This window comes from Trachurus japonicus, chromosome 20, assembly GCF_045865225.1.
Source record: "Trachurus japonicus isolate A0001 chromosome 20, Traja_1.0".
NCBI classification, from domain to species: Eukaryota; Metazoa; Chordata; class Actinopteri; order Carangiformes; family Carangidae; genus Trachurus; species Trachurus japonicus.
In genome coordinates this window covers 19,264,213-19,336,301 of record NC_140926.1, presented here as the reverse complement: position 1 = coordinate 19,336,301, position 72,089 = coordinate 19,264,213, and the positions used below count along the sequence as shown (strand labels likewise).

The 72,089-nt window shown below is 40.7% G+C and overlaps 1 protein-coding gene across 1 annotated transcript; it reads right to left on the bottom strand.

Annotated features, from left to right (window-relative positions):
* Nucleotides 1-20,049: 20,049 nt before the first annotated feature.
* Nucleotides 20,050-63,961, bottom strand: LOC146966812 (cadherin-12-like). Its single transcript, XM_085763075.1, has 10 exons — nt 63,640-63,961; nt 60,069-60,188; nt 58,167-58,334; nt 55,379-55,566; nt 42,153-42,406; nt 37,209-37,345; nt 33,714-33,835; nt 25,707-25,827; nt 24,059-24,310; nt 20,050-21,372 (listed from the first exon to the last, which is right to left on the bottom strand). The coding sequence occupies exons 1-10, from the start codon at nt 63,764-63,766 to the stop codon at nt 20,861-20,863; spliced, it is 2,001 nt and encodes a 666-aa protein (XP_085619201.1). The 5' UTR covers nt 63,767-63,961; the 3' UTR covers nt 20,050-20,860.
* Nucleotides 63,962-72,089: the final 8,128 nt, after the last annotated feature.

Genomic DNA, 72,089 nt, shown 5'->3' with positions numbered 1-72,089 from the left:
TTAAGATTGGAATTGGAAAGGGGGTGTGTAAAATAGGAGACTGGCAGTCATGGATGACCACACTGATCTCCATATCTTCCAAACACAGCCTTGTTCTCTGGGGTCACCTTGTCTGACTGCTTTGCTGCAAGGGGGCTTCATGCATAATCTGCCATTTACTCCCATGCACTAAAAACACAGGGCTTTGCAGATACACACAAAGCTCGAGTTGCGCCAACAAAGCTTGTGTTCCTGCGCTGATCCACACCTAGAACACCCAGGTGGCAACCGGGGCACACAGGGGCAGGGGGGTGCACACAGATAAAGCCGGAATTGCTTGTTGTCTTACAATGGAATGATTTGCATGAAGCTTAGAAGGGAAAATGAAACAATATGAAACAAGACAGTTTTTTCTTCTTCTTCTTTTTACTCCTTTAGAAATCGGTTCAGCATAAATGGACAGCTTTGAGCTTTGCTTGTGTAACTGTCACCATTTTACCAGGTTAACACCAGGTTAACAGAGGCTTAAAACATTGGTTAAGACCACAGAGCATTGTTGGTGACAAGATTATTGCCTATTAAAAATTGATTTTACTGAGAATCATTTTAATGAGCACGATGTGCTTTATTAAGCAGCTGCAGAAACACACAGCAAAGTGAATTTTACTTTGTTGTAGAAGTGTTGATGTTGAATAAACACCTAAAATATTTGAATCGATGATGAAAGCAGGATATTTTTGACTCCAGATGGCTTCAGTATTACCAAGGGAGAATCAGGGGATTAGTAACTATTTTGTGAGTAATTTGTGGCTATAGGCGATACGAATTCTGCTGTATGTAAATGCCTACAATATTTTTGAGCCACCTCTAATGTTTGATGTGGTTTAACTTTCTTCCTGTCTTGATTGTGGTCTGGAAAACATTTCTACTTTTCTGTTGTGCACTTAAATCTATCATGGGCTTTTATTTTTAGCCTCCAAGATCTGTAGCTCCACCACCCTGAGTCTAACATTCACGAAAATCGTATTTTTGACTTTCGATTGAGTGGCCAATAATACCCAGTGCCCTAAACTTCCACACCTGTTTGCTAGTTGAAAAAGCTCCCATGTCTCCCTTAGTGTTATCACAAAGGTTAAGAGCTGGTCCATGTCCACTGTTCCACACCCATTTTTCTACCTGAATCCTAATCTTCCAACGTAGCCACATGTCCTATCCAGTTTGGGAAACTCAGAATTGTGTGTTTTCTTTTGCAGATGATGTGATTCTGTTGTGCTCAACAGAACGTGGCCTCCAGGAATCTGCTATCCACTATTTTTCTTGCACTGTCGCCCTTTCACATGGTTAGCAAATACCAGTAACTTTTACCTGTTTGCTGTCAGAATGTTAACAAAGTCACTCTAAAAGCAATTTCAGAGCTCAACCAATATACCTGCAAATGTTGCTGTGGTTATTATGATAAAGGTCATAGTATGTTTGTGTTTATGATTGATATTTTGAGTCCTCCTTCAACATTAGATGATTTTGGTTGTCATGGTTACCATAATAACCACATTGAATGGCTTTGCATGATTAAAACACAATAAGCTACTACATTCACAGAGTGGAGAAAATTCAGATGAAGTGAAATCACTGTGTTTTGTGGCCTCCTTCATTATCTTACTGTTAATTGTGCTCTGGGATGAAAAAAAATTCCCAGAGAGACATTTAACTCGGTCTTGCCCTTCACAATAATCCGCAGATACTCCTACCCTGTGGCCGAGTTCTGACAGTGTATCTCCACATGTGTGACAAAGAATTATAGAGGCTCTAACTTCTTTTGGGAATATAGAGCAAACACTGTGGAAACCTAGGGATCGTGGGAAGTCTATACCGTCCCCCATGCTTGTCTGCTTTTCTCCTGCATGGTTTGCACAGGAAAACAATCAGTCTGTCAGTGTCAGCTCGGTTTAAGAAAGGGAGAATTCACCAAAGTAACGCTGCCCGAAGGAGAAACGGTGAACTCCTGAGATAAAGAATTTAAAGCCCACACAAACAATACACACACCTGCGTGGAGCCAGGCAGTCAGTCTATTGCGAGATCAAATAGCATCAGACATTTTTTTATCCTTTTCTGTCAGTGTTGGTTGACTCAAAACCCTGGCCCACAGGTAAACCAGCTGAGGAGGAATCAAGAAAACGCCCATGATGTCACATATATTTCCTGCATGCTGCATACAGTGATATAACTTAGTGACTGTGGCCCGCATCCTTCAGTGTATTCATAAGGAGCTATTCCACAGATAGAATCTCAAAGACGTCTTTGTGATTATAGAAAGTGGTATGTGGAGGACAAACTAGCGCAGTGAACGTCATGACTAAACACTCTGCATTTAGTCATCACCTAGTCTGTCACTGAGGCTGATGCATCAACACCTAGCAGTGCTAAATCAAGTTCATACTCAATGGAAATAAAGAGCACAGCTCTGAGTATTTTTAAAGGCCTCACACCTATGTTAAATCAATGATTCTCAAAGTGTGGGGTGAGCCCCACTGGTGGGGAGTAGATACGTGACAGGTGGGGTGCGCCATTTCTTAAAGGGATAGTTCAACATTTTGGCAAATTGGCCCATATCCCTTTAAGCCTACAACTTCAAACACACTTGACTGAGCATGTATTCCTCCGACCACCATAGCGGTCATATAGACAGCTGGTATAGACCACTGTGGCCATGCTGTGGCCAGCTGTGGCTACAGGTCACAGGAATGACTTTTGTGGTTGTTGCCCATATGTTTTTTTTCACTAGTTATTGTTTTTATATAACATTGTGTGAGAGAGAGAGCAAGATGGTGAGAGCCCGTTGACACCAACGGAGAGAGAAAAGAACAAACTAGATCTTGATTTTGTAAACAGTGACATGTTGGATATAAACACCAAGTACATAAGCATACAGTACTCACCCTCATTTATAATGATTATTGAATTATAACGTAACCTAAAAAATTTCTTTACTGCTGTCCACCTCCACCACCCCCACAAAAAAAGAAAAAAAGATGGGCCTGAACAATTCCCCCTTGTTCAAAGTGGGGCATGACAGAAAAAGTTTGATGACCACTGTGTTTAACTGTCAAAAAAGCACACAGCCTGTATTTAAAAACTGAGCTCCAAAATGGACCACCAGGAGTCATCCCCTTACCCCAGGCCAGCCCACCCAGACACCCCAACCTTGAAGGATTTGCAAGAGAGAGAGAGTAAAATATAGGTCCTTTAAATTCATTCCTGTGAGATCCTCTAGAACTAGAGAGACATCCTCACCTCAGCATTGGTCGATTTTCCAAGACCTAAAAACAACCTATTTACTCTCTCTGACAAGTGACATTTTGTGGTCATGAGAGTACTGTCCTCTCCAAGCAGCAATGTGACAGGAGTGTGATGTAGAAAAGGTTTGGTGGAGACACTCATAGATCTAGGTGCCTAAACTAATGAGGCCATAAAAAACCCACTCGTGTGAATAACATTGGAAACCACCATATGGGTCATTTTAAAAGAGACTGTCCTATTTTGTTGTTGGGAAACAATTCCCAGATGTTTCCCATGAGCCATGGCTGTCAGACTGCCCCAGAGCATTGTGTCTGGGTTACATGCCTTCAGCAGTCTGATGCTCCGACCAGCTTGTGATTACTTGAACACTTGTGACCAGTTAACATCCGACTGTATCCAGTTATGTCTGGATGTAAGTTGCTGTGTTTATGCACTGTCCTCCACCAGCACATAATGTAGATGGAAGTTGTATTCATTCAGCTCAGCAGATTCAAGGACACAGAACATATCAGTATACTCTTTTTCTAACAATAGTGTGGCACAACCAGCCTCTTTAACCAGGTTATACAGCCATGCCGAATACAATAGGTCATATTACATGCTGTTGCAAGTTAATTCCTAATACAAGTTTGATAAAGGTTTTATCACATCAATTTCTGCACAGCAGCATGGGAACTTAGCCACTGTTAGATCACTTAATTTATCATAGGTTCTCATGTTTTCACCTCGCTCATTACCACTTCCCCCCACAGACTTGCCATCACCGATCCAGAGATTTGCTTTATTTATGTTGCCTAGAAACAGAGGTTGGCTGATCTTACCCACCGACCAAACTTACCCTCCACTCTCCAATCTACCTTGGCCACATCAAAGAGAAGACCTCATTTTGAAATTGTCGTTCAGGGGTAGCCAGTGAACCACAGCCTGCCACAGATTTATGCAGGGTTTATGTCTTTTTTAGCTTTCAAAGGCTCCCTGTTGTTCATTCCCGCATTAGTAAGGTGTTCAGTGTTTATTTACTCCCGAGTCCCTTCATTAACTGGATGAGGATGAGGGAAGCAGTGGATCAGTTCTGCCTGTTTGCTGAACTGTAGAAATAGGACTGTGTTCTCTTTTTACTAATTTCAAACACCATTGTGTTTCTGTCTTCACAGTCAACTTCAGTGTCACTCTGTGCACTCATTCACGTGACTGTTCTCAACAAAAACATATTATGACTGCAGAGAAATTTCCAAGTGATGTTGAGCATTAACTTTGTCTCAAATTATCTCAGTGTTCGTTCCAATATTAAGATGAAAACAAAAACTGAATTGTTAAAGGAATCTAATTTTTATTTCTTTTAATTGATTGATTTTTAATGGATATCAGAAACAGATGATTTACATTTGGTTGCAACTTTATTGGTAAACAACAGGTATACAATACATGACATGAGCAAACATACATGCAACAAAAACAAGAAGAGACATAAATGTAGCCTATATGTCATCAGTGGCTGTGTGCATTGAGGGAAATCATCTGTGATTTGAGGCATAGGGAATAGGCAAAGGCAGTACATTATAATATAAATACACGATCAACTCTGAATGCAATGTTAATTCAATTATGAATTCAATTTAAAGCCATCATCTGCACTCCAGACTAAAATGTAAAAATTACATTATCACAAATAAATTCTTTGCTTTCTTGGCTATTTTCACCTTAATATTATTCATCACACTTCTATAAAGTGCACAATTGCACAATATCCACATGTCACAACCGGTTTCCATAACACTACCTTTTATTTACATGGTGTTGGCACTCGAGCACAGTGACAGAAATGTAAATATGTCAGTAACAAAGGAATAACTGAAGATTTACTTCTGAACTGAGATGTAAAACAAAAAGATGAACAAAACAATGACGTGTCTGAAACTGGAGCTGGTTATCGAACTGGCACTGGAACACCAACAATGACACCAGTAGCTTAGAGAACTTTGGCAACATGAAGCTGGGGAATACTGATAATAGTCTACATAATATGCTTATAAAAGCATGATCCAGACATTTTAAAGCCATCATAAAGCATGCGTTTGCAGATTTTAGTGGAATGAATGACTTAAGCCACTTTAAACTACAGCCACAACCCCAACATAAACATTTGCTCTCTCACTCTTGTGTCTTGAACAAGGTACTTTGCAGAGACACATTGTTTGCTGGGTTTGATTACCATCTCAGTTAGGCATCAGGAATCAGTTTCATCCTTTTTTTTTTGCCGGGGTGATAATGAGAATTTCATCATGCAGAACACAATTACACTGTTAACGTCTGCACTTACACCTGAATGAAGTGGCCAATTTTGGGGTTACTCTATTCTTTCTTTCATTCCCTCCTCTCCCCACTGGCAGTCGCTGAGTTAGAGTCGTGTGCTTCTCATCAGTGAACAAAACTGACATGGGTAATGAGTTTCCTCATTTTCACTCAGCAAGTTTCTATTTCAGTGATGTAGATGCTTTTGGCAAAGTCATGAGAGTTGAACTGTCTGCTGGTATTTTCTGCTACTCACCCACAGTGATTTTCTATCACCCCGGCTTAATACTAAATATGTACAATACTGATTAATGTGACCTCAAGTATTTATGTCCCCTATAGTTTTAGGTTCATCCCTTGTAGCAACAATAAATATTACAACTTTTTCATATGCAGTATGCAGCCTCCTCTTCCAGAGACATGTTGCACCTTTTATTTCAAACTTGTTTACCTCTAATTAGCCCGATTTTCAGCAAAACCAAACAGCCTTAAAACACTCAAAGTTTCTGCAGGGTACTAATTATACGAGTGTGAGCGGGAGCAGTGCTGCCAGTGTCGCAGAGAGCCACGTTATCTCTTCTGGCAGAGGTGGCGAACTGCCTTTTCATTAACAGCTGGCAGCGAGGATTTCCACTAAGTCTCAAATCTCAGGTGTTGCAAAAAGGTGTCAGAAGTAAGATGACACCCTAGTATTCATGGCAGAAACAGAAAATAAATATGAGAGAGGAGGCAGGAAAAAAAAAAGATTTACGTGATAAACAAATAATAAAAGAACAGAATTGTTATAAGTAGACAAAAGACAAGGATTAAACCAAATGACAATACATGATATGAAGAATAACAACAGATGCATGAAATTGCATGAGAGATTACATGAATGAATTCACTTGGCTTAGATAGCCTGCCTTTGAGATATTCCCCTAAGAAGACTGTGCACTGGAGTCTTGTTACAGACAGAGGCAACAAGAACCTTAAGGCACAACACTACAGGCTTCGTGGTGTCCGTCTTTCACTACGAAAGGTCAAACAGATCTTACAAGCAGACAGTATTAAGACGGAATCATGCAGATCAAAATCTGGAGCACCCTCACCTCGAGACTGGCTCATCCCTGGAGTCACAGACAGATCTGAATCTGAATTAATGTTTAAGACACCTTTCAGATCTATGCACAGATATTCTAGCATAGCGTCACATGAATACTGCATAACTCCCCCAACCCAAAACGTGGCAGGGACGGGGGACTCAAGGTGATGAAATCTATGTAAAAGAAACCCCACAAAAACAGTTGCTACCTCCTCAAAGAGAGGCAGGAGATGGAAAAATACTTTTACTACTAAGTTTTACCACAAATTATATGGAGGACCATGGGGGACACATCAACTAAAAAGAGGAATTTCTAAAAGGATTTGAAAAGGCAACTTTAAAACAGTCAATTAAATTTTTTTTTTTAGAAAATACACTATTGAAATCCCAAATAAATAACTGAATTTCAAAATCAATTTCAAAATGCATTTTGAAAAACAGAAATAAATAAATGAATTTGCAAACTGAATTAGAAAATAAAACTTTTAATCAGTCTTTTTAAAGGGCAATTCCATTTTCTATTTGAAAGCCAGTAGCCTGGTAAAAAAAAAAAAAAAAAAGTTGATTAATTAGACTATATACAACAATTCACATGGTAATTTAGAGAAAAGAAGAAAAAGCAGCAATTTTATCTTATTTTTAAAAAATACGATTAAATTTCATTTTTTAGAAAGAATGATCAATGACGCTCATTTGGATCTTTTAACCTTTGTAGATCACTCATTAACATGCTGCTTTTCTTCAAATTCATGCTCTTTTCTCCAAATTACCGTGTGAATTGTTAAAGCAGTACTAAAGAACTTTCAGTTTTGGTTGAGTTTGGCGGTGCCTGTGGACCAAAGCGGTAGTGTTTTGCCTGAAGGAAGACTCCATTTCCCATGAACACTAGCGTGAAACCCTGTAAATATCCTGCATTAAAATTAACAGAAGACATCAGAACTAAGTTTCTGTTTCCAGTGGATCATTTCAAAGTGAAAACACAAACATAATCCATTGCTAAAGTGCCGTTTTGCCTGTTCCCTCCTTGTTGTGACTCGCAAAAGTGAAAGTGAAACTCAAGTGAGAGCAGGGTTCCTACCATGTGTGGCAAGGTGAAGAGGGCCCGAGCAGGGATTGAACCCACACCTCCCGGGTAAGAGTCATGCGCGCTTGCCAGTCACCCAAAGGGACATCCCTTTGGCCAAGTAGCCAGGGCACATGATCAATTGGAGGCATGGTGACAGGAACCTCAACTGTCACACATGCTCCTCAAAGTTGCTTAGTGCCAGAGAAAGAGATACAGACCCCCTCAGGCCATGACAGAGGTGTCATTCAACTTGTTGTAAGTCGATGTATCATCACAAAAGTTATGAAAATATTTCATGAAGGTTGAAAAGTTCCTTAGTGTTGGTTTAAATATAGTCTAAATAGTCTGAATAGCCTTCAACTTTTTTTTTACTACACTGATTCCCTACACGTATACATTCAAATTGTTTACATTGTGTCAGATGGGTGGTGAAGTGTGGGTGAGAAGAGAGACTTGGCTGGAGCATTTACCAGCCGCTCCGCTTTATCCGCAGGGTTTTTGCAGCTTGGGGCCAATCAGGAAGGGCGGAGCGGAGGACCAACAGACTGGGCATCTCGGTCTCGCTGCTCTCCGCCGTCCTGCTGCAGCACAAGTCAGCGGGTCTTAAAACGAAACACCAGCTGGTCACGGTATGGGGAATCTATTGATTTCTCACCTGAAAAAATGTAAAACCATAATAATGTGACTCATAAACTCCTGCAGCCATTGTGCCTGAATGTCAGGTGTAACAGCCAATCAAAGAGCTTCTTACATCGCTGCTCAGAGCTCATTTGCTTTGCAGTTTCTAAGCGTGGAGGACATGGAATTGTCCTTTTTAAAAGACTGATTAAAAGTTGTATTTTGGTTATTCAGTTTTCAAATTCTTTATTTCTGTTTTTCAAAATGCATTTTGAAATTTCTAGTGCACATTCAAATATTAATCTCAAAGTCTCACGTTTTGCTCTCATTTAATTAGTGAATCTAGTGATAATATTTACTGAAAGATAGAACATTCACTACACACAGTGCCAGATTTAATGATGAAGATACAGTGTATTCAGATCCCCTCTTAATTTGATTATTACTCTAATTTTGTCATGATCATTTATACTGTTTATTCTTTCTTGACACTACCTCATCATTGTTGTTTTGTTTTTTAATTCTGCCGCTCTCTGAGAGTTTCCTAGTAAAAAAAAACTTAAAGTAAGTAAGTGATTGCAGCCTCCAGTCTTCTTGGGTGTGACACAGGAAGCTTTGCACACCTGGATTTGGGGATTTTCTGCCATTCTTCTCCGCAGATCCTCTCAAGCTCTGTTAGACATTTCCAGGTCTCCCCAGAGATGCTCGATTGGGTTCATGGCAGGGTCATAGTCAGGGCCACTCAGGAACATTACAGTTGTTCCGAAGTCACACCTGTGTGCTCGTCTTATTGGGAGATGAACCTTCTGCCCAGACTGGGGTTGTGAGTGATCTTGATCAGGTTTCCATTTAGTGTATTTCTGTACTTTGTGCTTTCCCTCCCTCCACCATGGCCAGTCCTTCTGTAACTCCTGCTGAAATACAACTCCACAGCGTGAGGCTGCCTCCACTGTGCTTCACTGTTGGGACTGTTGGTATTGGGCAGATGGTGAGCGGTGCCTGGTTTCCTCCAGACATTAAGGGATAGAACTGAAGCCAAGCAGTTCAATAATGGTTTTTATCAGACCAGGGAGTCTTGTTCTGGACAGTCTGAGAGAACTTTAAGAGGTTTTCATGTGTCTTTCACTTACAAAAGGCCTCTGTAGTGATGGTCATCCAACTTGAAGTTATCCCCTCTCCACACCATCAGGTTCTTTGTCACCTCTCTCAGCTCAGTTTATCACTCCTGGTTGCACTTTCTTCTGGATGACTTGGTTTTTGATCTAATGTACTGTGCCATAGAAAGGCATCTCCATCTCATATAGGACCAAAGAGCTAAATATCAAGTGTGATGTCAGTTTTTCTATGACGTACAGCTGAGTTCAGGTTGATGAGGGTGGAAATAATTTCACACTATCTTAAAATGAGAAGGCAACATAACAAAATTTATTGATTTTAAAAAGTGGTCTGAACACGTTGTATTTGCCCTGTAATTACTATTATCAAACTGTCTGAATAACGTGGACTTCACATCACCAGTGACAAGTAAAGCAGCCAGTGCATAAAAGCGAACCTGTCATGCCTTTGTATGGATCCTGGGGAAGGCAGCCATTAGCAACATAATGTAAGAGGGTGAAGTGGCATCACTTAGTTTCTTTTCATTACCATTTTCATTATATTTTTAAATATTTGTGAAGGGAAATATAGAAATAAATATCCATATGAGGACGCAAACTAGTATTATATCCAGTAGATATAGAGATTAGATATTAGAGCATCAGAAATATACAATTGTTGACATTTACAGGTGACTGAGAAGGTGAGTTGTGTGTAATTATGGTCAAAGAACCATTTGAAGAAACAGAACAGTTAAGGGTCAAGAAATAAAAGAGAATCTGAAGTTGAGTCTTGAAAACTTCTACTGAGAGGAAAAATGTGCAGCAGGAGGAAGATACAGTAATTCCACAGATTTGAGGCCGATATCGAAGAAGCCCCTGTCCCCAGAACATTTAGTCCTGGATCAAGGGACAGACAAGAGCCTGCCAGTGTAATATGGAGAGAGGAGCTTTGCAGTGTAAGAAGGGGCAGACGACGTTTTATTCTTTGTAGACAACGTGCAAACAAAAAAAGAGACAAGAGAGTGGGAGGTGAGAGGGAGAGAAATACGGTCCTTTTTCTTTTGACCTTGATAAGACATAATGAAGCAGATATAGACAGAACAGAGGCTCCTGAGTGATACAGAAACATCAAAGTTCTGCAGCGACAAACCTCAAAAGCTCACTATATTTGACATAATAATTCAACAAATTTATGATCACCCATTTGGAGATATGATCACATATACATCTTCTGAGGCCTGTATGAAGACACATTATACTGTAAATACTGATGATAAAAGGTGTATAACATCTTATCTCAGAAACATCTTATAATATTGACATATTGTCTATAAACATATTTCACTTCAACAATAATATGCATCAAAAAACATGAATATTTTCAGATTCTGGCACTCTGATCTCAAATCTTTGGACTTTACTGTTAATAGCATTACCATAATTGACAGACGTTAATATTTCCATTTATTAATTTACCATTATGCCTACATGTATAAACTTGTGTTTATACATGGGCTATGCATAATGTATAATGTCAATACATTTAACTGTTACAATTTCTGATTTGGTGCACAAATCATTTTTACATGACTATGTGTGCACATTGCATATATATGCTGTGTATGGAAATTCAATGTATGCATAAAGGCAATGGGCAGTATAGCCAATGTGTTATGTTGTGTGCAAACTGGATGATATAGATGTGTTTAGATGATGAATTCCACTGAAAAACTCAATCTTCAATCAATATTTACTTCATACATGTAATGGAGTAATAGTAGTGTGTGGTTGCATCAAATAAAAAATACTGCTTCTACTCATTATAGTACAGTACAGAGGTAGAATGAATGTACTGGTTACCACCCAAAAACAAAAGCACAACCAGGCCATTAATTATCCAATTTACAATTTAAATCGTGAAAATAAGGTTTACTGTAGTGCTTGTTACAATAAAATCAATAAAAGTGCAATATTAATTACCTCCTGTTGCTGTGTTCTTTATTTTATTTTCTTTCTTTATTTTTGCTGTCCCCCCAGAGACCCCCTGAGGGCAGCTATCCCAGCTTGTTTATACTCCCAGACTGGGTGGTAAAAAACAACCTGGCTTCAAGCTTCAGACTGAATGCTGCTGTCTGAGCCTCAGTGTAGGGACTGAGGTGGCCGAGGTGTCGTTTCACAGAGCACAGGGGTAATCACAGTCATTACAATTAATTTTATGGTTGTAGTTTTATTTTTGCATGTTTTCTGTAAAAACTTGTCTGAGAATAAAATCAGCAAATCCATTGCATGTAACATTGAGTCTAATACTTTTTTTTATTATTATTATCAAGATAGTAATAATACTAAATGAAAATACTTATGATCATTCTACCACAGCAAATGTATCCACCCTTTAAATTTTATAATGTTTGGGACGCCCCTGTAATTAAAATCACTCTGTCTCTATCACAGTAATTCCAGCACAGACACCTGTGTGTCAGCTGCATCTTAAATAAGGTTTGGCATCACCTCAAACCTTCTTTTAATTTCAGTCTCTCACAGACTCAGTTGGAATACTAACTTCAGGTGGTGATATAAAATACTTGCCAGACAACATGAGAGCTGAGCAACATGCAAAAACATAGTGTTTGTCTAACACAGCAGGTTATACTGTACATCAGCAACACCTTAACACTTGTGATCATATTTTAAACCTGATAAATTTTCCAAAGGGAACAAACATGGGCCAATTATACAAACCAGGAGGAACCTGAGCCGGATGTTATACAATTAGAACTAATATCTGGAGATTTACAGATGTACAGTTATGCAGTACATTTACTTGAGTACTGTGGTTAAGTATATCTGTACATTACTTGGTATTATCTTAATGTTTACTTCACAACACTGCAGAGGCAAATACTTAATTTTTGTCTCCACTACATCTGAATGAGGTAGGAGACTCTTGTTTTGAGACTGAACTTTAAGGCAAGACAAAGCAGAATTATTTCTATAACAGAGGGAATGACATTTCTTTTACTTTGGATAATGTTATGGACCATATACTGTTTTGGAAAAAACGATTAAAGCCGACTCCTACTCTGTCAGTCGTGTGTCATTGTGTTTGCTGCATGTTTGAAAAGCTCAGTTTTGACTTGGCAGTGTCCTACTAAAGACTACGTCGTATGACGATGAGGCAGAAGATTTGTCTTATCGTAAATCCGTGTTTGAAAGTTTCAAAACAAAGATTATTTTCATTGTTCACCACGACCAAACTTCATCTCATCACTGCCTGAAAAAAAAAATCCTGAGGTATCATGGGTGTCTGAATGTGTATGAATGGTAGAAATGTGCTGAATGAATGTGTGTGAGTGGGAGAATGTGGCTCTTCATGCAGGTCAGACCTTCAGAGGGTTGTGTCAGAGTTACAAGGATCTGTAAAAATGCTCTGTGGAATCTAAGACATAAAGATGAACTTTTGAATACTTGAATGTTTTCAAAAGCAAATACATTAAACTATCCTTGAGCCATGTTTGAATTCAAATATTTCTGTGCTTTATCCACCTCTGGAGATTTGTTTCCTACATTCTTAGATTGATTATATTGTATCATCACATCTTCTCATATGTTGACATCTTATGACAGGCTGCTCTTAGGTAATTGCAATTTCTAGCAGACAGGCTGCAAACCTATCACCATAAAACACACTGGTTGTCATTACTTTTCAGAACTACACTGTGTGAGTTTTTCTCCTGACACCCCTATCAGGAGTTCACGGTAGCAAAATGGAAACAAAATTGTGTCAAAGTCTGATGTTTGTTGAACAAGCCATGAATCCCGATATTCCCAGGGAGTTTTATTAAAATAGCAGATTTCGAGGATTCTGCAGCCTTGGCGGAGGTAGGCCTGTGCACTCTCTCTGGTGTTAATCAGTAATCTGCTCAATTTCACAGATCTGTGGTCAAATCTTTTCAAGGAATCAGGGGTTCCTCCACGTTCAATCGTTTACTGTACCAACAGTGCATCGAAGAAAGCTTAAGCCAGGGATGCTCGGCTAAATTCAATACTCTCACAGCTCTCGCTCTCAGCAGACCCAGATCCAAATTGGGTGCCGCTGTAACAAGAGTTCACACGCAAACCTCCAACACAGATAACAAAACAAACCGGTGTTCACAGCAGTCGAAGCTGTGGTTTGCCCTCAGTTCATTCTCTACGCATGAGTAAGTGCTGCCTACTGGATCCCAACATCCGCCTTTTTATAGCTGTGAAAAACCTTGCATTTTGGTTTTGCTTGCTCTAGTTTGTCCACATGATTTGCACTTGAATGCTACAAGCACCACTGCAGCTGGAGGAGCCCTGAGTGCTGTGCTCTGGTGCCCCGCGTGCAGAGCAGCAGTCTAAAAAGTTGAAATGCGCTGCTTTGAGCATGCTAAATGTGTACATTTATCCTAATCCTTCACTTTTCACAAAACACTTTTCAGGGTTTTACAGAGGCAAGCAGCTATAGTCCTCCCTCTGGCAATATAAAAAAAAGCAAAGTACAAATGCATTTTCATAAATGTTTTGAACGCAGCAGAAGAAGTAGACGGCTACAGAGAGAAAATCTCTAATATTCCTCCAGATAACACCTTTGTGGCAGTTGCCTTACTAATAGCATTCACGTTTGTATCTCACCAGGGAGCTCAAAACTGTTTTTTTTTTCTTCCTTTCTTTTGTATTGACTTTTAAAAATAGCACAGTCCCTTGGGAGATACTGTGTAGGAAATGGTCTGTGTCTGTTGGTGTTTGTACAGCACACAGGCGGCCGATTGGATGAGTAAGAGGAGGAGAGTCGGAGCCGTGTGTCGTCTACATGTTAAGCCTGAGCAGATCACAGAACATATGCTCCCGAAGTCACGAGCGGTAAACAGAGAAGATGAGTCGTCGTAGTTAATGAACTGGCAAAGACAATGGTGACTAAGAGACGATTCTACACTGCTTATTACAGTTTCACTTCCTGAGTCAGAGCTGGAAAAGAGCATCAACAGAACAGTGTGCGTGCACGAACCTTTTTCCCACATGGAGCCATAATCTTGTCAGTCATGTATTTTCTAGCACAGAGCATCATTTATTACGTTGTAGAGAGCCGAGGTGTTTTACATTTTAGCAACACCACAGGAACATCTTCATTTCCAGAGAATAAATAACCTACAAGATGGCAGAAATGTCCCATTGCAAATTATGATACACTGTTAACAGTTATTGGCCATGTCAGTAATTATTATGAAATCCAAAGAGGGCTTCAGGAAATGCCACAACTCTTTAATTCTGTCTTTGAGTTAATAATGCCCATGTCGCAGCCTATGTTTAATACATGTGTTTGATTGAGGCAGGCAGGAATGTAACAGTGAGGTAATTGTTTATAAGGTGAGACAACAGGCTCACAACGCCGGCGATATTCAAGATATTAGTTTGTGCTGAACAACACATTGACCTGCTGTAGTGCAGACGTCGTGGTTTTTTTTATTTTTGGATTATATTGTAGGTCACTGCCTCTTTTAAAGCGCGAGAGAGTGGGGGTGTATGGTACACTCTGCATGCTGAGTTATTGTGGCATTTAATGTTTAATGCATCCGTTTCCACTCTTGCCGTTTATCGCCCGGAGCTGCTATATCTCGTACTTTCTGAACTACTGAGGAGCCAGAGACGACTGAGGTGAAGCTCAGAGTGTGACGTAGTAGAACACACCAGCGAATATGTTGCTTGTTGAATTGCAAAACATCACAGAAGCACTCTTCACTTTTTATTCATCACATTTTGTTTGGCAATAGAAGCGGTGCCGGCACTATTTATTTCACTTATTTAATTCTGTTCTCTTTTATTCTTCCTCTCTCCTGTGTTTTGAATTGTGTTTTTTTGTTTTTTTCTCCCAGTGAAAAAGCTCCATGTCTTGCCTTGGTATAAGGGAAGTGCAACAAATAAACAAATAAACTTGCCTTGCCTGCTTTATTGTCCTGAATGGCTCCTTTTTTGTCTCAGTAAACATTTATTTTGTCTTCCTGCAGCGTTAAACCAACACTTCTACTATGGGCTTTCCGGGCTTAAGTGAACAAGAGCTGTGCAGACAGGTGCTACATTTTAGGAAGTGATAACGGCACAATCTAGCCGGTGCTTTATTTGACATTACAAAAGCACAACAAGTCCTCCAACTAAAACAACCAATTTTTAAGGTTGCTGAATAGTCAGGGTTGGTTTTGGCACAAAGAGTTCTTGGTTACATTTTATGGTTAGAGGACATTTGTCACCATGGTTACAATAATTAGTGGTTAAAGATGTAGGCTATGGAGGCTGGCAACTCTGGTAACATGTTTTTTAACAAATACTTCCAATGTTATAAGGTTTTTGGTTTGTTTTACAGTTGTCCCATTAGCTGTTTGATACCTGCATTTTAAAGTGTACCCCACAGGCTGGCTAGCAGTGTCGTTTAGTGCTCTTCTATTTTCATTACCACCACACAGCTAATCGTCTACCTCTTCCTCGCCCAGGAAAAAAAAGAGGCTGCATTTGAAGGGGTCTTTGAAATGGGACTGCCCAGTCGAGCCGCTGTGACGCAATCAATCTTTATATGCAGCCTCCAAAGGGTTTGGCCCCGCAATTGATTAAAGGTTTCACATGGGAAATGAATAGAGGTCTCATGTGTTTTGTCGACCCATCCATCCACCTCATTCTCCTTCTAATGTGGACTTTATTGATCTTTTCACTACGTCAGCGGACTTCCTCCTTTTGCTCCTGTCATAATTAGAGGTCAACTGAACATGAAACACAACTATGTGGAGTAATAAGCCACTGACGCAGAATATCTATGAGATTATTTTGTTTTGTTTTGTTTTTTTCTTCACAAATCTTCATTACCATAGCTACATGTTCAGTTGCTCAATTTTGGTCTGATATTTGAATGTCACCCTGTAATTCAATTCAGTATCAGGAATACAAGTTATTTGTTATGGAGAACAACGAAGGAAAACAGCAAAGACGCTACAGCAGAGAAGAATTCCAAATTCTCCACACATGGAGTATAAGAAGTTGAGGATGGATTTAAAGAATTCACTCTGAAGCTTAATTTTGATGTAATACCTTCAAAGGGAAAATACAATGCTTTTTTTCATTCAGCAGCAGACTTTTCCACCCTGTTCTTTTCAACCCAGTCTCCGGTGTAGGGCTGAGATAGGGTTGTGTTTGGTAGCTGTGGCTTCTCAAGTGATTTCCAAGAAAATGAGCTGCACCTAGATGTCATGGTGGCACTGGCACTTTGAAATCATGGAGAAAATAAGGGTGTGATTTTCCTCTGCTCTTGACATAAATACATTGCAAAACAAAATCTAACACCAGCTGTGGTCTTCAAATCGACCCCAATCGCCCCAACTTGCTGAACTTTTCTATTGAGTCATTGGATTTACACTACCGAGGTGTACCTAATAAACCTGCAAGTGTGTGTAAATGGCCCATGCAAACGATTATTGCTTAACACTCAGTAAACATGCTCTCAGACAGTGACGACTATTGTGTTTGCTTACATGCCATACTCAAGGGTAGTCGCCGATGCCTCTGCATAATTAACAGGGTTAACAAAGGTTGTGGCCACAAATGCATGCAGCTTTGCACATTAAGATCAGCACATTCCTGTAAACCAAACCTGTCAGCTTAGAGAGAGCGCTCAGCAGCAGTGCTGACAGCTTTATTTCCATATGCATAAACACCCTCGGAATAATACAAAGTGACTGGTATTAATTAAAGCACCCATATGTATCAGCACTATAATCCCTGGCTACAGCGCAATTCAGGAGTTCATTAGAAGCTGAGGCACATTTCAATGGCAAACTGAACAGCAAAAAGTGAAGAGTGGTCTTGGTGATGGTATGCATTCATTTAATTCGGTCTAAACAAATTGTTCGGAGACTTTAACAATAGGCTTAATTCAAAAGACTGTGACAAGTCGTCTTTGTTGAGTGGTGACAGCCATGCTTGCACAGGCTTGTATGACTTTGAAATTGAATGCTGTAAACACATCGGTTCATAACCAAACCATGCGCCTGTAATTTGTCAGCTAGGTAAACTGTGATATTTCCCTACAATACAAAGTCAAACACAGGGACATGTTTTTTTTTCTGCACCTTTCCTGTTGCGAATAAACCTTCTTGTTGTGATGAAAACTATTGATGAATGAGTTGCAAGGAAGGAGGCATTTCGATTTTATTGAGTCTCTCTACTCATAGTGGAGCACTGGCAGTAAAACAACTAGAGAGGAGACTGAACAATGAGATTGGACAGTGCTGTTCACTGGGGCACAGAGGGTTGAACCTGCTCCAACATAAACAGTATCAATGCCATCACTTCTTTTTTGCCTTGGCCGGTGGTAATGGTTGCTCTCCCCTGAGCTATTGGGGATATTGTGCCAGTTCTCTCATGTTTATGCATAGAATTGCGGCCACCTCCCTCCCACACCCACCATTCCTCCGTTAGTGCTGATGTCTCTGTTTGGTCTGTCTCTGCAGCAAGTGCCACCAGACATGGTGAGTCATAAGTAGTGTGGAAATGATGTGTTTTGGGAAAGGCCATGGAACAGCAGGGTGGGGGGAGTGTAGTGTTTAGTTATCATAACCTCCTGTTGTACCGATTCAGAGACTGTTTTCATCAAACTGGTGCTCACACAGGTCTGTGATTAATACAAACTAGACTATCAAGACACAAAGTGCAGCTGTAGGTGTTGGGGATATCATTAGTTTTGCAGGTATTTAATCATTTGACAATGCTGAGTCAGGGAATCACCAAGGTGATTCACAGTTTATCCCCAAGGGGGCAGGAATGTGTGCACCACATTTCATGCCAATTCATCCGATAGTTGTTGAGTTGTTTCCCTTGAGGACCATTAATTTAGATATTGTAAACAAAAAAGTAAGACAGTGTCAAAAGTATTTAAATTCATCATCAAAACCATTAATGTCTTTATATGAATTTTGTTGCCAGTTCACCCTGTGGATTTTTGGATAGTACACAATTTAGCTCAGTATATGATGGGACAGATAGGGAAGAACTGTAAGTCTTCACACTGGAAAAGTAGGGGCCAGAGATTTCCTGCTGATCTATTAAAGTTGCAATCTGGAAGATTCCAATCTTAGTTGGTTTGGCATGACCTGAAGTTATAGGAGATGTGGTTCAATACTATAGGTGGCAACAAAACAAACTTACTATTTTAATAAAGGAGTCAGAGAATAATGGACTTTCCCCTCATCATTCTGTGAGCACCCATGATCTGATTTTGTGCTGAATGAGGCATGAGTGTGTAAACAGCAGGGCACGGTGAAAGGGGTTGGCTACCTGGCTGAGAAGTTGGAGGCGTGCAGCCTGTCGCCTGCAGCTCTCCATCTAACAGCTCACTGTGGCTGCTCCTACTTGTTCCATCACTGCCTGCAATGTTTCAAACTGATCCACTGTCAAAAGAAAAATGGCTAAAATGACCATGGACTTGTTCTGTGGAAGCAATTTTGATGGATGTTAGCATGAGGTGCTTAGCTCACTGACAAACACATTCCATGTGGTTAAATGTTCCCAATGTAAAGCTGCAGCAGTATGACCTGATCAGTTTGTGTCAGCGAATGATGCCTCTTACAACTTTTACATAAAATGTGTTGTTGCATTATAACATATGACCTCCACGAACATTCCATAGCTCTAGTAATTAACTTCATCAGTTACACACAAAAGCTGTAGACATTTAGCCAGCAAGTCACAGTTGTAGCTGCTGCACACAAAAGCCATAGATTACTGGATGTACATTCTAACACATTTACCCAAGCTCAGCCTTGGTTTCTACCTGTTGGATGTGATAGCAAGAGACAGAAAGGAATCACTTCAGATCCATTGGTAAAGGCTCTGTATTGTATGTCACCGACTGCTTTGGCTTTCATCCAGACCTTCTATTACGTTGTCAGCAGACCGTAGCAAGAAAGGTCTGAGGCACTCGATTCAATGACTGGGGAAATAGGACCATTTCAGTGCCTTACCGAAGCCTCAGTGTGACTTTGTAATTCTTGCACCTTGATTGCCTTTTTTCATTATGCCGATATTTAGCAGAATCAGGAAACACTCCCTTTAAAAGCATTTATTTGTTGGTTTGTCTGGAGAAAACCAATCAAATGTGAAGTGACTTCTCCCTCCGAGGAAGGTTGTGCTGTGTTGTCAGAGGGGGTTGTGGGAAAGAGGTGGAAGTTAAACACTCATTTTGTGGAAGATATAAAGGATATGAAAGGTGAGCAATGAAAAGGATGTTTTGGAGGTTACTGGAGGATCTTTGCATATTTTTTCAAAGCATGTTTAAACTAGTTTTTACTGAGATTTTCTATCACCATGAAGTCAAAAGTCTTTGTGTTCCCTGGTTTAACATGATTAATTATATGAAGATGGAGATGAAGAGTGCCATTTACATGTCTAATTATTAAACCTCTTGTGCCTGTTCACAATTTTTAGGTCTAAAATCTTATGGCCCATTGACACTGACTAACCAACATACTGTAGGTGCATACAGTACACTTTGGGTTATTATAGTAAATGAGTCATTTATAAATAAGACATGATACAAATACGTAAATACTGAAAGGGATTTTGTCCAAGTGTGGTTTATTTAAGAAAAACAGTGTTTATTACATGACTGAACTGCAGTATTTAGCCCTAATTTATCTTTTTACAACTCTAGTACAAGTCTATTCACAGGACCCACCTAACAGAAACATACATTTTCATGTGGGCCTTCATTAATTACAAAATTACTCGAGTGTCTCCAAAAATAAAAAATACAGATTGATGACTGAGAGATAAATAGATAAATACACAAAAAAATCTAATCAAACTCAATCAGCCAATAAATAAATAGAACAATAAATAACATTCAAAACATCTTTGGCCGAACTCAGGCCACTTCATTGTCCCACAGAGTCGATGTTGGTCTTGGTAGATGCCTGGGCCATTCATAGCACAGTATTCTATGCTGACTGAACCAGCTTACAGTAACCTATGAGGGTCTAAGGAGCAACACTGGATATGTGGCATGAAATAGCAAGTGAAAGAGAACAATTATATTGAGGCACTTTTAAGGATGTTGTAGGAAATGACAACATTTCCGTGTGAATCGGTATTCCCCAAGAGGAAACAAATTTTAAGATGAAACAACATTCAATTTAGTGACAATTGAATGGCTGCCTTGCTCATCTAATCATGTTACCATATGTTCCCTTGATTTTTACAATTTTGGGACTGAGCATGGTAAAGTACCACATAAAAAAAGAGAAAGAAAACAGTGAGCTGGACAAAGATGACAACAGATAACATGGGAGGAAAACAATGCTGGAAACGTTGTGTGTCACCAACCAAAAATAACATTGTTACATACTTGCTTTTTGAGTCTGTGAATAACATCAATGTGTGTTCTCTGTGGTTGTTGAGTCCGACTGAGATTCTGACTGTTCCCCAAATATCCCTGCCAATGTCTTAAAGCGAGGCCCCCAGTCATTGAGGTAATCATAGTCCTCCTCGAGGTCTATGGCGAGGGACTCGATGGAGCTTAGTGACTCGGCCACGGAGCCGTCGCCCTCGTAAGCGTACGTGGCCAGGGAGTCGTACGGTGGGGCTGAGTTGTCCACGTCGTGCTCTTTCAGACGCTGGTTGATGAAATCTCGGATGTCGGCGCTGTCCTGAGAGGCAGGCGGCCTGCGATCTCTCTTCAGCTCTGGTTTGACGTCCCTGCGGAACAGGTTCTCTTTGACAACCTTGGGATTGCGGAGCGTCCCCATGTCGAATGCATGGGTGTCCTCCTCGCCTCCTCCTTCGTCATCATAGTGGATGACATTATCCCGGATGTCCTCTTTGGAGGACATTAGAGTTTCCTTCTTCTTCTGCCGTCTCAAGCCCACGTAGAGGACCACAATGACTAGGGAAACAAATTGAGAGAATTATATGTTAGACCACTGATAACTGTGTAATACCTCTGAAGAAGGTGAAGACCCTGGTAATCACAGTGCTGGTAAAAGGTGTTGAGGTGTTTGGGTGACATTGTGTAGATGTTCAACAGCATGGCTGTAGAGATGGCAATGCCAGTTCTGTGCAGTTATTCATGAAGTTGATGAATGAAGCCCACTGATTTGAGTAAGATTTGTTGTAACACCACCATTGTGTTGCCATTTGTTGCTTTTTGTCGAATGTCTTTACAATTAATTATTAAATACCTAATTACTGACTTATTTGCCATGGCATTTATATGTCCATGTCCTTCCTGACTTTAAACTAAGACAAGTCAATCCCCTTTAAAAAATATATAATAATAATGATAATGATAATGATAATAATAATAATAATAATAATAATAATAATAATAATAATAATAATAATAAACCCTAATCCTGCTCCACAGGCTAATGGTTAAAAAGCTTAAAACTAATAATGTTCCCATTAGCTTCAGGTGTTTAGCACTAATTAGCAAATGTAAGTGTGTTAACAAACTAACCAAGAAGCTGAATGCGTCTGTGTCATCTTAAGTACATTAGAATGCGGGCATTAGCATCAGCTCAAAGCACTACTGGTTCTGTACATACAGCTTTACAGAGCTGTAGGCTTACTGAAGGTCAACTATTGCCCTCAATTTAATATTATTTCAGTTGTAAAGGTAGAGTAAATGGAACCCCTTTGAAGCAACAGTTACAAAGCGTGCAATCTGGACATCTGGGGGAAAAATATCACTTGGTTTTCATGTTTTGACATATTCTGACCTGCAAATCAATACCTCGTGGGATTTGAATTGCTTTTGTAGCACGAAGCAAATAATTGCACAGGCAGAAATACATACTCAGTGAGTAGCCTACAAGTAGTGGAAACACCATTGCAGGTAAAAGTGCACCACTGAGAGTAGACCCAAAGCGACAGTTTACTGTTTGAGCACACATTCCTTTTAAAGCTTCCGTCAGGTTCTGCATTTTTCGGGCACTGTAGTACCACTGTGTGGTTTCCAACACGTAACGTTACAATACATTTCCTGCTCTCCCTTTCTCCTGTCAGTGCAATCTGTCTCCCCCTGTCTATCTCCCTGAGAGTCCCTCTCTCTGTCTAGCGAAAAACTCAGTAAAATATGTGTTTTTCCTCTGGGTTTTTAATATACAGTTGCATCTTGGAGGAAGAGCAATGGCCAGGATAAAACTGAAATCATTCAAATGAAAGAATCCAATAAATATATTCAGACTGGGAAAAAAAGCCTTGAGTAGGTCTCTTACTTTCATCCTCTCTGTATCTCACTTCCTCTCCGCCTTCCTTCACTCCCTGGTGATTGTATCTACCTGTGTGTAGTGTGATAGTGTGCCAGCTCCCCCCAGTGGCGCCTAAACTAAATTTCAACAACAGGCAGATATACAGTATAGGATGGACATTGGCTGGACTCACAGGGTGCACCAGTCCATACTGTATCAGTATGGAGGAAACAGCAATGCAGATGAAAGTCTCTGTGGCGGTCTGTTTAATTTACCTCATCATTCCCCTGCACAGAGAGAACCACTACAACTGGGTCATCCTGACAAATCCTACACAGGAACGAAGTGGCTCTATGGAAATGTTCTCAGTGTGAGTTCTGATTTGCTCTGCCACTTCACTGCTCAGGGACAGCATGACTGTTTGGCGCCAGGCTCAGCCCTGGGTGCGAGTCAACTCTGAGCTTTGAAGAACGTTTTTTTTTTTTTCTCAGATGAAGTCAACACACCGATACGGCTCCACTCTGAACTGTGTGCTTTTATGTCCCTTCACATATAAAACAATGAATATGAATATGAATGAAAAGGGATTAATGTTGAAGCGTGGCAGCAATTTCATGGATGATTCCCTGTTAAACCATATAATAGAGGAGGATAGAGAAAAGTAAATACAGCTCAATTCAAAAGGTCATAGCTCCCCTTGACTTCCACTGTAAAATGGGAACTTCTTTAACAACCTTCCATCCCACATTCATAATTCAGAAAATGATGCCATAAACCTACATTTACGTCCTCCCTGCTATGCAGATGAGTTTGGACATTAATAGCGGGGAATTAAGGAGGAGTTTTACAACTATGACCTTGTGGGAAATGTAAAAGCTGCAGCCTGGGAAGCGGCCACGGGGCAGCCAAATTGGATTTAGTTTATAGAGCCAAGCGTCCCTCCCTCCAATCTCAAATGTCTCACTGAATGACCAAAATCATATGGGTTATGTGATTATCTACCGACTCTCCAGCAGAGATGCGCAGCCAAACCGATGGTCAGCTCGTCTGTTTGGAAAGAGTCGTTGTCAGACATAACTGAGTGGAAATAAATCTGCCCGTTTATCTGTGCATTTAGGTGGATGTATATTTCTACTTTATGAACTCAGTTGAATGTCACGGCTATAATTTCAACGATGACATTTCAAGGTTAGCAAAATTTTAAAACTGCACCAGGAAAGGATTACTATAGATGTGGTGACATCACCTACCAGCTTTTTTCTGTGGTTTAAGGCAACACATCTAACTATCAGGGTTAGGGCATCCTGTCTTCTTAATGATTATCAGTGGCACTGTGCTAATGTGAAACCTGTTACATTGCAGGAGACAAGCAGGTCTCACCTAGCAAGATGATGATACATAGAAGGATGGCGATCAGAGCTCCGGTGCTGAGGCCCACGGGGAGAAAGATGGCCTCTGCACTGCAGGTTAAGAGGGATCCATCAGATTCACAGCCACAAACGCGGATGGTCAGGGTGCCGGTGCCGCTCTTAGGTGGGTAGCCATTATCTTCAATCACCACGGGGAGGAAGTAGATCTCCTGTAAACGGCGTCTGAAGCCACTCCGCTTTGTCACAATCCCAGCTGTGTTATCTAGAAGAAGGGAAACAGAGATTTTTTTTTTCTTAGATTAAAAGAATCTTTAAATTTGTGTGAAAAGGCTTACAGTAGTGTAGCAAGTGCTTATTCCTTGATCTATACAGGTGTTCCGACCAAAGCCACAGAAAATACTCCTCCCGGTACAACCTCACATCAATCAGACAATCCTTTGAGATACGCCTGTAGGTCCAAGAATGAGAAAGATAAACCGTTTCAATGTCTGATAACTCTTCATGTTTGATATGAGATCCTCTGGCAAATGTGGCTCTCTGAATGTGATGAAAAACGGCAACATATCAAAGACATGGCTTATCACAGCTCTCGCCATTTTTACACCGCTTACTTTAAAAGGCGATGGAGTCATATTAGAACGTCTCTGGTTTAACCACACCCAGAACATTTACTGCCCTGAAACACTGCACCGCTGCATTTTCCTCCCCAATCTCCCTGCACTGCGAGAACTATTTGGATCTGTTGTTATTTTTTGTTATCTCCTAGCGCAGGCAGTATCACTCCTGTGAAACAGCAGATTAGCAATGAAAGATAATAGATAAAAAATAAATAAATAACAACACACAAAGGGAACAACTTGGGAAGACATCCGGAGGTGTGAGGATCGCAAGAGGAATAGGGGTCGACAATGTATATGAGAGCGAGGGAACATGTCAGGTTGGACCTGCCTGGTTCTGTCTGCTACAGCTAGACTGTCTGACCCCTGTCAAGCTCGGTTTGTTCTTCTGACGAAGCCTGGTACATTTTCTTGACAGGAGGTCAGGCATTTTAGCACACCTTGCATGTTGTGCACAACAGCGATTCTGTTTGTGCTCTCTCCCTCTCTTGCTGAACCTGTTCGCGGCGCCCATGGTGTTTTTATTTCCTGTCCCTGCCTATCAGATCTCACCCTGTATCTGGAGAGTGTGCTCGCAGGGCCCCTGGCAGTCGGGAAACTGCAAGACACTGTGTCCAAAAGGTAAAAACTGGATCAGAGGTTCGGACCGGGGCTTGTCAAGAATGGTGAATGCATTCGTTTTCCCTGGCCTCATCCTGCCATGTCCCACTTTTCATTACCGTCTTTCTGGTTGGACTTCAAAGGGCTCGGCCGCTGCATGCCGCAGAGTGTCATATACTATGCCCTTATCATAAGACAACGTCTGACTGCATGTGCTTGGGTTATTTTTAGGCCTGAAACATGCCACTCTTACAGCTCGGAGCAAAAAACGGTTCATCCAGCTAATAATTAGTCCTGAGCTTGTTGTAGTTTCAGTATTTTTCAAGGATGAAGCTGCATAAACTGTGGTAAGGTGATATCCCCAGGCTCTACTCGGTCTCACACGCCACTGACTCACCATGGCACCAAACACAGCTGTTGTCAGAGCAGAAGAGCACTTACTTCCAAAGTCCCGGATGGTGAAATTCTTGTTGGTTTTTACATCTTCCTTTGGCGATTTGAAGGCGAACTGTTGCCCAGACATTGGGAGATCCTGGTCTTTAGCGCTGAAGGTTTGAATCACCTGTAAAAAATAAATACAAAAGGAAGAGATTCTTATTTTGCTGTACTTAATTTTTTTTGTAGTTAAGTGTTGCTTTTCCATTGTTGCTGTCCTCTCCCCTAAGTCCTGATTTGCACAGTTGGAAGGTTTTGTATTTAGTAGTAGTTTCAGTGACAAATTCTGCTCTTTGATGGAAAATAAAATTCCAGGATTTGATCTGTCAGGAAATATGAAATTATTCAATTCATCCTGAACTGACATGTGTCAGACCTGTCAGTGCTGGAACAAGCCAGTGAATTTTTTCCATGTCAAGTCTTGGATACAGTCGCTCAGCTCTCGATCAATAACTTGTTGAAATTTCTAGATAACCTCAACACAGAGTGTGGAAGTTCATTCAAACCCGCTTGAGCTTGTTAAGTGTCGTCAACAGTGCTTTTACAATCCAACACCACATAGCAAACAAACTCCATCATTAATTTTGTGTAGAAGCATGCAGCAGCAGAGTTTAGTCAAACAACAGCTCCACAAACGGCCATTAACTTCCACCCTGCTAGACACAGACTGCTGATTCAGCCACCTCTCTTTCAGACATGCTGACGGCTCTTTACTCTCCTCTATTTCCCAAATGTCTCTGAGGTTGTTTTTTCTTTTTTTTCCTAAACTGGTTGCCCTGCCAGCCCAGCTGTGCCACCAGTCTGCTCTCCCCTACTCACTGGACTTGACCTGCTGGACACCTGATGCCTGTGGCCCAGGATCCCCCACACACGCAGCAGCAGCTAATCAGCCCTCCTGTCCTGTCCTACATCCACCTGCCTGTGTCGCCCTGCCTCTCTCTCACCTCACTATTTGAATAAAATTCCCTGACAGCAGGTGTTTCCAGTGCTTTGTTCTGCTCCCCACAGCAGATGTACACTTTGCACTATTGATTTTCTGCAACCAAATTAGCCGTGATAAATAAAGCTGCAACTAACAATTACTCCTGCATTTAATCTCCCCAACCTATTTTTTAAGTGAATTAGTTCTGTTAGAAATAATGCCCCGGAATTGCCCAACAGACATTACCACAATCAAAAGAGATGTCAAAAATTGTATGTTTTGCAGGTGCAAGAGCAATTAAATCTAATCCCACTGAACTGCTGTGTCCCAGGTTCAATTCACATCAGGGTCCTTCAGAATAATCAATGAGTAATTATCTGCCTGATGATTAGATTATAAATAATTTCAGCTCTAATAATCACTCACTCACACTCATAATAGCCTCCATATACTGGGTTGGGTGTGTTGTTTTCTCCCTCTCAACTCCTCCCTCTCTTTTCCTCTTACTCTCTCTCTGAGAGGTTCCAGGTGCTCTCTCCCTCCTGAGCAGGTGGAGCACCTGACACTGGCGAGGAAAGTGATAGGGGAGGTCCTTAAAAGGATTGGGAGAAGGAGCCCAGGGAGCTGTCTCACTGGTCTTTGTTTTGGTTGAGACTTGTTTTGTTTTTTATTTTATTTTAGCTTGGATTGGGGATCTCTGGTGGTGTAGTTTTTGGTTTTGGTTTTTGATTTGGACTGGGGGATTTCTTTCCTTTCTTTTAGGTTAGTTCGGTGGCAACTCTTGGGTACGACACCCTGCTGCATGGCTGGCCCAGGAGCTCCCCCTTGTTGTTACTTTTAGCTGGGACCTCCATTCCCTGATTTGTTTAGGATTTCTTTTTGGGCTCTTGCTATGTGATCCATAAAACTTTCCGCCACAAAGAAGTTGCAGAATGCACCTCCATCTGAGCCTTTGTTGACCATGGGAGGTAGTAACATATTGGATTTAATTATTTATTTTTTAAAGATATCTTTTTGGGGGTATTATTGCCTTTTTAATTTGACAGGCTATTGGAGAGAGACTGGGGGAATGACATACACAGATTGACACATTTGGAAATCAATCTGGCGACCATTGCATTGGGCATTGCCAACATGCTCCTGCACCACAGCACCCCAATACTGCGTTATCTAAAATAAAAACTGCCTTTTAAGTTTTGTTAATTTCTAGAACAGCGTTTCTCAAACTGTTTTCAGTCAGGGCACCTTTCTCACACACACACACTAATCCGCAATGTGAGAGGAAGAGAGAGAGGTCTACATGCCCGCAGCGCGCAGGCACGAGTTCACATGAATAATCCGCAATGTGAGAGGAAGAGAGAACGCATCTACATGCGCGCAGCGCGCAGGCACGAGTTCACATGAATATCTCACCGGCGTCTCTCTCTCCGTTCTGACTCTCTCTCTCAATCAGAGAATTTCCACCGGTGGAAAGGCTCTCTCTCTCTATCAATGTGAGACGTGAGCCTGGTACGACGCATTTTTTTCATAGCATCCGGTGGACACGGACCCTACTGCTCTCTCTCTCTCTCTCTCTCTGAACGCCGCTTGATATAGGCCTACCTACTGTATATATCAGGGGTGGAGTGGGGCAGGGTTAGAATAAGACAAATAAGAAATATGGGTAGCTATATTTTGCTATTTCCTTCAGAAGTGGGCACCAGTTAGATCATGGATGTGTATTAAAAGTAGGCTACAGAAATGCTGAATGGGGTGAAAGAGCTGCAATTAGTGCCACTCAAGCATTAACGCTGCTGACCATAACATTACATCCAGTCAGGTATATTTCCCCCTCCCTACTCTGCTCTGCGAATGGATTTGACTGACAGCGCGCTGCACACGCCACGGTTTGGGGTCTTGTCCTATCACCAACATGCTTCGGTGCCCATAGGTTCCGACTCTCAAGTGGTTAAAATCCAGAAGTAACGGTACAGCGTACCGAGGTACCGACGTACCGGCCCACTTAGCACGGACTGTGTTGTCTTGTTAAATGAATATAACTTATAAATAACGTGACACACGGGCAGGACTGATAAGCTTTGCTGTTTAGCTTCCGTGAGTCGTTCTATTTTTAGCCGTAGCCGCTAGTTTAATGATAACTTTCTCAGTGACTTTTCTCTAGCGCGTTTCCCATTTCCCATGAGGCTTTGCGCCATTCTACAATTTAAGAACGAACAAACATTGCTGGTTATTTTATATGTTTGGTCATGAAAGTTCAGTTATATCTGAACAAAAAGAATTAGATAAAGACAGGAGGCTAAACAAAAATCATTTAGTAGTCTGGATTGATGAGAGTCTGCGTCACTATCGCAACCATGAGTGAGATGTAAAAAGACAAGAAGTGGTATAAATAATGGTTGGACTGCTGATAACAATTAATTCAAGGAAACCTTGAAGATTATCATGAGAACATGATTGACTTACATTAGCCTCACTGAGGCTGGTCATAAAGACCGCATAACCGCGCAGGGCAACCTGCTCGATGATATGCTGGAGCATATTGGCTGGGCGGCCGACTGGGAGATCTTCTGGTCGGTCTGACAGCCGCTCCTCAACTGATATATATACGCTCTGATCGCTGCGATAAAAAAAGTGAACTCTCGACAGCTTTTTTCCGAGCTCCATACAGTAGGATCTAAATGGAAAGTAGACGGTGGACACGGCCCCTTTGCATATATAAAGAGAATGTATTCTATGAAATGTCAGAAGAGGTATTTTTTTCACGGCACCCTTGACGCAGTCAGACGGCACCCCAGTGTGCCGCATCACCCACTTTGAGAAAGGCTGTTCTAGAATATGGTGTCAAAATGAAAGTGATAATTAAGGACCAGTTCAGCCACACTGGTGCACCCCTATAGGTACTTAGTTAATCAGGTACCTCAAGGAACTCTTTTCTCTTCGTGGCCTTGAGCCTCTTTTGGTACTTCAGAGCACAGTTTCCTGACCATCTGACATTCCTCAATGGGCTTCATGTTGTTTGAGGCCCATTATTGCTACTGCTGGAGCTACTGCTACAAAAGTTCAACACCGAATAGTTCATTAAATGCCACTTCAGATGCAAGAATGAAAACTGAACCGGTGCAAAGATGAAGCAGGCGACACTGACTCATCAACTTCAGTGTTAAAAAATCAGCAGCTTTTTAAAAACCATTTGTTGCATTTGCTATTTTCAGTATTAATTACAGTCCATCATGTACAAATGTTCCTTTTCTTGTGCTCAAAGTGCCTCCCACCCCCTCTCAATCATGAGGAGAGCTGCGCCTGCTGCAACTGCTTATTATTGGGAGCTATTGTGTATGTTAAATGGCTTTAAGTGTACTTTGCTTTTGCACTCGGCTGCATTTAAGTTAAAGCCAGATAAGAGTGTCAGCTAAATAGTGTAAATGTAAATGTAATTATTCCAGCATAACAAAGTGATTGCGGTGGTTAGCATTCCACTGTGTTATGTTTTTTTTTTTTAAAGCAAAGGAAACAAATTAAAGAGTGGTGAACACATTATTGCACTGGATGTCCTTGGTATATCTAATTCATAGAACTCCACAGTGGTAAATGCTTGTTGTATGTTTCCTTTGTGGCTGCGTTTTCCCATTTCACACTTGACCAGTTGACCGGTCAGGCCTCTGAGTACAGTAAATAATAAAATCAGGAAATATTCCACTGTATTTCTTTGCCACGGCACTGACCTTTTTTCATTTGCAAATCTCACTCCCGCCTTATGTCCTCGGCTACTCTGCCTCTCGCTCTTTCCACACAATCAAATGAAAATAGTCAGTTCCCTCTCTGGCTTGGTCATGTCCTGAATAGAGATTATTTGCCAGGGGAGGTTGCGCCACAGCGTGAGACACTCCAAAACAAGTGGGCTGTATGTTTTCAAGCAGTGTAGAGTGCAGATAATCATCGAGGGAGAAATGTGATGGATTTTTACAAGTGAGGATCTGCAATTCTTTATCATCCACCAGCTGTGCACAACACCTGGTGGAATCATGCTGTGGGGACACTGGAAGACGGAGTGTATTCTGCACTGGAGGGCAAGGAGAGGGGGGAGGAGAGGAGCGGGAGAGGAAGCAGAGGGGAAAGAGGAGATAAAAAGCAAGATTGGAGCAAGTGAGTAAGAAATAGGATAGAGGATTATAAGACCAGAGGAAGAGACAGTGATGACTTTCAATACACGGCACGTGTGATGACTGCAGCTGATCTGAATATATGACTGCAGGTATCGGATGCGACACGGTTTCTACCATTGTTGACTTGCTGTGCATTTCTTAAGCTGTGTGTTTCTCTTCACCTCCACCAGCCTTGCTCCTTTATGGCGTTATTTTTCTGAGGAATTGAGTAGTTAATTGGTGAAGTGTTGAGAGCAGAAGTCAGACTCATGGTGACTGAGATCTGTTGATTCTCAAGGCCACTCAAAACCTGGTTTCAAATTCAAGTGTTCTCTCTAACCTCATGAGTAAAGGTCTCAATGCAAGGTTATAAAATATATAAAAATCCTTTGCTTTGACTTGAAAATCCTGTCTCATATGGTTTATGGAATACATTATAGTTTAACATCTTTTCTCCGTTGGAACATCCAGAATGTGAATGTAAACATAATTGATTCCAAAAGTTTTATCACTGGACCCCAAACATGTCACTGGAAAGTCTCAGTAAATGTGTGCTGACGGCTTCAAGAGTCCACATCACACTTGTGTGTATGCTGCATATTGCACTACAGTTCTTTTTCAAACTCAGTGTAATGTGACAGAACTACATTACATTTTTAAAGTCAGACTTAAGGTGTGCACAGAGAAAATGTCTTCTTCTTTTTCTTAAAAAAAAACAAAAAACTGTCTTCTGGTGTAAAACTCTGCAAACTTCCAAACTTCACTCAGTCCTGTGAAGGGCAAACATCCAAGTAAAGTGACAATAAGCAAGACATATTTTGAGTGGAGTGTAGCTTAAAATAGGCAGAAATGAAAGTTGAAGTTTGGAGGAAAACTGTCACAAAAAAAACCTTCACTGTCAGCAGATTTTAGTTCAAATGTTGTTAAATCCTGATTGGAAAATGTGAGGATGTGTTGTCAGGTTATTCCAGCTCATCTCATCCCTACATCTTTGTAACCAGTGAGGACAACACAAAACTCTGGCAGAAATGTGTGTGCTCATGTAGGACCCCATTGTCCCCAGCAGCTGGATGGGAGAAAACATCATTAGACCCCTTTTTAAAAAAAGTGTCTTGACTCAACCTTGAAGTCTATGGAAGACAGTGGTGTCTTCGAACAGAGGATGGAGCCGTTGTTTTGATTGTAATGGGTCTGAGGAGCGGGGAAACATCGTCGGCGTGATGAGGAGTCTACGGCAATTTGATGTACTGCCAAAGAAGCTGTTCCCTCACAACGCTAACTGCATATAGATGCTAGATAATGGGCTAATTTACAGGCACAGGTGGTTTACAGTGCACACAGGCAAATTCTAAGCTGCATCCCAAATATATCATCTGAAACTGTGCCGTCAGGACAAGCAAGGCAAGCAGTGTTTGATCAGTTAGGGCTAAAAATAGGCATTAATTAGAACAATACTGAGCTTGCACTAATTTGCCATTATAATAAGGCCATAACTATTGGCTATAAGCTTAATTAGCACACTGTTGATGTACACAGACACGGGGAGGCGGGGGACAAATAAAATGGATGTTTTCAAGAAAAATAAGAGATATAGATACCAGGCTATAACAGGTGGGCTGTGTGAGTGTGTGCACGCATGCAAATATGCTGAGTGCACCCCCACCTCACTGTGAGAGCAGAGGACATGCAAGACAAGCAGTGTGATCATGAATGATAGATGTAAAAATAAATGTATGGTGGTTAATAGTGACTGGCTGCATGGTGAGTTATCACAGCAGCTCATTTCAAGCAATAGTTTTATTTTACTGCTAAAAAGGAAAAAAGAAAATTAATGGAATTCATACTTTTTCTGTGGCCTGGTACTGAAGATGCTGCAGCCCGGTACCATTCACATTAGAAAATTGCTTCAGTGGTCTTCTGCTTAGTGTTAAAAGGTAGTAGTAGCAGCAAGTAAATGGACAAATTCCTGAGAGATTCATCATCTTAAATTGGTATGAAGTGTACTACATTTTAGTTATCACACTAAAATTTTTCTTTTCTTCTTTGTTAACCGAAGTGTAGGGTTCTTTACTAAATTACTGTACTAAGTTTGAGAAGTTTGCACTGTCACTGGTGTGTGTCATTGTCACTTTCTTGGAAATATTTTTGATATAAGATTTCCTCTATGCTGAACACTGAATGTGTTTACTGTCAGTTTTAGAAGAATAATCCTGAAACTTCTTCAACCAGGAGAGAGTACAGGGTGGTAAAGATGTCCAGAGCAGAAAGGTACAGCAGAGACATGCCGCACAAAATCACAAGAGACAGGACAGGTCCTAAATTTAAGAGAGATTCTATTGCTACCGTCATGAAAAAGTACGATCTAGTCTGGTTCATTTGCTGCTGTAGTAAAGAGCTGAATCACACATCAAGACGGTGGTTTGAGGGCAGAACTGTGACTTAATCATTTCAAGATTTAAATCCATACTCTGCGCTGAGACGTTCTCTATTAAATCCCTTTTAAATGAAAGCTTTTATTCAAGTGACCTTGAGGTAAACGGTGCAAACCCTCCTTCTGTTAGGTATCAATGCAAGAGCTACTGTAGCTGTGTGCATTTACCACAGGGATCTGGCGCTCCAAAAAAAAACAAAACACAGAACTACTCCCTCCATTTTTATCTCCACACACCATAAAAATAGCGTTCATTTCTGCCTAAGTGTAAACAACAACCCTTTGCCAGCGTGTGTATAAATCAACACCTTTCGGATTCAATTTAGCCCCTTTAGAGAGATTTCAACAACCACCTTGAAGCCATATCAGCTCTATGGGAGGACAAACAACACTCCAATCAGCAGTTGGCAACTCGCTGAAAAATCAACATGCGTTAACACTTGAGGATTTGCTGTGTATTCCATGCCATGAGCGCTTGACGTGTGCAAAAGAAGGCCAAAGAGCATGTGGCAACATACCTGTCCCGTTTTAGCATTTTCACACACAAAGGTTTCGTAAGGACTGGCGAGCTCAGGTGGAAACTCGTTGATGTCCAACACGTGAACGGTGACGGCCACCCGACTGGTCAGAACTGGACTATCTGGTGGGGGAAAAAAAGAAAGGAAAGATAAACAGTGTTTAAAGAAAGAACAACATGTGGAGAGTGTTGCATGGATGCAGATTGATTTTTTTTCACAGCACTGACATCATGTGGATATCTAAAGTAACACCACCTTGATGAGAAGCCAAAGCATTTAGGTTTATCAGAGTTGAAGCAGGGTGGACGAGTGGTTAAAGAGTCACGCTGGAGCAGGAGCTGCACTGCCCAGCTGATGCATAACTTTCAGCGGGACTCTCCTCTGCCGCTTTATGATGCTTTTGATTGATGATGAGAAGGAGAATTAAATAAAAACAGACAATAAATGCATTACATGCACTGCCTACAAATAAAGCATGCCTCACATTATAGAATATGGCTCTCCAGAGAGGATATTTTCGTTACTATGTTTTTTTTTCTTCTTCCTCAGGTTCTGTTATGGGTTTTAGCTATAAGATGTGCAGCACATATTAATTATAGTGTGAAAGCCCCCTTGAGAGAGACTAACTTGAATCCGGGGTTGTTTGTTACAATGCTTCCTCGCTGCAGGGGCACAGCGCGGAAATGTTCTTTTTGTGTGGAAGCCCGAGTAAGGTAAACTTTATGGATTTGATGTGGGAATAGGCTTTGCTTTTCAGTGGGGGGCTTAGCGTGCACTTGTTTGTGTGAGTGCAAGCGCACGGGTGCGTAGGTGCGCAGGTTTTTGTGTGTAGGTGGGTGGTTGAGAAGAATGCAGGGGGGGGATCTGTGGAGTCGTCTCACAGGGATTGGAGCCGCAGCCACGGCTCAGTTAGTAACCTGTCTCTGACCTTGATGGAAAAAGCAATCTTCCCACCAAGGTAAAAATGACACCGGGCACGGGATTTGCTGCTTTGCACTGTCTGAACTACCAACATTAATGCTCGACCAGCAAAAATACTGATCTTTTCTGTCATCAAGGTCCTGAATACTCTGGTCTTTAAAAAGTTGCAGCAACTTCAAATCTTGCAGAATAGTGAATTCTGTGAAAATTGTTTTTTTAAAGCCTTCTGGATACAGGAGTTTATCGTCTCCTCCTCGTCTCATCCCAGAAACTCATCGTCTTAACTGCTGACTGACTCCCAGTACATCATCAGTAATATATCTAACAGCCCACTAGATGGAGCAATGGTATAGTGGTTATATTCAAATCTGAACCAACATCAGCGTTTCAGCCCAATAACACATGCTCTGCTTATTTTATTAAATCAGATTCCTGTGTTGCTAGCTTGAGTGGTCACCCATAAAGTCGCCTGCCTTATACTGCCTTTCTGCTGGATATTACTTTTTTAATGAAGCTCATTTTAATAAAAAGCCCCAATCTTTGCAAGCCATCAACCACAAATCTATAAAGTGTGCCGGGAAATGGAGATAGAAAGATTCCTGGTGGATAACAATCTGTTAAAAGTGGCAACAGTGACCAGAATAATTGAGCAAATTCACAACACAAATATTGCGCGGAGCTGAAGTCAGCTGCTGTAAACAGATAGAAAGTGTGCTTCCTTGTCGCCTCCTGCCAAGGTTATTATTGCATTTAATAGATCTTCCTCTCTCTTTGACTCCCAAAAAATTGCCACTGGGCTTAAATGCCAAAAAGCAAACTGTTAATCTAGCCCCGGTTCTTATTTAGCCTGTGCCTTCTGCTGTGCTCTGTGTCTCAGGAGAGCAGCACACACAGCTCTCATTTTGCTGCATGGCTGCAGTGTCTCGCAATGACCGCACAAGTCTCTGAGGCTTTGCGAAGTGTAAAGTCTCCAACTCAGGTGCTGTGCAAATTATTGCAGAGTGAAAGGTAGCATTATCGAAGACAGAAAATGTAATCAAGCAGCTCATATTGTTAGGTTTTTTATGAATAAAAGGCGTGGGTGGGCACATTTTTAAAAACACCACAGCGGCAAGGACACACAGCAGATGCACAGACGGGTCAAATACAGAGGTCAGAAAAAATGTTGCGTTTATTAAAAAATGATTTGCAAAGCCAACTAAGACTGCTTTGAAATTGTAGAAAATGGAACATTTTCTTTGTGCGCTTGACCTCTCTTTATATAAACAATGCATTATTTGTGTGAGCATTAAGGGCCTGTGCTTATGGTTTAAAATCCGAATCACAGACAGATAAAAATAAGCCAACAATGATAATAGAGTGCATCGCAGAGGAGCAGTAACAGCTCTGCAATACTCTGAACACAAAGTTCTGCCAAATCTCACTCAAGGTCAAAAGCAGATTTGAACTTACAAGTTGGGACGCAAGCCCTGGGGGTGCTGTGTTTATCTCTATGCTTCCTGCCATTATTTTTTAAACACTGGCTCTGGATGTTTTTTTTTTGTTTTTTTTCTGCCATTGGGGAAATTGTCTCTAGACAAACATCGGTCCTTCGATAGTTGAAGCAGAGAGGGCACGGAGGGCTGTTTCAGAGGCTCACATCGGGGAAAGGTGATAAGAGGAGTAAAATGTAGGTGGGCGAAGGCGGGAGATGTGAAGAAATACCGCTCGATTCCTGCGTCAAGTACGATCAGCCTTGTAAAACCATCTCCGTCTCCCTCCTCCATCCACGCTGCATCCTTTCAGCTTACCTCATCCCTCCCAATTCCTTGACACTTATACACAAAAGCCACACAAAGAAGCGCACACACACCCATAGAAAACAGAATTAGCATGTCACTGCCATGACCTTGAGGGGAAGTGAGTAATATCAGTTACCAAGGCGACAATGACTCAAGTTTTAACAGCCCATATTTCACAGTCTATCCTAATGAATATACAGCGTGGGTAATTTTGATTGAGCACCAGCCTGCCTCTGGGATAATGACTTTGACGGTTCTTAGCAGATTTGATGACTTGATGACGATGGATTTGCTTATTTATCCGGAAATTTGCTCCACTTCCTTCATAAAAACATAATTAGCTTGATGACATGTCTTAAAGGCACGGCTCCACATCAGTTCACCCTTCTCCTCCTCGGCTTTGGCTCACAACGTGCTGTGACGCGGAGCTGCATCTGCTTGCTGTAAAGCTCTGGGAGGTTCACATTTTACTGCAGTGTAAGTAAAAGTTGACTCTGGCAAGAAAAGCTCCCTTCCAATGCCAATGTCATCAAACGTGTTAAAAAAAAAAAAAAAAAAATGGCAGTTAAAAAGGAAAACAGAGTTGAGGCGGGTGTGCTAGAGGAGACAATGTCCTGAAGATACATTCTTCCAGGAGAGCCATCATGGTTTATAGTCACCCATAAACCTTTCCAGCAAAATGGGATTGAGTATTGACTTGAGTAAAAGTGTGTTAAATCCTTCACACAGATTATGGGGAGGGAAGGACAACGACACCTGCATGAATCACAATCTGTTTTGTTGTCATACTTACTAAGTTTGGTGGCGACGATGGAGATGTTGTGCTGGGCGATGCTCTCTCTGTCAAGGAGTTCGTTTGTGGATATGGTTCCCTCCACAGGATCAATGTCAAAGTAGCTGTCCAAGTCGCTCTTCCAGTCAATGGAATACCTTAAAAGAAAATGTTTGTTTAATGACATTCATTTCCCACATAAAACAGAGAATTAAACCATAGTGATTTTCCCTCTGGGCTCATGTATTTGAATTAGGTGTAATATAATGTTGGCGTAGCCTTCATTACTCATTCTGAATGGTCATTTCCAGAAAAATGTGCTGAGTATTGCATATATATTCCAATCTAGTAATGGGGCACATGTACTTTGGCCATGCTGAGCAAACGCTTTTCTTGAGAACACAGATGAATTTGAAGCACTGTTGAAATCCCATCAATCTCTTGCGGCTGATGGAGAATCAAAGGTTAGATTAAAAAATGTGTGGGGTTTTTTTTTGTGTGTTTGTTTGTCTGTGAAGCGCGGGAGAAGACGACCCCTCTGTGAAATCCATCTTTGGTCTTGCCCAGTCGCTCTGAGTGCAATACAAAAGAGATCTGAAACCAGACCACATTCCACTGTCAGCGCCATTCATCACTACATGGTATTTGATCTTAAAAGGCGATTTTTCATTAATAATTTGGTCATCGTCGATTGAGTTCCCAAAGGAGAAAATATGTTGTTGTTGTCTTTTATTCCTCTCCACAAGGAGGTCAGAGGTTGGGGGGTTTAGTGCCTTGCTCTCGGGCATTTCCACATGACTGATGCTTAATTTCTCATGGGCTTGAGCCTGGGCCTTTCAAATGAAGAACAGCCTCTCCAAGCCACCATTCTGCCATTTTTTTCCCTTCTCTTTCACATGGCGAGCTATTTGATCTTAAAAGGCTATTTCTCATTAATATTTATCATGCTTGTTTTTTTTACGCTATAGAGCCTCAAACTGGACTTGACTCAGTCATTAAGAGAAAGAGGTCTAGCACAGACTCAAACCCCCGAGTCTTTTTCTGTAATGAGAATAATAATAAAACCACTTCAGTAGAAATATTTTTACAAGCTTTCGTTCCATCAAATTTTCTGTTTCAACTCTGATTTGTCCATGTCTTTAACTTGACGTTGCATGCACCCTTGAAGTGAACATGATCGTGTCAAAATAGTTTAGTGTGAGTTTCTTTGATAAATATTACAGTCAAACTCCCATCAAGAGTTCAAAAGATCAATGGTGTGCCATTTTACCTGAGGGCAAAACAATTTTTTCTTTTTTTTTTTGGAGGGATGTGATTGGAGTCAAGCTGGGACTGATGTATACGTTCACCGTCTGTAATGCCCAGTGGTTAGAGAGAGTGCCCCATTACCAGAATATTACAGATCAAATCACGAGCAGTGTATGTGAAGGTTTTGAAAGTTCCTCGAATGAGACAACAAACCCCCCGCCAGCCGGCCCCAACACAACCTCCAGCTAAATGGCAAAATGATACAATAAACTACTACATTTTATATATTTATATATATTCCTATGAGATATGAAACATCAAAATGTTTTACTTGTAATTGGTTCAATATCTACATTATCTTATAAGAGAATAGAGCTAATCAACAGCTATGAGAAAGAAATTAGAGATCTAAAGAGTCTACTTAAGCTCAGCTCTGTACTAAGAGCTGCAGATATGAAAATTAATTACAGTTTTATCTCCTGCCTTGAACTGCAGTGATGTTAATTCAGTCCAGTGAACGTATCACACAATACACAAGGTAATAGAAGAGGGGAAGGCACATATGAGTTTATTTTCCACAGTCACTGATTTTTAGTTGAAGGTTTTGCTGCAGTAGAGCCTTTAAAGTCCTCGTCCATTGTGCCTCTGCCGTGTCTTGTGATTTGTGATATTACCATTTTAGACAGAGGCCAAAAGTGCAGTCTTTAAAACTCATTCAAACTCTAGGAAGCTCTTTAGAATTGTCCAACAATGCAGTATTCATGATGCCCTTTTGTTTCCCCAGAGATAACTCGGCACTATACTGCTAAATAGCAAAAATCATTTGAGTCTAAAGTCTAAAAGCATAATTCCCTATGCATGATGGGTCACTGGCTCTATTGTTTTGAGGTGAAGAATGCAAAGCTTCCCTCTGAAGGCACACAAATGAACAATGTCAGCTGTGATATTGATGAATATTTAAAGTGCTGGAGACAAAGTGGAGATCCACAAGAGTGGAGGGCGTAAGCTTTTTGTTGTACAAATCTCTGCTTTTTCCACCCTTTTGTTTTCCCTGGAATAAAATATTCATAATAAAACAACTCCCATGCAACAGGTATCGTTGCCATTTGTGTAACACCGGAACGATCCGTCTTCGAAGCACCATTACTACTACAAAGCAATCTGCCTGAGCAATAGCAGCTAATAGATCTTAAAAAAAAGGCTTCTCATACATTTTTAATAATGCACTTCTTTTGTCTTTTTGCAGAAGACAGTCTATTGTTATCTACCACTCAAGTCTTATGTTAGGGTTGCGTGTGCATTTGAGTGGATGCAGGTGCATAGCAAGACAGAGAGACAGGGAAAGAAAAGGAACAACTCCCCCTGAGTATAATTCAGTCAGGTCTATAAAACTTAGCAGGGATGTCTGAGTGTCTCAGCTGATAATTACAGAGGAGTGACCGGTGATCGACAGTTAAGTACCTTGTAAAATTATTAGTTGAAATATGAATTTTATTTTATCAGGATTCATTACTCGGGTCTACAAAAACAATCACAGAGAGATCAAAACCCAAGAAATTCGTTTTAATCTATAAATTAAATCAGCAGAGATTGAATTAAATATTCAGCTCCTTTGCTTCTCTGGGATATATCACACTACCGCTTATGTTTTTTATCAGCTGTCCTATTCCATTTAGATCATATCTATGTTAATGAACAGTGTTTTCAATATGCAAACATGTTTTGTACTGTCCAAACACCAGCTCTGTCTTCCAATCCTGTCCAATATTATTAATCTTAGCATTAAGTTTTTTTTTTTCTTGAGAGCAACATCAGGACATGGGCAGTGATAAAAGCCCAGGAGGAGGTTCGTCCATTTCAATTTCCACCAAGACAGTTGAACAGCAGAACTAACGCACTCGTTTCAACATCTTTTTTGCGTCAGACCATGCTGTCAGGCTAAAAATACAGTGTTTTGTAGTTCTGACAGAATATGTAATTACTGTTATTTATGTCAATCATTCCACTAAAATAAACAGAAATCGTGTACATATATATAATTTTAAAATTGCCTGCATGATCTGTTAACAAAAGCAGCGCTGCTCTCCTAAACCTTATGCTGGAGGGCAGCATCGCGTACAGCATACAAAACATGCACTGTCATAGTTAACAAAATAAGAGCTACATCTGGTGTCCAGCTGCAAATACAGTGGTTGAATAGATTTAAAATGTAGGTTTAATACAGTTTTATCAGTCTTCATCAAATAAAGTCAGATAATATCTCCCGGACTCTCATGGCAGTATTACTCTCATTTTGAAAGAGATCAGATATCAGGTGCAGATATGCAAATACTGCGGCCCGTTAATGATGTTATATTCTCCGCCTCGCAACGTCACCAACAACTGCTGATCCGCCGAGAGATGACGCCAGCAGGATTTTCCACGACAATGTCAAATGTTCTACATAGATTGATTAGTCCTCGAGCTGATGAGTAAAACTGACAATACTCTCAAGATTAAAGCTGCGATGACATTGATGAATGGAGACTGGAGACATTGACGAATGGATTAGAGTTCTAAAACCTTCAATCACTGGTTGCAGTATCACAGTACTTCTCCCTCACCTCTTTAGATTTGGTTCAATGGTAAAAGCCCTCAGGATGAAGGTGTGTGCTCAGATCCAGGCTTTACTTCATTCACTACAAGTTTTTATTCCAAAGTAGAGATGATATAAAAAATTTACATAACGCTTCCTCCTTCACACAGACAAGTGGTCTCTCTTCCTTTATTTTCCTCCTGATCCCTATATGCTGCACACTATATCTGCAAAACACTGACAACACAACCAGAGGCCGCTCTCTTTATCTGAATATTTCAGTGCAGAAAGCGAAGTGCGGTCAACGTCTGCATTATTTTCAGTCCTTTTTCTTTGAATTCCAGGTAGAAAATATACAGAAAATGATAGATGTTTTTTTTTCTAGGTTGTTAATGTTTGGCTTATCTGCGAAAAAACCAGAGTGAAAATGGACTCAGAAAGAATCCACAGAAACTACAGATGAATCTTTCAAAATACTGAAAATGGATGAAATATGTATTTGTTTCCCCACACAGGAGGCTATATTTTCACCTGCGTGTGTGTCTTTATTTGTCCACACAATCATGCAAAAAGTACTGAGCGCATTTGCACCAAACTTTGTGGAGAGATACGGCACGGGCAAGGGAAGAGACCGTGAAGTTTTTGGAGCAGATCTGGATCATTCATTATAAATTTTAATTTTCTTTTCATGAAGTCTGGTGTATTTTGTTTGACATTGCCCTTGGCGAATGTCTGTGCTCTCTGAGTGCTGTTCTATTTTAACTAATATCATCTGCAAATGAACCATTTTCAAGCATTCTGATGCCTCATCGAGACCCATAAGTTTCATTAAGATTTTTGGATTTGAACTGATTGGTAACAACATTAAATCCTAAACTCTAAAAGAAGATACTGTTGTACATGAAATACCAAATTAAATGTTGTATATCATGAGTCAATCATTTGCTAATGTGGTTTTAAGCAATTAAAGCCAAACAGAGCAATTTGGTGTTAACTCATTTTGATAAATTAGTTCACTTTGCCATTGAGTGAGGTGTAACAAACCTGATTGGCTGAATTGCAATAACACTATCATATAACACGATGCACAGAGAGTTATGTTTAAAGAGTCTGTTGTTTCAGACTGAAGAGTTAAACTTTACCTGACTGGACTGCTGCTGGCATCCAAGTCCTGTGCCGTCACCGCCCCAATGATGGTGCCCGCAGGTGTGTCCTCATACACATCCATCACATACGAGGGCTTATTGAACACTGGGGGCTCATCCACATCCAAAACGTTAATCTTCACTGTTGCTGTGTCTTTAAAGGCCCCAAAGTTCTGGAATCGTGGGTCCATGTGAGCGTTGGAGGCATCTACCTTAAAGGTGTATGCCTTCTTGGTTTCGTAGTCCAGTGGCTACAAGGAAAGAAAAGAAGAAAAAAACAAAACAAAGCAGGGTTAAGTATACTTTAACACCCACAGATTATCTTGAAACCATAAGAGTGTCTGAGTGTAGAACATGTCAACGCTCCAACTATAATTTACTATCTGTAGTGTTCATCCAGTACAAGCTAAGAGCTCTTGAGGAAATGCTGTAACTGAATATGAGCATCCGTGTGTTGACAGCAGTTTACTCTCTCTTCATTTGTTATTCTTCCATTTTCAAGGATGAGCATAAGTGCTATCAGATGTCAACATCATTCTCCTCATGTCTGACAAATTCCGGCATTTGGGTGATTCTTACAATGTTTATGTTGTCAGACGAAGCACATTCAAATGCCATTGTTTTCACCTGCATGAGCAGCAGAAGCACTACAGTAAACACAGTTGTGAAAAATGCCCTTAGAAGTGATGTCACGAGTGCCTATTGTTTGGATTTTAGTAGTTTGAATGGCAGCTGGGATGGAAGTCAGCAGGAAGAGTGGTGTCTGTTTCAGAGGAGACTCCCTGTAGGTGCTGACCAGGTTAATGTTTTGCCCCGCCAGATTGAGAAAGTCAAGCTGCACTTACTTGGTTCAGCAGAACTTCACCTCTTTACAAGAGTTCTTCAGACACCAGCTTAGGGGTTCATATGTTCTACCCCCTCAAGCCTCTGACATATCAGCTCAGGGTCAATTAGTCAAAAGCGAGCGGAGGACTTGGCATCCTCGGCATGTCTGCGGCTGAGGTGTAAACATCCGACAGCAGCGACTCCCGTGTTCGTGCTTCTGCCTGTCTCCTGCCTTCTCATGTGTGACCAACCATACTTGGCAAGCTTGCAGTCGGTCATGCTCCACTGGCCTGGAGTCACATGAGAGACATTCCTTTCTGTGTATTTCAAATTGACTAACATGTAGCCACTATGGCAGCAATGCTATCTTTCAGCCCCAGGACTTGGTGCTTCTCTGGCATGTTGTTTCAAAAGACACCAAATGAAAACAGCTGGTAATAGCACTGTGAAATGTGCTTATGCAAAGAGACAGCGAGATGGGGAGGTGTAGTGGAGGATGCAAAGAACAAAAAAAGGCTTTTGAGCTTGTGATGCTAGATAAATATGACCAATCATCTGTCCAAGTTAAATGCGCATGAATTAGCGATATAATTAGGGACCAACCACTAGAAATGATCAGAGGCTGTTCAGCCATGATTTCACAGCAATAGCAGATGCTTCTCAAGCCCTGTGTCTTCCCTCCATCTCCATGGTTTCACAGTCTTTTTGCTACAGCAGGTGTCCGTAAAAAGAGAAAAAAAAGAAAAAGGGAGAGCTATGTGAAGGCAAGCCAATCTGAAAGCAATCATTGACCATCAACCACCATGATTGGTTTGATTACAGTGCGCCAGATGCAACTGGCTAGGCACAGCTATAAGATCCTTCAACAGGAAATACACACTGTCCCTTTCAATCTCTTTCAAGAAGTGACAACAGTGAGCGAAGACCAAACTCTCTGAAGCAACAGTCCTGTGGAAACACTGAATTCATTGTAGATGTCATTCAAATGCTGATCCCTACAATCAAACCCAAAGACTTCCCGCTAAGCTACACCTACAAAGTGGTCGAAAATGTACAGCAATCTTTTTTTCTTTTCTTTTTTCCCCCTCAGCACCCTGCTGCTTTCTGTGAATTGCTGTGACTCAGAATCAAAAGAAACTCAACGTTCTTTGCTTCACAAAGTAAGGGTTTTACAGCAATAAGTGCATCACTATTACAATCTGTACAGTCTCGCTACTTCAACTTTATGTGATGAAAAACAACCATGAGGTATATAGTAATGAATAAATATATAAATGCCTATTAGGAGGCTCTCTTGCTTATATCATGTTGTGCACAGACCATGGCATATAGACACCCATGCATAGCTCAGCTGAAATACATGCACAGGTGGAGTAGGAGGGGGGAGGAGGCGATGCTGGGGAGGCGGACAGCAGGAGGTGTACACCAGGCCTCATTAGCCATGAGTCTCATAGGGGACAAGGAGACGCGCTGCTTTCCATCTCAACATGCTGCATCACCACAATTAGGATAGAGGCCCAAACTCTCACCCTTTATAACTGTCTAATTTTCATGTAATCCTCAGCTAGCCGAAGACAGAGACTTGTGGAGTGTGATGGGAGGGGGGATGCTCTTTGCACACACACACATACAGAATTTGCAGTTTTGACACAAATCTCCCAGCATGCAAGGCTTGCTTCCTGGAGTTCCAGTTGACAAATAATGCCTTAATTTAAAACAGTTGGGTAGAGGAAGTGTTATTTAGGTGAAGGTGCACTCAGTAATGTTAAAAGTGACTGGTTTGAAAATATTTTTAAATTTGATCTTTTCTCATAGAGCTCACTCGCTTTATTTCACTTTGTACTTTGACCTTGACAGTTCTCACCTCACTCTCAAACTGCCACATTACTAACTCTGTCCTACATGTTAAGTAAAAACTAGGTTGGACCTGTTTGTTGTATTCTCGGCTCTAGAGGTTGTCATCACATTTAGAGTTAGACAATTACCAACCTATTTTTTGCGACTGCTAAAACTCACCTGGTATTTGTATAAACTCTGGTGGATATAAGGTGAACATGCATTTTCCAAATTTGTTTGGTATGCAGTGTTTTTTTTCCATACTAAAAGGCATTGGAGTGAGGCCTTATAACCTTATACTATGTGTTAGTGTGCTTGCCAGCATGTAGGCGTTAAACTTATTCTTTCTCAGCTTCTTCTAGTTTGCACTCGCCTCCTTGGAAATTTAGATTTAACCAGTGCTGGTGTTAATTTTACTTAATAACTAAATTTAGCACTGAGATGCTGACCAGATGCCCTGAAGTAAGTATTGTTTATAAGTGTAATTCCTAGTTGGCCAGATGCTTGATTGACCAGCTAATTAGTATGATTATTAATAGCAAAGACAAACCAGGTGTCTCTTTTTCTGTAGAATAATATATCATTACACTGCCACTCACTGAAAAATAAAGGACAAAATACATTGGACATATTTATTCAGTCTCATTGATGCTATACTGTAGCATTTTATCAGGCCAGAAAGGGAGAGGTACAGGTACTCATTAAACTGCAGCAAAGAAGAGGGATGAGACCGCACGAACAAATTGCAGCTCATTTCCTCAGCAGATGGAGGAGGTAGAGGCCTTTCTGACACCAGTGGAACACTGCATGGACTACTATATGATTAACTGTCATACAAATCCCACAGATTAATTTGCATATTCTGGTTTTTGGTGCAAAAACCGTAATGTTGAGAGCTTCACTGCCTTTTTAATGTGTCTGAGAAGCAGGATGGTCCAAGTGAGTCTGGGATATCTGTTGTTAAATAGGAATAAAATGAGGCCAGGAGGGGGTAATGAGAAACTCTGAGTTAATGAGAAGACGTGCTAATGTGTCAACACTTGACTTGGGGAGAATCAAATCAGATCTGGAGGCCATAGGGGAAATTTCCCAGGAATGAAAAAAAATGGCCATTCATTCTCAGACTGCATGTATCATTTTTAGTTTTCCCCCCCTTCCTCGAAGATGACCTACTTATGCACTCTGCCGTTGCTGTATGAGTAAGAATTACCCATATCCACACATACATCATCCTTAAACAAGTTGCACACACGTATGCATGTTCAATTACACGTTTGAAGTGTCTCATTATGGCTTCGCCTGTTATGCACCTTATATGGGTTACTGTGGACACAACAAGGAAGTGTATCAACGGTAGAATTTGTAAGGAGGACAGACCGAGTTCCTCTCATGTCAGTGCTGCTGCTCTTCAACATCACAACAGAACGCACTTGAAATTCTAGACATGGTGCGGCGCCCTTTGATATGTAAATGTGCACCTTCATTGCACTGGCAGTGATACTGAATGGAGGAACTTTTTTTTTTTTTTTTTTCGTGCCAATTGAACCTGTTATGTTCCAAGGGAATTTGTTAATTTAGAACAGGGGACTAATCAAGGCATCACAGTCTCACAGGTACAGTATTATTCTTCACACACATTAAAAAGCCCTTGCATCATCACATTCACTCGTGTGAATATAAAACAATGGGTACGCTTTGGTGGCGATTTATGGAAAGATATAAGGAGGGAAATCTACTGAAATACGTTTCCCACTTGATACTTGGGTGTGTTTCTGGTCCCTCCCTCACAGCCCTCTGCACGGTATAAAGTGTTAGTTGCAGCTGTTTTGTCAGCTTGGAGGTTATTTTGGGATGGAAGAAGCAGGATGATATGCATATTTAATAGGTTCTCCGTTTGTTTGTGTATTCAGTTCAGTAGTACAATAGCAGAGTTCAGTATTCTTTCAAAACCTCCACAACACTCACCCACTAATACGGGGAACCGTCTTCCAATGCCAACACCCATGGGTGAATCTAGTCTTTCCCCTTGAAGAGTCATTACCACAGCACAGCGAGTCATTAGCGGGCTGATTTCATTTGTTTGTGCAGAACACAGGTATTACCTGAAGAGGGTGATGATTAAATAGGGTGAAAAAATACTGCAAATGTTGTTTACTCTGTGATATGCAGAAGGGCCCTAAATCCGTTTAACCACAGTATTATATATTTACAATACAATTTATAAATCATTAACACCCCCTCATATGATTTAGCCTCAGAGAGCAAATCAAAGCTAAGCCAAACACACAGAGAATCTCACACAACTGCTGCTGTGTAAAGCAACACATTTTGCCCAAACAGAAACATTAGGTCATGTCTGGGTGCTTATTTCCAGTGAGCCAAAACCTCTTGATCCCACGTCAGTACTTGCATGGAAAAGCTAAAGATTTGCCTGTTGGGTTTCAGTAATCATCATAACAATGCCCAATAAGCTACAGTTATTATTTAAGCCGCTACAGTGTGAAAATTTCACTGAGATTCTCAGATAAGCAATTATGACTCACTGGTTTGAGTCTGGTCTAATATCTCTGTTGTGAATGAATGACTCCATTTATAAGGTCACTGCAGTCAGTGACTGACAGTTCAGTAAGAATCTGCCATGCAGAAGAATGCTAAAGACCCCTAGCCAGCATTGTGCCATCAGCAGTCAACTGACCACAGAGCACAATGAGCTTATCATCAGCAGGGAAAAAGCTTACATGCCTCAGAGAGCCATTTGATGTCCCTCTGAATACCAGGGGGTCCTAAAAGAGATGCTCACTTTATTGTGCTGCCATCAGTCACATCAGTTTGTGTCCTTGGCTGTCTCGAAGCATCTCCATCCCCACAGTGCTCACAACAGAGCAGTGCCATCTGAGAGTCTTGCCAGCAGCCCTGTCCACTCTGCGGTGGAGTGGAGTGACTGTGAAAGACTTGCACTGCCATTCTTAATAGGACGGGGTTAGCCATGGGATGAGCCTCGGGACACTAGTTTAATCTATTACACCCACACCTCCGACGGCCACTGGAGAGAAGGCACTTCATCGGCTCCAAGCGCCACCTCTGCCTCCTCTTTGTCACTCTCTCTCTATTTTCTTGCTTGTGCTCATTCTCTCACACACAACACGTGCATACGCAGACATACACAAAGACATTGCTCCCTGCTTGGTTGCCTGGTGAGGTGTTATTCTTCTGAGCCGGGCACCTGGAGCTCCCGCTGTTCTGCGGTATTGTTTCCGTCTCCCACCCCCATCTTTCGACTCCTTTCACACCAGGGCCTAAAATAACTCATTTCACCTCCCACTGGAACATTCAGCACTATAATCAATAGATTAGTTTCAACCCCTGTCTGTGAACAAGACAAAGTTGGTATAGTGACACTGGATGAGCCCTTAGATACAAAGACGGCTCAGTTTTGAGCTTTAATACTGTGCAATCACCCAATGCCAATACAGGGATTACATATGTTTCAATGACTTTTCAAGGTAAAGGTATTTTGTCATTCTAAACTGTGCCAATGTGTCTTTATGTAAACTGTTTACTCCATTAGACAGCAACCTGTTGTGTTCTTTACTATTCATCCAAAATCTCTCACCGTTTCCTGGAACTCTCTCTGGTTAGCAGGTTGGTCATTACTTTTGTCATTTGGTCATTAATGTTTTTTACTGCCTGGATGTATCTCATCAAGACTGAGAAGGCAGTAACAGCTTCCATCCTCTGAAATGATTTACTGTTCAAACAGCCCAGTAATGACATTTCTGATAGAGAAATTAGACTGCAGTCACTGTCTGGCTTTAGTGAAATTAAGTCCTTAATTGATGGCAGGAAGGATGAAAAAGGCTTCTTTCCTCAACACTGCCAATGGCTCTGACTTTGGGGAAGTCTAAATTGGGCCATGTTTGAGCTGAGGCAATCCAGGCGATTAGTGGCATTTGTTTTGTATGCAAATGTTTATCAGTTTTGCACTCCTCTCTTTTCTTAAATGCCACGCAACACTACAACATTAATTACACAGATGTGATGTTCTTGGGAAGTGGGGAAAAATGTCACCTTATGCAAGATGGATGAATCACTGGATAATTTTTGTAGACCTTGTTGTCTCGTGTCAAATCCATTTGCGGTGATAAATCAGTTGTATACCATCTCGAAAAACAACCTGCTCCGGAATTACGATGAGTCGAATAGTGGTGCTGCAACATGTAGTTTAGTGTATTCATCTGATTCAAAGTTATTACTGTAATTGTATATTACACCCTAGCAATTGCACAGGAAGGCCAAAAATGAAAACAACCTAACACCAGGGTGACCTCACACGCTGGCAAATCAACTGCATTTAATACTTTTCAACTTAACACTGCGCCTCTTTTGGCCCCAGGCCTAGCCACTGGGGGCAACTGAGGTTCAATGTAATGCTCAAGGACATGAATACAGGAGTAGTCATGAATCAAAAGCACCATCCTGAGTCACAGATACCCTATCAACATTGAGTATGTATTACTGTAGCAACCACTGTGATGCACAGTAAGTGCTCTAACGCCTTAGCAACCAATCTAGAAATAACCTCATAACACCTTAGCTGCACTCCAAAGAATGAAGCAACCATCAATTCACTTTTACTTCTTAGTCATACTTTGTCACACTGCTGTTTCTGTTAAATCTTTCACAGCTAAATCCAAGTGAAGCCTTACGAGTATACTTGCTCGTCTCTACATTGTTTTTGAACATCTTGTACAGGGCAATAGATTTGGAGGCAGTGCCAAAAGGTCTGCAGCGAATGCTCTTTATTCAACGCACTGTGGGCGCTGGGGGCACTGAGTTTGTAGAGTGAGGAGATAGTCCTGTATTAAAATTGATTCCCTGAATGTGAGCCAGCAACTATTATGCCACCCATGCTGTCATTAAACAATGCGGTTCCTTTAGGCTTAGAGAAGCAAATTTCAATTACGCATATCTGCCATCTTTTTTTCTTTTTTTTCCCCCTCCCAGGAGAAGGTAAATAAACACGCGAATGGACAAACGACATTTAATCTGACTAACAATTCTTTTACCACACACAACCCAAGGTTATCATTCTGAAACTCAATCAGTGTTCCTGCCCTGCGCATACTGTATCGTATGCATGGCAGTGTTTGAATGAGCCTGCGTCTTTTTCACGTCCTTATTCATGTACAGTATGTCGCTCTGAGCGCACACATTTGTCTGCATGTTTCCCTGGGAAATTCATTGGTGGATTTACCTATTGTCTCCCATAATCTTATGTTTTGCAGATGGGATGTGAAAACCCCATCCATGCCTCTGTGCCTCTTTTTTTTCTCCCTCTCCCCCTGTATCGGCAGACTGGGAAACAGATGATCATCCTTTGAACCCATTACTCAGCCTGATCCTCTTATCATAACCAACCTTCCCCGAGTCTGTAATTTGGGGTCTGCCAAACTCTGTTCTTTGTACAATGTGACTCTCGTGTCTGTCCTGCTGTGTTTTTTCAACGGGTGTGTGAGGGAGGCAAGTCGAAAGAGAAAAAGAAAAAGAGGGAGATGGGTAGAGAGAAGGATTGTCTGCACACATTTGCACACCTGTCTCTGGGGATATCCAACCAATCTGAAATAAGACAAGTCCGTGGGCGGGTCAGTATTCTGGGAACACAGCGAACAACTCATAAAGGCTTCATCTTCAGCTACATACTCCCCACATCTTTCCGAGGCACAGTTCGTTCTTTCTCTCCCCTCCTTCTCCCTCTGTCCGTGTCCTGCCAATATCACAATCTCACATGTGTAGGATCACATGTTGTTTGGAAAATTACACTGTGGGAGGCTTGGTCAGTTAAAGGGGCTCAGAATGTCCCCCATCAACAATAGCTTTGTACAGCAGTCTCCCAGTGTAGGGACTATATCACGCTGCCCCATTGTTGTCATGGCAGCATATCAAACACTGGAAATAAAACAATTAGAGGAAAGATGCATCCTTTCCATCCATTGAGGGTGTACATAATATAAACAAATAACTGTCTTCATTTACATCATAATTGCTTTCTGTCACATTCTGTTATTCCATTACTGCCAAATGAGAAGGTCACTATACAGTGATATATGGGTACGACTATAAGAGCCATTCATACATTCAGTACGTGCACATATTCATGATTTACACACAGAGGTGCTCACATACACATGCACATAGAGAACGGAAGGGGCTCTTACACTGAGCAGGGAATCAATTACTCACTCAGCTGCATATTTTTGGGGATCAAAGGATCACACACCTTTGTGCGATTGTGTGCTGGGGCATGTACTAAAAATGTACCAGTTAACGAATACCTCAGACTGATACATCGTAAAAACAAATGCAGATTTGCATTCCCCCAAAGAACATTTTAGACACTTACATCAGAAATACCCTGAAAGGCACAAAACCAGATAGAATTGGCTACACATTTTTTTTCTTTTATTACTTTTGCAATCAGATGAAATATATGCTCTTTGCCTGAAATGAAACAAGTGACAAAAACAGATATATTGCCACTTCTTGAAAGTATTTTGTGAATTTGCATGGAAAAGGCTAGATTTAATGAGAAAGCTGCTTTTTTTTTTAATTTTCCCGAAATGAATTTGCATCTAAAGAGGCAAAAAAGTTTTGGAGAAAGTCATCCAAAAGTTTGAGGTTTGGTTGTAAATACAATAATTGTTGTCTTCTAAACTGCAGGCATATGTAACCATATTGTACACAAATGACAGTGCAGGCATACCAAATCTTTATTATCATGGTAACATTAACAAATAGGGAACATGGAGTTACGTTTGTGGAATTATCAGGCACAATAACTACTATTCTTGATTAGCTTTCAGAAATGATTTCAGTTTGGTTGAAAATAATTATGTCCTTAGGGTTACAGGATTTTCATTGTCATAGCAACAATCGTAAATACATAGTAAAGGTTGTGGAACGGTCATGTATAAAAGAAAAAAAGACACAACATTAAATGTGTTTTGTCGAGCCATCTATCACCCTGAAGCTTCTCCCAGTGCAACAGACTTTGTTGCTCTATATACGACTTCCTGCTTTGCTCTCATTATAATTACTGCAGCCTCTAGAGGTCACCTGACAATAAAACATTACTATGGGTCATAATACAGTTGTTTGTTTACAGCAGGGCAGCCTCTGTGTCACAGCAACAGAAAACACCCACAATGTTGTGTGATTAAATTAGATGAGATATCCGTTATTGGGAAATAATGATTTTTGCTCTCCCCAAATCGTCACTGACGTGATGCTAAAACAGAGTGAGTTGTTGCCTTTCCACATACACATACAGTATTTTAATGGTGTTGATATGGAAATAATGACACAACAGTATTTTGGGAAAATAACCAGAGAGCTGAATCCAGAAAAGGGAATCCATCTCTTTGGTGCATCATAGCGTTGCTTACAAAAGTCTTCACTTTCTGACACTGACATTTTTTTCTCCTTTGTCGTATCGCTGAGACATTCTGTGACTGTTGCATTATGCAATCTTAGCATTGCTCTGCAGTTCTTTTTTTTCCCTATTGAACCTCAATAGCACTGACAGCAAACGGCATTTAAACTCACCACAGGGGTCTACTGCATCCTGCCAGAGGGAAATGCAGCAGCGAGAATGAAGGAATCAATGTGTAGGGCTTGTGTGAGCGAGTCAGCCCGAGAGCGCAACACAAAAGCAGAGTGAATGCTTATATTTCTACATGTTTGCCTGCATATGAGTGAGTGTGCACAATAAACTGCATCTGTGTGCAACTGTGTATTTTGGGCTGTGGGCACCATTCATACTATATGCCTCTTAACTGCTGCACGGGGCATTCAAGACACTGAGCAGTGAGAGGTAACAATTAATAAAGTGCAGAAAACTGCACAACACACATTCTTTCTAACCAGGCTGGCCAGTAAAGCTTGAGGCACAAGGGAGCCTCTGCACAGCACACATACATTCTGAATATTACCAAATGTAGACAAGGTCTGTCTAATGATGATTTCATTAGTGCAAATAATTCTGTTAATATATTTTTTGTCTCACAATTTCATAAGTAAGTGTACCTTTGTACGTACATTCCCTGCCCATGCTGCACTCGCAGTGTATATTAACCATCCACTGTCACTGAGCTGAATGCTTTCAGTGTCTTGAGGGATATAACGCCGCGCTCTTGCTTTCTGCAGCTGAGCTTGTGGGTAAGAGGAATTATATTATCTCAATTTAGTATGTTTGGGTATGATGGATCTTCAAGTCTTTAACAAGGCGTACCCTAAGGAGGGTGTCACAGCACAGCTGAGAACGTACACAAATGAGGGAATACTTTTAATAGCGAGATTTTCACTAAATAAACCAGAACATCATGAAAACATTATGAAAGATGATGTTATGAGGCTCATCCTGCGGAGCTTGTAATCTATTACTCAGTGTCCTCTTATCCAAGTTCAGACGTATGGTTCCTATTTGTAGCATTGTTGAGAGAAAACAAAACAAAACAAAACACGGTGGTAGGGTATATTTTAAAGGAATGGAAGATCATGTTAATGTATTCCTATGATCCTAGAGACATGAGGTCATGATATTATTTAAGTATGAATGAATGAGTTTTGGTACAGAGGTTTATAATTTTTTAATATATAGGCTAAAGTTAATAATTGATCGCATAATACATCTCATTATAGCCTGGCTATTTAGTACATTAGTACTTATTGCACTGACTACACTACTCTATTTCTCCCTCTAATTTTAGTCTGTGGCTGTAATGTCCTTTTTCTTCACCTCCAGCAGTTGTGCCCCCCCCTCCTTCTTGAAAATGAGATGATAGATCTCCAGGGGTTTATCGTCAGAGTAATAAATTTCTCTCATATCACTGCTGCTTTTGTGCCACTTGCCATTTTGTGAAGCGATATCAAGGCTCTACGAATGCTCTATATGTGGTAAAAGTTGGTATTAAATGAGATACTTTTGTGCTGTGGTTCAAAGATAGCACAACCCCAAGACCAAGACCTCTTGCTGTGGGTCACTATGCACTGGCTATATTAATCTATGTAGCAAAAAAGAACATATGGCATAGGAAATGAGCCCTGACATGCTGAGTGAATGCTTCATATAACACAGGCACTCAGAGGGAGTAATGTTTTTGCTCTGAACTGTGCTTTAAGGCACAGGCAGCAACAAGACAAACAGTTAGAGTGCAACATCAGACGACTGAAAGATCATGGGTTCAGCCTTTATATCTGCAGAGTGACCTGCTAGTGCTGTATAATGACATATGTATTATCATTTATTTTATTATATATCTTCTATTTATCCAATTTTCTTTCCTATTTTGATATTTATAATTAAATGTTACTGCGCCTGTGGTTTTGCCTTGAGATGTTTCTGTTATTGATGGAAAATAATGTAAATGTCAAAAAAGGCTACTTTCCACAGTGCTCCATAACAGCAGGCACACCAGTGGAATATTATTGCTGAGGAGTATCTAGGTGTAAATATAACACACAGAATTGCATACCTGTGGGAAGTAGGGGTGCTAGGAGTGCAGTAACACCCCCTCCTCCCCAGGTGTAACATATCTGCCTCTGCTTTGCTGAGGAAAGCAATATATATATATATATATATATATATATACAGTATATAGGCATATATGTGTGTATGTATGCATAAAGTTTCATGTTTGTTTTTTGTTTTTTTTCTTTCTTTTATGTTACGTCCCATAGGTTCCATTTACTGTCCCTAGCAATATCTTTTTTCTTTTTTTTTTTAAATCATCGTAAACTGATGATTCAGTGTGCAGTGTCCCACCAATACAACAGCAGTAGGAGAAGGGTGTGGAATTGTACACTATATATTACATAATATGTAATTATTTTTAATTATGAATTTTCATATTGTCACAGTGTTTTATAACATGATACGGTGTTGTCAAGATGTAGCGTGGTAGTAGGCCACATCCAACATGCCATACAAAAAACTCAGAACATTTTCCTCAGAAGTCCATTAGCATACACATAACATCCTGAATATATTTTTCAAAAATTTGCCTCAGTGGCTGGAACAACTGGTCTTTAAATATTTGGTTCATATTAGAGGCTTTCATTTCAAAGTTTGCCTTGTTGTCTTTAGAAATTCATAATTATCAATCCAGAGCAGAGTCATGTCATACCAGTGCTGCTCTCAGAAAACCACTTTCTTCAACCATTTAAGTCTTTTTTTTTTTTACTTCATTGTTGAGCTAAGCAAATATTTCACATTAAAATCACCCTTGTTTTTTAATGTGAAAAGTCATGGTCTTGAGCTTTTCTGACAGCAGCTTAACAACTGGGAAAAACAAAAGGGAAATTTTGAAGTAAAAGTTATACTGGTGGTGAGTATAAACAGAATAAATTGGTTTTGTGGAAATTTACAATGTGAATCACACAAGGTAATGTGAAACCCTCAAGTGTTTTTTTCCAATCTCAATTAGCCCTTGTCCTGGTTGGCTGTTATTCAGCTTTTATATGAAAATTTGTTCAACAGTTTTGTGGTAATTTCTGACATTTCATACCTTTCTGAGAATGATGATCCCCTCTTGGTTGTGTTCATTGGTGGTGATGTCAAACATGGCGCCTCCATCACCTGGCACAATGGTGTACTCCACTTCGGCGTTTCTTCCGATGTCCAGGTCATGGGCTTTGATTCTCCCCACGGTCGACCCCACTGTAGAAGACTCAGGGACTCTGAGGTGAAAGAAACCTGTGAACAAACATCAGGCTGGACTTAGTCATTCATTATCGTCGCTTGATTTGGATGGAAACACTGAGCTCTTCACATCTTGTCCTTTATTTAGTCTCTCACCACCAGAGGATGTTTTATCCACCCACAGGCAAGTAGCTGATATGCTTTCTGTCTGAAGTCAGGCCTTTGGCAATAGGCATGACATTATTCAATTTTGATGCGTCTGGACATCAAGGCTGCTCTGCTACTTATAATTGGCTGGCTAAACCTGTAAGATCAACAAACACAAGAGCCCAGAGGCTTCAATACTCATGACAGCACAAATCACTGCTGACAACTCAGGAAGAAATCTACAAACCAACAAAGAGTGGTTTTCTTAAATGTGACCTACAACTGACAATAGATAGAAATTGATCCCTTCTGTGTTTTCCTTCACTCGCTGTTCAAACAACAGCGTCTGCTTGCACCAGACATGTGGAAACTTAACTGTTACATAACAAATCTGCACCTGTTGTTGTCATAGAGATGCTGTGGACACACAGTTCACAATTACACCTGCTTTTTCATGCTCAATACATGTCAGCAAATCCTTTTGACATTAATTCTCAATATTACTCAACAAGCAGGTACTGTGTCAAATGCTACAACCTTCATTAAGGGACTATTCATGATGATCTGTGATTTTCCATTAGTGGTTACAAAAACATAGTGGCTCTGGAAGGCTTTAGCTTTACATTCACTGAACCAAATTCTTAACACATTCACATTTAATTAAACAAATCCCTAACACACTTCCCTGCAGCAAAAAAAGAAAAGAAAAAAAGAAACAGCCTAAAATTTGATTTATTCGCCTCTTATATGAGGAACAAACCCCAACTTGAGCTGAAGAATGAATACATCTAAGAGAAGACAATGTGCCACAGAGGGAAGGGATGAATGACTCTATATAAACTCCATCTCTTCTTGACACAATGGCAAGTTGGAGATGGATGAAGTTGAACATAAATGTCTACGATAAGCCCGAGTGTCAGACACTCGGCACCAGAAGGTTGAAAAAAGATGCTGCTTGGAGGAGAGGTTATTTCTTATTTCTCAGTGGAGGACCGGAATAAATGTGCTGAAACACAAGTGAATGCCCTTTCTTAGTTTATTGAAAAATGCTGCATTAAATGTTGTTTACAGCCAGTGCAATACATTAGGTCACGCTACACTATAAGATACTGGTACCTCTGTGTATGATATTGCACTGCTCCTCATTTGTCATTCTGCAATTTTACTGTGGATCTTGGGTTTTTCCTCAGCGTTGATCCTAGGATAGATAGACGGGGTGCTGAGGCATAGGGGTTATTTTAGGTACTATAATTTCAATAAATAATCAAGTACTTTCAAGGACATGCATTCATTTATAAAAGTCCTTTAGGGTTCACATCCTTGCAACTTTTTTTTGCTAGCTCCCTTGCCGATATGCAGAGAGGTGCAGGTTAAGAGTAGTTAACAAACAGCTGCTGCACATTATTGTCGGTATCTAAAAAGAAGCTTCTACTGTAGGATAATTCAGCAAAGCCAGATAAAGGTGCTGTACACCACTATTACTCATGACCTCTGCAGGGTTTGCAGTAACAACCACCTCTGGTGCCATCACAGAGGTTTATGGGATTGACTTCACAAATGCATAATCTGTCTGGAAAACGACAGATGTGTCATGCATTCATGCATCAATATAATATGTACATTAAAATTGATGAGAAATCCGATGAGATCCTCCAGTATAGCAGGAACAAATATAGTAGTTGTTTTATTTTTTTGGTTTTTTTTTTTACCTGTAAGCCCTCTATAAACAGGAAAGAGAAGAAGACAAAGAGAGGATTTGGGACAGGGCAGAGGAGGCGCCATACTTGGCCCACACCCCTGTGCTGTGACAGCATTATGGAAATATCATCTTTTCCACACAGCCAAAGGAGCTTGACCGTCTGACTGCTTGAATTTACATTCAGAGGAGACCACACGGTGTCACCTCAAAATACCTGAAGAGACTGCATCAGTACAGCACAGTCGTTTTGCTTTCCTGTCATACACTTGCTGTTTTGGAGGAGGGCACATTTTACACACGTGTAGTATTCAATGCCTACATGTAGAAACACTTTTGTATATCAGTATGCATACAGTTACCATATACCAGCGTTTTACATGACCCGGTGAATAGTACAATCGAGTTAATCTGGTTTAGCAGCTTATATAAAATACGGGATAAGAGACAGTGTTTAAATACACTGACTCAATCCCCGGTGCAGCACCATCATGCTCAAGCCTGATGATCTAAATATAGAAAGATGCCCCTAGAGTGAAATAACACAAATCCTGGTTTATTTGCCAGGAGTAGTAGCTGTAGATGCAATCATGCTAAATAAACAGACCTTTGCTTACGACAAAGCATAATGACAAATAATGAAAACCAATTACACAGAGTAGATGTGATGGATACCCTCTGCCCGGTTGTAATTGCACAGTGTTTATTTTCCCATCATAAAATATATCAACCTGCGTAAGGTCGTCCGCAATATTACCGTTTTTCCAAAGTTGAAGGCTGGTGTTGTGTGTTAGTGTTAAAGGGTACTCACTTTTCGAGAACCTGGGTGGGTTGTCGTTGACATCGCTGAGCGTGATGTTGACGGTGGTGGTCCCGGCCAGCCCCCCTAGTTGGCCCCCCATGTCCTTGGCTTGGATTAATACCTGGTACTGTTCCTTCACCTCTCTGTCCATATTGGGCAAGGCTGTCTTTATAACCCCTGGTGTGAGACAAGATTGATGAGAAGTACAGATAATAAAAAACGAGAAATAGAGAAAGAAGAAGAGATAGCGGGAGACAGAGATACTGAGATATAAAGGACAGAGCAGAAAAGAAACCTGCACATAAAATCCCCTGAAATGTGTTTGCTGCCAAATGTACAATTTACTTCAAAACGCGCAATATTTTTTCCACCTAAAGAGTTCACTCCCCCAATAAGAAGCTGCACATGTGCCCCTGACCAAAGCTGAAATAGAGGTCATTTCGTAAACTGGAGACACTTGACATTCAATGGGGAACTCTTGTGAAGCCATATGATGATTCACTTGAGGATCAGAGACCCTGAGATCAGAGAGTGTTTGTACTGCAGATTAATTGCTAGGTCAGTGGGAGGTTGGCAGGCTAAACGAGAGCGGGCGTATATATAGGTGGGTCTGCACTTCATCCTCCCTCTCTGACTCTGAAGTATAGTGCCGATGTGACGATGTTCCATTTCATACACTGACTCCTAACATACATGATTCTAAAATCAAAGACTATGTTTACTTAAAAAAAAAAAGTGTCTGGCAGAGATAATTCCCGTGACGTGCAAGGTTGAATTACCTATGTTGTTATCGTCCTCCTCCCCATGCTCACCTTTTCCCTCCCAGCGTTTGTTCCACTTGTTGATGTGCATTTGGAGATAGATGCAGGCCCAGCAGGGCAAACATTTACTTTAACAGTTTGATTTTTTCCAGCATCAGTTTGAAATACAGTCACAGGATGTGCTCTGTTAGCAGCATAATCAGCAGCAGATTCCGCAGAATCTGCCCGTGTGATATGTATGAACCTATTTTCATATGCTTTGAACTGTGCCAGATAGTAAGCCAACAGCGGCCCACTGCCGGCAAACACTGGTTGGATGGAGGTTTTTTAGATGTAGAGGAGTCATGTGCCACAACACCCCTTGCTGCCACTCTGCACCCTTTTTACTTGGTATGACACCATGTGCCCGATCCAACAAAGGGCAGGTTGAAATCAAAAAGAAAATAACTAACAGTTGATGTTTCAGCATCAGTTGTTATTGTGCTTGTTTGTTTTAAGGCACCTGCTTGAGGCAGTTTGCTGACTAACTGTGCACAACACTGACTACCCAGTATCCTTGCAGCAATGGTTCAGAAAACCACTGGTGGGTTAGAGATAGCAGTTTGTTTCCTGAAGCTGAGACTCTCGGTTTTTATAGGTTTACCTAACGTTTTGATATGTTGCGAAAAGTGATGACATACTGCAAATCCACCCTAACGCGTTTAGAGCCATACCCAAAATAAATGTTACGTCTGGCTTTCTTATCTTTTGCTCTCCAAAACAAATATTTCAAATCTCTGATATCGTAAATTACCCTCACCGATAATAGAGAATGCCTGAATTGAGTCTATCAAATAAATATTTCACTGTCTTCTTGTGTCCTTTTTTGTCCCAAGGCTCAGTGCTTAGGCCTGTTTTTTTTTTTTTTTTGTCTTGATGTATAGTCCCACTAGTCGGCTGTTTAGAAGACACTCAATCACTCATATCATTCAAGACTAATGACCTAGATAACCTTATTTCACTGCAAGATTGCCTCGCCGCAATTGCAAAGGTCCACATAAAACAGAGGCACTCCTTTTCTGACTCGCGCATTTAAAGTAAAATATAAAGATGTTTCTGAACTTTACTCTTTCACATCAATAATCAGCAGAAAGAGGGATGAGTGCCTCACCTGTTTTGGGGTCAACGGAGAAGTACGGCTGGCCGTGGAGGATGCTGTACACCACTCGAGCGCTGTTTCCATAGGTAGGGTCATCTGCATCTGTGGCCGTCACTTGCGTCACATACGTCCCTGTGGAAAATAATGGGACGGCTTATTGACTCTGACTTAATTTGTTTCCCCGTGGGACTGAAATCCAGACTGTTTGAGGTTTGTCTTTTTTTCCTGGATGATCTCACCTGACACTAATTAATGATGAATCACAACTGTGAAAGATACATTTATATGCTTAACAGTCAAGGTCCCTGATAGACTGCGATGAGGAGGAGTGTGCTGGGAAGTTGTTCAATTTTTCTTTCCCGTTGTATGTTTTGATTTGCACATTTGTAGCAGTAGTAAGTGGCTATTATTAAGAAGAAATAAGCCATTCATTAAACAATGCTACCATTAACAAAACAAAAGGTCCATGGAGAGAATAGTATTAGAATGGCAGGCTTCCAAACTTCAGCAGTAACAGGGACAGAATAATTACTTGTTGTGGGTTAGGCTCATCTCTCTTAACTAGCTGGCATTGAAAACACCATTCCATTAACATGGTCCTTAATTTAAAGTCGGCAGATTCAATCAAAAGTTTCTAGTTTGAGCAACTGACAGCTAAAAGTGTCTTGTCAGCTTTACTATTTTATAACTCCAAGACACAAACAACAAGCCTGGTGTGTGGGCAGATGGGCATATGCGTTGGGAAGCCTCCTTGCAGGCAGGTTGACATGGATGTCTTAACAGGCAGACAGCTCTGTGTGCACATGTCCATGTATCAATCACATACCCACATCTGGCTGGATTAAATGCATGCTGTGTAAAATAGGGAATGTCTGGAGATGGGATTCTTACAATGAACAACAGGAGACACTGACCACAGGGATGGCATTTACACGGTCATTTCAGATTCTGGTAAGCTCCCAGTCACCTGTAAAGAACTTGCTCTACATTAAATAGGCTTTGTAGTCTGAGCAGATGGTAACAATGGCATTAAAACATTAGGTGCGAGCGATTAGTGTCTCAATCCTCGCTAACAAAGCCACACATTCCTGATTAGACATACCAGAGAAGGACTGCATTGTGCTCAACATGAATAAACAATAGATGAGATAATACATTAACACAATATTTTCAATTCAGCCAAGGAGAGAGAATCCGCAGCACCAAGACCTCAGATGTAGAGCGAGTGTAAAAGCCTCACACCTACACATTCCCGGGCGATAAAGGTGATCGCCTTTTCCTTGGCGTGAGACTACACATAAGCCAGAAAAATACATTAAATCCATTCTTATAATGATGGTAATTCAGGCGTGTGAGTAATGGCTAGGTGAAAAGAATTGCTTCAGAGGACACTGCAGGTAAACACAGGAGGAGGATGCAGCCAAGGGTTTTGTAAAATGTTGATTATGTGTCTGACTTTATTAAATATTCTTTACATTACAGCTTTCCACTGTTTATTGTAATGTCACAATACAATCCAGAGGTAGCCAATCAACCTACTGCATTTGCAAACATAGTTTATATTCAAACATGACGATGAAAAGAGAATAATTGAATGCAATAATAGGACTGGTCTGATTGGGAGAGGACGGCACAGGTACATGTGAAAGAGGGAAAGTTAAGTATGAATACATTAAAATGTATGCTTGTAGGGAGTGAAATGAACAAACTCCTCCAAGACATTTGTGGTGATTACACTGTCTTTTCAGGCAACTCTCTGAAGCATCTTTATTTTTTTATTTTATGTGTAAGTTTCTCTAAATTAATCATGGATAAGCTCATTGGTAACAACTCCAGGGCAGTCAGTGGATTACGCCACTTGTATTTTAAAAAAATATTTGGCCATAGATTAGTCTCCATTACCAAACATTATTGCATATTTATGTTCAGGAAGCCTCTCTTCAGTTTTGTTTTGCCCCGCTAACACAGAAACATCCACAGGGACGTTCTAGCCAAAGACAACAAGAGGGGTGTAACAGTTAATGAACCCATTGATCACACGAGTCTCGCTGGTATAAATATTGATAAAGACTTTAGCTGGTTTGATGTTTATACAATGGCTGCCTCTCCTGTGGTGTGTTATTTTTTGCACTGGAAGTAAAGATAACTTCTTACGCAAACTGTGCAGGGAATTTTTTAGAATCACAAATGAATTGTAAACAAAGATATTTTCCAATGGCATCGTTATTCTGCAGAGCTTGGAAACAATTCTCAGTGTGCCTTACAGTTTTATATGGAATCAGCTGTGAGATGGTGAATGTTAGTTCTACCCCCAGACTTTATTTGGTTTTGTGTCCAAATCAGAAATTCTAATTTGATTGACTTTAAATGCCCACTGTGTGATTCTGTTTGATTCTTTTGGACAGTAATCACTCTTTATTTGTATGTAGAAATTTATTCAGATTTATTTCTTGTTTTTTTTTCTTCTACAGTACTATTTGTTTAACAAATAGATTTAACAAAACACTTTACATTCAAATTTAGCCTCCTCCTAAAAAGCAATCAGTCGTTTTTTGTTTTTTTTGGCTGGAATTATTTTCATGAATAATTTCCATTATCAATCATGTGTGATTAATTTAAACTCCTGCTATTAAAAGAAGCAAGCACATGAAGTGTAACTTTGCTTATCACAATGAGTTCTCTGCCTGTGAAAACAGTTGTCTTACGTGTCCTAGTCGTCTTAAGACTTTGAACTCATTACAGAAACCTGGTGTTAAGAGTTGTAGTGAGCTTTATGTATGGTATCCAGGTGCATTATGGGAAATGTAGATGTTTTGTGGTATGACACATACTGTGGTGTCTGGGTAAGTATATCTTCATCTTTTATACTGTATGACCAATTACTTATACAGCATTGCCAGAATATCCCTTTAAAGTGTTAAAGATAATGGAACAATGCTTCTTTTACCCGAATAACCTAAACATGTCGACATTGTTTGATAGGCACACATGAAGAATTACAGAAATGTCCAAATGATTATGTAAAACAAAACTGACTATTTATCTGCCAAGCAATCTGACTGATCATCTGTGGGTGGTGTTAAAAGCTTATCTCTGTTCTGCTCCTCTGATTCTACAATAAACAGTTTGTGTTGTAGTGTATGATGTCAAGTGCTCACAAGGAGGGTAGGCTGCCTTGTGCCTGCTTTCTACTTGCACTCTAGAGACTGCTGATTTGGGAGTTTTGAGAGCTTCATTGCCATTCAGAACAAGAGGAACCATTCTCTCAGCGAATTACCTTGATCTGTTCTCCCAGGGGAGGGTGAGGGCGGTTGGGGATGGTGCGGGTATAAAGACTAGAGCTGTGAAATACACTCAGGGCACACCAGGAATAACTGGATCTTTGACATGTCAAAGTGGGATGGAAGGGAGCAGCTTTGCCTCTCCGGTTGCGCCTGTGATGCTACTGCAACTCCACTATTGTCTTCCTCGGTTAAGGAGGAGAAAACAGAGCTTTTACTGCGAAGATTTCCAATTCATTAATGAGAGCACCGGCCTCTCTATCTTTAGTGGGCAGAACAAATCACTTCAGATGGCTACTTGCCTACTGGTGACATCTCAGGTACGCTGGCCGTATACGGTCCCTCCAGGAACTTTGGCTCATTGTCGTTGATGTCTTGAACCTTGATTACAAATTCAGATTCAGGCTCCAGGGGCCGATTGGTGTTCATGTCGACAGCCTGGGCGCGCAGGGTGTAGTAAGGCTTTTCCTCCCTGTCAAGACTCCTTAAGGCATGGATGTCCCCCGTTGTTTGGTCAATTGTGAAAATGGAGCCTGCCCCGTCCCCCGAGAGAGTGTACTTCACCGCACTGTCCCCCTTATCGAGGTCAGTGTGCAGCTGCAAGACAAAATAGGAAAAAGACAGGTTGAGTGCAAACTTTGGCACAGATAATGATTCATTGAAAGCGCTGGGGAAGAGCTGTCAAAGAACACTATTTCAGAGAAACAGTCAAGGAAACTGACTGAGCATCAAAGAGCAAATTCGTGTCTCTGCAAAGATCTGCAAAACACTAAGTCATGAGAAAAATAAAATGATCGTACTTTCGGAAACGTTTCACAGATTAATGAGGCTAAATCGCTCATAAATAATGTATTCTCTCAGTGCAATTATGCTGCAGTGATAAGTCTTCAACATCTTGGACACACTTCTATTCAAGCATGACTCAAAACCTTTTGCTTGTGTGTGATAGGAGGTGGGAGTTTTTTTTCTCAAAGTGGTAAAGATCAGAGTGTGACAGCAAGAGGTAAATAGTCATTTTCCACAGGAACATTTTCTAATACTATAACCTGACAGCAAAGGCCTGTGACCAGATGACTCTGAGCAGCAGCAGAATATCACCACTCCAGTCAGAGAACATCCTTATTAATATAGATCCAGGGCCAATGCAGCTGTCTTTGTTCAACACAAACACATTTGAGTCTTTTGGCAGCAAGCCTATTGACATTGTTATGTTTACCTCCCTGCAGAGATCAGTTATACTGTTCAAAGCATTTTAAAAATGTAAAGACTCTAATGCAATATGATCACCATCATATACAGAATGGACATTGATTTTTGCCTTCTTATCAATGGTATGGACTTTCCACCAGCACTGTCGAACAGGAATCAACCTCCTGCCTTGGTTGAAATAGCTCTAATACTAATTTATATGCATTTGTAGAACCAGGGTTATTTTTTGGCTGTTTCAGATGGGTAAACTAGTCTCTTCCAACTGCTATCATCTGACTGAATACTGATTACCGGCCTGTAATCACCCTCTTATTTGTGCACCAGTGAGTGACTGAATGAATCCAGATTCTGGATCAACACTGACTTTTTTTTTTTTTTACGAGTAATTAAGTCTCTCTCTACCCCACTTGTAAACACTGAGCAATCATTTGCACGTAGCCAATTTTCCAGCGAACCCCCGGCCAAGGAGAGGAGAGTAAATTTGAGATGCAGCTATAAATTCTCTGTAGGTTGTGGTTCAAAACAACGCTAGACGAGCAGATGTGGGCCCAAAACGCACTGGGGGTTATTGGTGATTCAGTGCAAATTGTCCGGTTCACACGAGCATTGCAAGGCATTAAAACGCTCTCACGCATGGTGCATTATTCATTGCTATTCAAATGAATGAATTATTTTTAGTACGTGACCCTTGGTGGGTGACAAGTAGATCGCATAACATTTTCTGCAAAGAGCGTGAAATCTGAAATGTAGATTATATATTGTCTGTGTGAATGATGTCAACAGCATACTTCTCCACAAATGAGACAATCTGACAATGAAACAAAGTGAATTACAAACTGAGCTTCGCATTCTTCTGTACCCAGCAACAGATGCATGCTGGGTATGTTTGGGCAGGTGCTAAGTGATTGCTAAGTTCAGGCAAGTAAAGCTTTCTGCTTATTTTAGGGTGATAATGAATTTATATTTGCACAGATGAAGCCCAACATAATGACATGCGCACGGCCACTTTAAAAAAAAATCTCTATTCTTTACAGTTCTGTTTTAGATGCAATTAAGTGGCGTTTCCTTATGTATAAGCCCCAGTACTGTGGCTGTTGTTTGACAAGGTGCAGACAATGTGTTTGGAGGCTAAACAAAAGACTGAAAAAAGAGAGCTAGATAAAGAGGACGTAGCAGCCACGCTATGGCGACCAATTGTAATGGAAAATGACCGAAACCGAGTCGAGTAGAGCTGTAACTGTGTAGTAGAAAAGGGCCATGAGTTCATAAAGGTTCACCTGATGGCCCATTCAACAGAAACAGATTTCTGCAAACTGCAGCAAAAATAATCTACACTTAGTAATAGTCAAAATTGTGAAATGTGCCTCCAAGACATGATGTGTTACCCAGATATGGAAGAGGCAGTGTCACCAGATATGAGTTTTTGCCTTTCTCTCCTTTTCTCCATGCTCTTCAATCTGCTATAGTACAAACTGTACTGTTACATCTTGTGTCCCCCACATTTGAAAGCCAAAAAAGGCTTAAATTTGTGGTTGCAGGCAAATAAGCCTCAACATCAGGCAGGCCTTGTTGGTTCATTATGGTGTATACAAGTACTGAGTAGGAATGCAGTCCATGTTGTGGACCAAACTTTTAAATTGGGATACAGCAAACTTTTCCCCTTCAGATTTCTTTTAGTCTATGAATTAAATGAAAGAAGCTCATCCAGTCTTGCGGGAAGAAATTACGGGTCAACTAAAGTTGAAATTGATCAGCCCTCACAGTCAATCAGAGAAAATTTTGAAAGCATGTAAACCTAAAAAAGTAAACATGTTTCAAGTGCTTCAAGAGACACTAAATCAACAATATCAGCCATGCATCAAAAAACTTAATGTCATCATGCTTGACCTGTTTCTTTGCCTCCGGAAAGTTTCCTACTTCTTTTTATTAAAGACAATTAATTAGGAATTTCATTCATTTTGTTTTTCATTTATATTGATGTCCCTCATTAAAACAACAAAATACTGCTTTGGGCAATTTTCTTTTTATTACAGCCCAGTAGCTTTGTGAAGGAACATAAAGTCATACCTGACTTTAAATTGGAATTAAATTTACATAGAAAAACAGAGCATCTTTTACTCTCCCACCTGTGCAATGACATGGGGTTACAGGTGAACTGTAGAACACTTACTGAAGGATTCAGAGTGAGGGAACGAGGAAAGGAGAGGCATATTATTACACTCACATCCAGTAACCTGGATCTGAACTAACCGGTGACATGTTTTTCAGGCAATTTGGAGTTTCATTTCTCCCTTCCTCTTTCCCAGGGATGGAATGGATTGAGAGGAAAAAACTTAACTCTGCATCTATTTGATGTTTTACCAGAACATATATTTATGCTCTTACTTTTGCAGTATTTCGCAGTATTTTGCATTGTTATTCTGGTTTTCTGTAATAATTAACAATGGTACATATACCTTCAATCAGATGTCTTCAGGGGGTTCAAATTAAACACATGTCATACAATGGGACAGGGTTCCTGCTCCATCTCTCCATCAGTTTGGGGGGATCACCTCCTGCCACTTTTAGCCATGGACCAGTAGCTTTCATCTTGCCTTCTTTAACCCCATTATGTTTATTCATAATTTGTTTCAGTGCTATTTAACACAATAGTTGCTGCCCACTATGAATGTGGAGCGAATAGAACGATTAGGACAGACCGTTCACAATTGCAGGTGCTCGAGTAGCTGCAGGAGGACCCAACACACCTGTCGCGAGATGATGAGCAGGTAATCAGTGTCAGCTGCGCGAAATACGTCAACGGCTGTGACGGCGTTTCGAATAGTTTTGGAGGGAGAAATTTACTCACATGCAAACTTCTACTTTGACTTTCTTTAAATATCAAATAAGAGGAAGTTCGCCATGAAGAAACGGTCTGCGTTAAAAACCGAGCAGTTTGAAGGAGCCCCCACCTCCTCGAAAACGGGAGTCAGCTGGGAAATTGACCGAGTGGAGTTGACATCCATGACAGGCCAAACTAACCACGGTTAAATAATCGTAATGTCAACGGTTGTGTGTGAGTAACCAGGATACCTTGAACGAAATGGCGAATTCTTCCAGCTGAACGGACTTGACGGAGAAGTTGAACTTTTGGACACCGTTGAAGTTTTCCCGACGCAAATTTGGAAAATGGACGGAGCTTGGACGGCAGGGAGCTGGAGTCACGGACGGGTTGTCAACGAGCCCGAAGACATCAACAGTAAGGTCATGAATTTATTTCACCCTGGCTGCTTTGTGTCGCTTGCAGGCCGCCGTGCCTCTTTCTCTTCTTATTTTTCCTTGCTTGTTGAGAGGCCGCCGTGCCATTGATAATGCAGCTGCCTTGAATAAGGTGGGGTGTACCAGTGCTACAGGTCTGTGCAAAAATCCCTTACATTAAAGCTATTTGTGGGGAAACTGTCCCTATCATGTTCCAAATCAAATAATAACTTATATTGCACATCAAAATGATAAGAAACAACAACAAACAGATTATGATGATTGCAAAAGTACAATTAACTTGTGGAAACTCACAAAATTAGTTTTTAATTTTCTTTTTTTGTTGCCTCCAGCTGTAATGCAGAGCAGAGGAACAATGATTATTGCATTAAACTTCTTATTGAATATGTCTAGGACAGCATTTGCACCTTGAATGTGACATAAAACTATATTAATAGAAACAAAAATAATTATAAGTTATTGGGAAGACTATAAGCACAGGCCTGTACTGGAGTGACATTCTGTTGTATTTTCTGCTGCTATGTGTGCACAGACATTTGCTTGGTATTGAATTGAAAAGGATGGAAACTTATGAATGTTTACACTTCAGCTTTGTTTTCAAGTTTTCCTGCAATGTATGATTGCTGGTTGCTGGACAAAACACGGGTCATAAGATATTGAGAAACTTGGATATTTTGAGGCTTTTGCAGCTAGTTGTAGTGACTGACCAGATGGCAGATTGGACACACTTCGGAGGTGTTCTGACTTCAAAAGGTAGAATATTATTCTATTCTGTGCTGCTTTGCTGGCCTGCCATATACTACATGCTGGTGTTAGTCACTGTACCACTGTGAGCATGGTTTTGTCCCACCTGTGGTGTGGGTTTTGGTGATGGTTGATTTTTATGGAGTTACGGGCAATTATGCATGAGACGATATCATCAGAGAAATTGGGGGAGTATTTCAAGCTGTAATGGTTGTAATAATTTAACATTTTGAGGCATGACATGTCTCTTAAATGTAGGTATGGTTCATTAATCGTTAATGGGCACAAAGCCAGCAGGGTTTGTTTTCAGCATTGTGTGTTTAACTAGCTGAAAAAGTGATTCAGCAATTTTGTTTGGATAAGAAGTGTTAAGTGATATGATGTTATCATACTGCAGGGATTTTGGCGTGAAGTTGAAAAGTCTCTGTCAGAATTTACAAATGCAACATGTTTATGTATAGATGTGATTCTATTATTAGGCTACTGTTCTAGTCGGTCCTTTTCTAAGGTTTCCAATGCCTCTTATTTCTTGGCTTTATGATATTGTGCCAGTATTTACATGCCTAGTGTGCGTTGGCATGCATGCCTCTCATACTTTTGAACTGTGACAGTGTTGTTGGCAGTGGTTGCTTACATTACTTCTGCATGTATGTTGGGGAAAAAAACAAAAACAAAACGTACAGTCTGTTGTAAAGTGAAATGAGCAGAGAAACGAAAAAACAAGCATGTCACACCAAATGCGCGCTGCTACAGCGTCGTTTTGGGTTGTGAGCGCACATGACGCGCGTACATTGAAAGTAATGTGCGCAAAAGACGCTACATCTGAACGGCCCCCATGTACACACGCTATTTAATCAGGCCGCAGCTCTGCGCACAGTTCAAATAGACGTTGGTCACCGCACATTTCTAGTCATTTCACTTTTGATGCATCTGAACGTTAGCATGGAAAAGGACATACGCCATGTTTTTGTGCGTATATTATGCAACCTTCGTACATGAGACCCCAGGACACTAGTCCTGGCAGGTTTTGTACTTTCTGTAACCTAGCACTGCCTTCAGCAGCCGTGGGTACTTGGTTAGCTCAGTGTGTCTGAATGTACCTGTACTGTATTCAGATGAAAGTGCTGGCAGTGAAACAGACTAAGTTAATGCAGAACATGCAGAGACAAAACCTCCTGATGAATAATGAACATTCACTTGCATATGTGCAACCATGTATAATTTTAACTTGTACTGTATGCAAGGAGTTGTTGCATATGTCACATGTGACTTGCACATGTGTTGAGTCCTGTATGGGTGTTTTTTCTTTCTTTCTTTTATAGCTACAGTATATGTAATCTAAAGAAAATTGAATAATCCAAGAATTACATTCTAAATTGGCCCAGATGAAATGAAACCGTTTCTTTTGGGCCTTTTTAGCTCTCAGCACTGTGGTTTAAGAGTCTTGTTGCCCTAAGGTGCTCCCCAGAAGCCTGTGTTTCCAGGTTTGCCATTCTTTAATAAAACACTCTGCATTCCACCACCCTCTGTTTTAGTCAGGCTGCAGTGAATCCTGAAAGAGTGGCTGTTTTGCATAACACTTAATTTATTTTCCATCTTGTTTTCTATTGTTTAGTAATCCTGTAATCTCTTTCAATCCATCCACCTTATCTTTGACCTCATTATGATAGATTATCTCAAGATCTTACTGTTGCAGACTTGTTCAAACATATTTGTCCCATTAGACGAATGAATTGTCAATACCAGTGAACAGCGATGTAATTATTAGGCATGGTGAAAGTTGTTACCTTTTTTGCTTGTGGCGCACTGCAGAGATCAGAGTGGCAGATGGACTGTTGCAACATCGTAGTCATTATAGGGTCCACAATCTTTTACTGGTTGGGCCCAATTCATTGCTGAAGGAAAATATACAGTGGGTTGCATGAAGCAACATAAACACCTGTCAACAGTCTTATGCAATCCAACGTAAATGCCAAGTAAGGGCAACGCTTGTGAAAATGTATTGTCCTATTTTTGTTGAGACTGCCTCGTGATGTACAGTTTTTGGTTGTAATTGCATTATATTACAAGCGGTTCCTCTTAATTTGTCACTCACTTGTGGTGGACAAAATAACAAGCAACTTACAGTGAAGTCTACAGCTTCTAGTGCTGAATCAACATCTTCCTGACAGATTTTTGGCATTGTTGTGAGCTGTTTCAGGCCAACTGTTTTGGATTGCTTAACATTGTTTAGCCTCGATAGCCTCCATCATACACTACACTGCACAAAGGCAGATAGGAAGTGACACTGATTGTTATATAGATAATAACTGCTATATTGATAACTCAGCATGCTGTTCAGCCAAAACAATTCTTTTCTTGACTGAAACTGCATGAGGCTTTCGTATAATTTTGTGTACTGAATAATGATCACTCTGTATTCAGAATTAATGGGACGTTTACATTTGGTTGTCCTTTGACATGAATAAGGAAAGAATGGCATATTTTTCACAGTTGCAGTATATTCAATGCAAGTACCCAGGAGAGGCACCTGCAAATAGATTCAGAACTGCACAATTAAAGATGGAATGCAAATGCAAATGTGAAAAGAATAGGCACATAGCATCATTAATTATAAATGGAAGTTGACTGATATTAATTAAAAATTCCATTACTCTAACAATGGTAATCAATTATATAAAAAAGATTTGTTAATAGGGAAGCAGAGGCTTCTTTTAAACTACAAAACACCCATTGGGCTCAGTAGACAAGAGGAATTATCACAGCCCCAACCTTCTTAATAGTGTGCCCAAATGAAAATAAATTATTTTAGTCAAGAGGAGAAAAAAAAGTCAATGTCTTTCTTGTAACAGTTGTTCCCAATTCATAATGCATGAATCAACAAAACAGGCTATGCGTTAAGAATTCAAATGATGACATTAGTGATAACCTTATGTAAATTCAAAAATGTAAACATGCATCTGGTTAGCATATGCAGAGTGACTGAATGAGAGCTGGCTCGTAGAGACGGCATGATGCTATGCACACATATTACAGTGAAGATGTCTTAACACTCCATTTTTCATGATGAGCATAATTAGCAAGATGCTCTGCTCAGAGTACCAGTTGACATGACAGCTATAAAAAGAAACAGGTAGTGCAATGGACTGAAATGAGATCGCTGTTACCACCCAAACTTATACCATCTGTTGGAGTAACTATGTTTGCGCTCATCATTTTCTTTCCCTCAGATTCTTGCTCACGGCTATCACACATTTTCGATTAACATTGTAGACTGTTAGTTGATGCTTTTTTCAAATGGATGTTTCAGTGATCAGGAAGTAGTTCAGAGTCTTGTTGAATCTCTTTTTGCCAGGATGTGGAATGTTTTACAGACACAAATTGGATATTGTCAGGTTCCAAGGCTGTGACCTGTAATTTCCACAATGTTCTCTCTAACCATTAGCCGCTCTTGGCCCGTCTGCAACAGTTGAGGTAATGTAGATGGCCAGTCAGTGTGTCAATTGTGTCGTGGTGCAGTGAATCAGCAGTGCTGTCCAAA

Coding starts and splice junctions, on each gene's coding strand:
- LOC146966812 (XM_085763075.1), bottom strand. CDS start 63,766: ATGAACACCAATCGGCCCCTGGAGCCTGAATCTGAATTTGTAATCAAG. Junction 42,407..55,378: donor GGATCATCATTCTCAGAAAG/GTATGAAATGTC, acceptor CTTTCCTTGTAG/CCACTGGACTACGAAACCAA. Junction 37,346..42,152: donor GCCAGCAGCAGTCCAGTCAG/GTAAAGTTTAAC, acceptor TTTTCTTTTAAG/GTATTCCATTGACTGGAAGA.